We start from the raw sequence: 72089 nt of genomic DNA on the forward strand, positions 1-72089 counted from the left end.
CTTCTTCCCTCCGTTCCCCCCATAGTCTGGCATCTATGTCTTCTTCCCTGCCAGTGTCTTCTCCCCACTCTCTCTTCCCCATTTTCTTTCAGCGTCCTTCTCCCCCCCATCTTCCCCATGTCCTGTCAGCATCCTTCTCCCCCCTCTGTCTTCCCCATGTCCTTTCAGCGTCCTTCTCCACCCCTTTGTCTTCCCCATATCCTTTCAGGGTCCTTCTCCCCCCTCTGTCTTCCCCATGTGCTTTCAGCGTCCTTCTCCCCCTGTCTTCCCATGTCCTTTCAGCATCCTTCTCCACCCCTTTGTCTTCCCCATGTCCTTTCAGGGTCCTTCTCCCCCTCTGTCTTCCCCATGTGCTTTCAGCGTCCTTCTCCCCCCCTCCCATCTTCCCCATGTCCTTTCAGCGTCCTTCTCCACCCCTTTGTCTTCCCCATGTCCTTTCAGCGTCCTTCTCCACCCCTTTGTGTTCCCCAGTGCTTTCAGAGGCCTTCTTCCCCCTTCCCATCTTCCCCATGTCCTTTCAGGGTCCTTCTCCCCCCTCTGTCTTCCCCATGTGCTTTCAGCGTCCTTCTCCCCCCCATCTTCCACATGTCCTTTCAGCGTCCTTCTCCCTCTCTGTCTTCCCCATGGCCTTTCAGCGTCCTTCTCCACCCCCCCCGGTCTTCCCCATGGCCTTTCAGCGTCCTTCTCCACCCCCCCGTCTTCCCCATGTCCTTTCAGCGTCCTTCTCCACCCCTTTGTCTTCCCCATGTGCTTTCAGCGTCCTTCTCCACCCCTTTGTCTTCCCCATGTCCTTTCAGGGTCCTTCTCCCCCTCTGTCTTCCCCATGTGCTTTCAGCGTCCTTCTCCCCCCATCTTCCCCATGTCCTTTCAGCATCCTTCTCCCTCTCTGTCTTCCCCATGGCCTTTCAGCGTCCTTCTCCACCCCCCCCCCCCGTCTTCCCCATGGCCTTTCAGCGTCCTTCTCCACCACCCCCCGTCTTCCCCATGTCCTTTCAGCGTCCTTCTCCACCCCTTTGTCTTCCCCATGTGCTTTCAGCGTCCTTCTCCACCCCTTTGTCTTCCCCATGTCCTTTCAGTGTCCTTCTCTACCCTTTTGTCTTCCCCAGTGCTTTCAGCGGCCTTCTCCCCCCTCAGTTTTACCCATTTCCCTTAAGCGTCTTTTCTTCTCCATTCCACCTTTCCTCCCTTTCTCCCTCCCTGCCCCTTACCTTTGTGGCGCTTCCCCACCCGACCAACAACAGAACAGGCCCGGTCGGACAAACCTCCCTGCCCTGTAGCCGCAAATCTAAATTACCTTCTTACAGCAGCTGGAGTATTGAATTTGCTGTAAGAAGGTAATTTAGATTTGCGGCTGCAGGGCAGGGAGGTTTGTCGGCCGGGCCTGTTGTCGGTCGGTCGGGAGATGCGCCACAAGGCTAAGGGGACCTGATCGGTTGTGCACTCTCCCCCCCTGGCCCCATGGCTGCACCCTGGGCGGACCGCCCCCCCCCCTTCGGTACACGACTGCCTTTTCCCTACCTGCCCTGCCGCAAGCAGCCGACCGGAAGTCTTCCCGATGTCAGCGCTGACGTCGGAGGAAGGGAGGGCTTTGCTTAAGCCCTCCTTCCGACGTCAGCGCTGACATCGAGAAGACTTCCGTTCGGCTGTGTGCTGCGGCAAGGCAGTTAAGGAGAAGGAGAGGAGACTATGCTTGCGACCCTGGGGGAGCCCGGGCCCCCTGTCAGTTCCGGGCCCCTGAATGCAGGACTGGTAGTATTGCCCTGATGGCAGCCCTGTCTGACGATGTCAGTGGAAACAGGGTAAATGAAGCACCAGAAACGCTGTTCTGATCAGCCAGAAATACATTTTCTGATGATGTTAGTGGAAACAGAAAATATATAGAAAGGATGATAAAAAAAAAGATAAGGTTGTATGAAATGAGAAAAATGAACACATTGCTACTGGCTAACTTCAATAATTAAATCTATATTTAAACCTTCTGGAATTACTGTATCAAACTGGAAAGGTCTTTTTTGTTCCAATCTCAGCAGCTGTAACTCTGTGTCGCAAACACGCCATCTTGTGGTTAGTTGTTGTAATGCACAAAACTTTCTTATTTGTTTGGAAGTGCAAGTTGTTTGGAACTGCAAGTTGTATTCTGATGTAAAGAATAGCTGAAGTTTTAAGTTGGATGTTGAAAGGTGGACAATGTAAGTGAGTGCCTGCAAACAGAGCAGGAGCCACATGGTGTGTGGCTGCCCGTTACTGGTAAGGGTTCAAACAATGTAAGTGGTAGAGTTGACGGAGCTAATTTTTCTCTAAGGTTTTGGTTCCTTGAATAAGCAATAATAGGTTTGTTCTCCTTGAAACAGTCATATTCTTCAAGGATATGCCAGTATTCCCTAATGAGATTCTTACTTTTGTGAGAATAGTGAGAGAACCACAGAGTACATATTAGATCTGGTTGTGGTTTGTGAGGTTGATTATGTAGTAAGCTGTCCCTATTTGTTGTTATAGCTTTTTCAAGACCAGTATCTCTGCAGTCTTTGGGGTATTCACTCTCTGTAAATTTCAGAGCCAAAGATGAAGCTTATACTAGAGAGTTGCACGGGGACAGAAATCCCACCTATTCCTGCCCATCCCTGCCCGTATCCTCTCCGTCCCCACCAGGATCCTCTCTGTCCCCACCAGGATCCTCTCCGTCCCCACTCATCCCCGCAAGGAATTACCTCCATCCCCACCTGTCCCCATAAAAAGCAGCAATTACTTCTGACAGGATCATCAGTTCCACGGTTTCTTTTGTGTTTGCGCTGCTGTTTTCCTTGTGGAATCTTTTTGGTGGAACCCTTTTTTTGTTTTCTGTTCAGGTAATTAACTTATAAACCCCCTCTTTTACTAAGGCTGACGTATCCATTATATTATATGGATGAACCCTGCTTCCAAAGCCTTCCATCCCCGTGGGAGTCCCGTTGACTAGAGAGGAGTCCCCGTGGGAGTCCCGTGGGTTAGGGGGGACTCCCGCGGGACCCCCGCGTAACCCGCGGGATTCCTGCAATCCCCGTTCCCGTGCAGACCTCTAGCTTATACCCTGAAGTCATTGAAGTCTGAGCAAAGTTTGTATATTCTTAGGAACTGACTAAAAGGCAGATTCTTTTTCATTTGTCTATTGTGGAAACTGGAGAAATGCAAGTACACATTACAATCTTTTGGTTTCTTATATAGTGTTGTACTGTTTTTTATTTTTTTAAATAAATTTTATTATTTTATAAACTACAACAGTGTAATACATTTGATTGAATACAGAAAAATATTACAGAGATTGCACCATTTTATACAATTAGTATATAGAACCATAACTTTACCCACCCACCCTTCTATCAATCTATATATATAAAATCGGAGGTATGTATGTGTGTATGTATGTGTGTGTGTATGTGTGTATGTGCCGCGATCACGCAAAAACGGCTTGACCGATTTGAACGAAACTTGGTATGCAGATCCCTCACTACCTGGGGTGATATGTTCTGGGGGTCTCGCGGCCCACCTGCACACGTGGGCGGAGCTACAAACATAAAATCAGATTTCACCCATTCATGTCAATGGAAAAAATGTAAAAAGCTGCCATTCTCACAGTAATTCAAAAACGGATTGACCGATTTCAACAAAACTTGGTATCCAGATCCCTCACTACCTGGGGTGATATGTTCTGGGGGTCTCGCGGCCCACCTGCACACGTGGGCGGAGCTACAAACAGAAAATCAGATTTCACCCATTCATGTCAATGGAAAAAATGTAAAAAGCTGCCAACGCAAAAACGGCTTGCCCGATTTGAACGAAACTTGGTATGCTGATCCGTCACTACCTGGAGTGATATGTTCTGGGGGTCTCGCGGCCCACCTGCACATGTGGGCGGAGCTACAAACAGAAAATCAGATTTCACCCATTCATGTCAATGGAAAAAATGTAAAAAGCTGCCAACGCAAAAACGGCTTGCCCGATTTGAACGAAACTTGGTATGCAGATCCCTCACTAGCTGGGGTGATATGTTCTGGGGGTGTCGCGGCCCACCTGCACACATGGGCGGAGCTACAACCTGAAAATCAGATTTCACCCATTCATGTCAATGGCAAAAATGTAAAAAGCTGCCAACGATACAACGGCTTGCCCGATTTGAACGAAACTTGGTATGCAGATCCCTCACTACCTGGGGTGATATGTTCTGGGGGTCTCGCGGCCCACCTGCACACGTGGGCAGAGCTACAAACAGAAAATCTGATTTCACCCATTCATGTCAATGGAAAAATTGTAAAAAGCTGCCAACGCAAAAACGGCTTGCCCGATTTGAACGAAACTTGCAACACATCTTCCTTTTCAGTTTAAGAGCTTGCAAATTCCAGTGAGACTTGCATTCTCTATCACAATCAACAAATCACAGGGACAGACTATTACATACTGTGGAGTGGATTTAAGATCCCCCTGTTTTTCCCATGGTCAACTCTATGTTGCTTGCTCAAGGGTGGGTTCACCCAAGAATTTATATGTTCTTGCTCCTGGAGTTGAAACTAAAAATGTTGTTTCTAATCAAGTTTTGTGTTAGTTGTATTGTATTCATTTTGTCAAATATTTCACATTATAATTTGAATATTGTACTTTTTATAAAGCTGTAAAAAAATAATTTCATTCACCACTATAAAGTATCTTTATTTGAATCCATTTACAGTGTTATTGCTATAATTAAATACCCGTGCCATGCGGGGGCATCAGCTAGTTATTAATAATATAAGACATCTTTATTTATTACATTGGTATGAAGAATTAATATCTTTTTCACAATTACCTCTCCCTCCCCCACCCCCCCACCCTGGATGCATAAGGAAAAACTTAGAAGAAAAGTGCATAAACCATTAATGTGAAGCAGCAAATAAAGCCAATGGACTCCATACTTTGTTAAATGAAACACTGGACCCCAAACATTCTGCATGCATTCTCGCATACTTGTATGTATTACATACATTTGTCCACCAAAATGTGTAGTTTAATCTATCATGGCTTTTCCAATTTTTCATGATCAATTGTACTGCTATTCCAGTCAAAACCAGGTAAAGACAGCTTTTATATTTATCAAGGGGAAGTTTAATGTGTAACATAGTACCATAAATTATGGCTTCATATGTCAAGGAAATATCCGATTCTAAAACAATATTTAATTGTCCCCAAACTGACTTCCAGAAACTAAATATCAGTGGACAAAAAAATAACAGATGATCTAAAGTCCCTATATCAGCATGACAGTGCCAGCATCTATTAGATTTAGAACTATCCAATTTTTGCAAACAAACTGGGGTCCAAAAAAATCCTATGTAATAAAAATAACCATGTTTGCCTCATAGATGCTGATGCTGTACATTTCAACCTAAGTCCAAATTTGTGGCCAACGAGATACAGAAATATACTGTTTAATCTCGATGCTCCAAATATCTCTGAGACTATTTTTAAGTTTTTTATTCAAAAATACAGAAATTAATTTTTACCACTGGGCAGCCTGATGTCCTACTAAATCTGTCTGGTAGCAAAGGATCTGCAGGCTAGAATAATTTTAAAATTTTTTCCATTCAGGAAACCCTGAATGGACTGCTTCAACTGCAACCACCTATACTGTTGTAAGAAGGTAATTTAGATTCGCGGCTACAGGGCAGGGAGGATTGTCGGACCCGGGCTGTTATCGGTCAGTCGGGGAAGTGCCACAAAAGTAAGGGGACCTGGCCGGCTGTGCTGCAACCGGGGCGGGGCGGGGCGGACCGCCCCCTCCCTTGGTAGCCACTCGAACCGCGAGGCTACTCTCCTTCTCCTTACCTGCCCTGCCTGCAGCACAGAGCCGAACGGAAGTCTTCCCGACGTCAGCGCTGATGTCAGAGGGAGGGAGGGCTTTGTTTAAGCTTTGTTTAAGCCCTCCCTCCCCTCCGACGTCAGCGCTGACGTCGGGAAGACTTCCGTTCGGCTCTGTGCTGCAAGCAGAGAAGGTAGGGAGAAGAAGAGCCGCGCGACTGAGTACATCCAGCCCCGCAGGAGCCCCGCGACACTCGGAGGCGTCCCCATGGGATCCCCGTGACCCTAGGGGGCGTCCCCACGGGATCCCCGTGACCCTAGGGGCGTCCCCACGGGATCCCCGTGACCCGAAGGGGGAACCCGCGGGATGCCCGCGGGTCCCGCGGGATTCCCGTCGTCCCCGTTCCCGTGCAGCTCTCTAATTGGTACTCCATGGAGAAAAGGGTCTTCCTAAGGTATCTTTGGATAAGTATCTGGGACAAATTCCCCCCACTTTAAACAAACTGTCTCCGTGGTATAGACTTTTGATCTCCTCTGCTGCAGACACACCAATTGCGCAATTGGCAGAGAAATGGGGAAGGGAGGTAAGGAAGGTTTATGGGGTTACCCACATAGAGTCATTGTTCACAAATCTGTATACCATGGTTAAATCTGCTGAGCTACAGGAGACACAGTTTAAATTACTTCATCAAACAATTATATCTAGAGTAAGGGGAGCTACATTGGGATTGTCGGAGGGCGGATATGAGTATGAAATGCAAATCTTGAGGCACTCTGATACACTCCTTTTGGAGTGCCCCATACTGCTTTCTTGGAACAGTATTTTTCTAGTAATCAATAAGCTGATGGGAAAGGTGGTTCAATGGGATTACATTACATTATTACTAAGAGATCAGGATCTTTTGATATCACAGGGCTTCTCTGAGCCGCAGCACAGATTTATATACATAGCCCTCTTGATGAGGGGGATCAGCTCGAAGGGAGGTATTGCAATCTGGGACTAATTCTCTATGCTAGACCTAAATGTATTGTATAAGGATCTTTTTGCTTTTTAAGGTTGTGTTTTGCTTTAAATTGCTACTCACTCTGTAGGCTTCCTGGAAACTAGATTTAAGATGGGATTTAGATTCTGTGTTTAGATTCCTTGGTCTGTATCTGTATTTGAAAATATAGAGTTTAAAAAAAAAAAAAGAATTCTTTTGCAAGAGTTCTGTTTCCTGGATGCAAACTGAATTCCTAGAATGTGTAGTCCTGCGCTAGGAGATGAGAACAACAATAACTCTGGTGGTGTAAATTTGAACTAGGAGCAACCAGAGCTAATGGAGAACACAGAGGATGAAAACCATGCCGAGCGCCAGAAACTAGCAGAGAGTAGGTGCAGAACTGAGATTATACTACAGCGTCCTGAGATCTCAGGGATTTGGTTTTAAATTCCCTACATGAGTAGGTTGGAGGGAGCAAATTATAGGTGAAAATAGTTGATAAGCTGTTTTACAATTATTATACATATTTAGCTAATTATAGTTCTGGAGGGAATTAAACCAATGAGCCGTTTTGCTAAAGTCCTCATGACATACCTAGCCAATCAAGTGTTCATGATACCCAGAATGAATATGCGTGAGATAGATTTGCATGCCCTACCTCCTGTGTCACATTCAACATTCAAGGCCAGGATTATCAGCCCAGGTCTCCACTGCAGCATAGCGTGTGGGAGAGAAGCCTTTCTGCTGCTTCCCTCCACGCTGCACCGTCAAGCCTCTTCAGTGGGAAACCCCGCCCCCAGCAAAGACAACCTCATCTGCCCAGACGACCTCGCCTGCCCAGAGGGTCTTTTAAAAGGCCAGGATCATTGGCCCAGGACTCCACTGCAGCACAGCGTGTGGGAGAGAAACCTTTCTTCTGCTTACCTCCATGCTGCATCGTCCAGCCATCCAGTCTCATCAGCGGGAAACCCTGCCCCCGGCAAAGACAACCTCATCTGCCCAGACAACCTCGCCTGCACAGAGGGTCTTTTGAAAGGCCAGGATCATCAGCCCAGGTCTCCACTGCAGCAAAGCGTGTGGTAGAGAAGCCTTTCTTCTGCTCACCTCCACGCTGCACCATCCAGCCATCCAGCCATTTCAGCGGGAAACCCTATCCATGGCAAAGATGACCTCACCTGCCCAGATGACCTCGCCTGCCAGAGGGCCTTTTAAAAGGCCAGGATCATCATCCCATGTCTTCACTGCAGCACAGCGTGTGGGAGAGAAGCTTTTCTCCTGCTTTCCTCCAAGCTGCACCTCACCTGCCCAGACGGCCTTTTTAAAGGCCAGGATCATCGGTCCTGGTCTCCACTGCAACACACACCTGCAGCACCTCCACTGCAGCACACAGCTGCCCAATCCTCAAGCAACCACACCTCTCCCTCCTCTCTCACCGCCACTGAACCACAATGCTCCCAAACTTGCACCCCCCCCAGCATGAAGCAGCAACACACAATGGCAACCACCACACAACAACCCTTGTACCTCTGCAAATCCAACACTACTTGAAACCATATACTTCACCATCCCAATCATCCAGGCAAGTATGGTAATCTAAGCTCACAATACAAGAGCCACTGCAACAGGAACCCCTCAAACCGTATCCCCATCTCCACCACACCCACACCCACACCCATCCCCCAACTGACAATCCTCTCCCACTAGCCCTCATCAATACCAGATCAGTTACAAACAAAACAACCATCCTCCACGACCTGACCCAAGACAAAGGCTGGGATGCCCTTATGATCACAGAAATCTGGCTCAATGACTATAGCGGGGTAGCACTGGGTGAGCTCTGCCCCTTGCGCTAACAAGCCTTAGCCTGCTCCCACTACATCAAAAGGGGAGGCAGTATAGCAACTATTATGAATTCATCCACTTCACCTATATTATTGGATTCTATCACCCTCCACTCACTAGAAACCCTAGCCTTCACAATAGGCCCCAAGGATGAGCTCACCTTCATCCTGGTGTACAGAGCACCCCACTCCTCCAGGAGGCCCTTGAAACTGTCCTTGACTTCATCACAAAGCTATATATCTCTCACAAACACGTGACCATCTAAGGAGACTTCAACTTCCTAGATTACTCCTTAACTTCTGTGATGTGTCAGGACTTTCTTTCTTACTTAACAGACTTAGGCTTTCACCAAGCAATATCCACCCCCACACACTCATCCAGCAATACACTGGACCTACTCTTCACACACAAAAACCTAGACACAGAACCCGAAGGGTGAACTGTATGGTCACCCAGTCCCATGGTTAGACCACCACCTCATTGAATTCTAACCTATGTCCCACCCAGTAAACCCCTCAAAACCACACAAGCACAGACCAGTAACTTGGTCGATTTTCAAATAATGGCCATTGGCATCAGAGACCTCAGCAATACCTGGAATCAACATCCACACTCCTTCGACCTGTCCACCACCACTGGGCACTCAGGAATCCAGTCCCTCTACAATAGCCTGACCTAGAAAACAACAGCCTGACTACCCACCAACATACCTCCAGCCCCCTGGTTCACCCTCAAAAGATCACTAGAGCAATCTGAAAGGCAGTGGGTCAAGAACCAAAATGAGGAGATTAATACCGACTGGAAAAACCGCTCAACCTCCTTCAAAACTGCCATCCTAGAAGCAAAGAAAACTTACTACATACAACTCCTACAGAGAGTTCCAAACAGATCTAAAAGCCTATTCACCCTGATGAACCATCTCACCACCATCACCCAGGAGGACAACAACAACATTATGAAAACAAGAAGGAGGTACTGGGGCACTAAGGACATAGGAAGGGGTACTAAGGACATGGGAAGGAGGCACTAGGGGCACTAAGGACATAGGAAGGGGCACTAAGGACATAGGGAGAGACACAGACAGAAAAAATAACAGACAGACAGTCAGCATGCAATGAGAGAGACAAAGAAAAAAAAACCCAGACAAGCAGACATCTACTCTATTACCTGTTAATGTAACGGGCTTAAACACTAGTAAATAAATAAATTGCCTACATATAGATTAGCAATCCTGGGGGTCATTGTGGCTCCCAAGACTATTCAATAATTTATTTGTAGAATTTTCCTTCAAAACAAAAATAGTTCTTAGTCATGGCAATTGTGGCTAGGATGATAATGAAGTACATAGGAATCCGTCGATTGGATTTTCTGTTTCTCATGATTTTTTTTTACAATTGCCAAAGCTTCTAATTGTGGAATGTTCGTATATAAGGACTCAATGTCTAGAGTAACAAAGAACATGCTTTCAAGTTTTCCATCAAATTGTTCCAATTGCAACATGTGTGCGGAGTCTCCAATAAGATTTGATTAAAGGGACGTGCAATTTCAAAATTCTATCTACAAACTTAGATAATGGTTCTAACACTGACCCTATTCCGGAAATAATTGGATGTTTCACGGGGATTCGGTGTGCTTTTGTGATTTTATGTAAAACATATACACTATGGTAGGAATGACTGGATGGTCTACAATTAGAAATTATCTCTCAGAGTTATAAAGCCAGCTTATTGTGCATAGCAGATGACTTCTTTTATCTCTTTGTATTCTGGGTGTTGGCTTTATAACTAGGAGATGCTATCAGCTGCATTGATTGTTTCTCTCTCTAATTTCTCCCCTGATGATGTTTCTGCTGTGGCTATTTTTGTTAGTTTTTTGTTAATGTGTGATTGTCAATAGCTGCGATGTAGAGATTGTGTGGCGTTTGAAGACACATTTGTTTGATGTGAGGGAGGCACCGCCGTGGAAACCAGGACAGCGGGAAGAGCATTGTTCGTGGACTATTGCTTAGATACAGGAGGAGCTATGCACTTTGGATACAAAGGAGTCAGTTGGACAGTTAAGTTCTTTTGATGTATTGTGCTGGTACTATGGGACTCATGTTATATTGCTTCTATTTTTTTGATATGATGCGATAGTAACAACAGATTGTTTGCTGCAGCTGTTAGAGTATTTTTCTATGCTACGTCTTTTCCCCACGATACCTGTAATTTACTATTTTATTGCTTTGTACATCGCTTAGAATTTTGCTGCAGCATTTGCTCAAAGCCACGAAAAGCGGATCCTATGTGCCTCTTGCTGATGACCTGGAAGTGTTTCCTCTGACATTGTGACGTCAGAGAGAACGGTTTCAGATCAGATGCAGGAGGCGTGTGGAAGCAGCTGCCTGCGGCTTTGAGCGAACGCTGCAGCAAGATGGAGGAGGGAGCAGGCAAGATGGAAAACACCTGGGAGCGGCAGAGGAAAACACCGCATCGCCCTCAAGAGCGAGCAGGTCGCACAAAATACTTCACAGCACAGAAAGGAGGGAGGGAGAAGGGTGTGCTGGGACTTGAGAGGGAAGTGCTGTCCATGGCTTTGAGCGAACGCTGCAGCAAGATGGAGGAGGGAGCAGGCAAGATGGTAAACACCTGTGGCATGGGAGAGAGGGATAAGGGCTTGAGACTTGAGAGGGAGGGAGCACAAATTTAGGTAAAATGATGGAAGGAAGGATGGAGGGCCATGAACATAGGACACAAAATGAAGGGAAAGATAGAGTGGAGCATGAGCCATAAGATAGAAGAATGGAAGGAGTGATGGAAAGAGATGCAGAGGTGAGGGAGTTAGTAGAAAGAGAGAATTGGGTGTCTGAGAGAAGAAAAGAGAGATAAAATAAGAAGATAACTGTTGGGCAGAGAGAGGAGGGATGGAGACAGAGAAAATTATTGGACATGGTGGTGGGAGAGGAGTGAGGTAGTGATGCATGGGCACAGAGAGACGGGGGAGAACATGCTGGGCTGAGGAAGCCTCCTGGACTTTTTTTTTGGGGGGGGAGGGTATTAAAAGAAGTGCCAGATTGGGCTTGGTGGAAGAGCTTTTAGGACTAGAAACAGAGGACAGAGAGAGAGAAGGTGGACAATGGTCTGAAGGGAGAGAAGTTGGACCTGCGGTGGTGTGGAGGAATAGGGAAAGAGATACTTAAAGGGAGAACTGTTAGGAAGAAAAAGAAAGAAGTGGTGGACCTGGGGAAGGGAGGTAGGCAGGCAGGGGGAGAGATGGGATGGGGGGCAGTTGGGAAGAGAAAGGGAGAGAAGTTGGATCTGGGGATGGGAGGGAGCGAGAGATGTTAGGCCTGTGGATGGAAGGCAGAGAGATGGAGCAACTTTCTTTTTTTCTCCATTTTATTGTTCAGCATCAAAGGGGGAGGGAAGAAAAAAAAACAGAAAAGAGAGGGAACAAAATGTTGGACCATGGAGATAGAGGAGGAGAGATGGAACCATGGAAGGGCAGGACGGAAGAGAGCTGGGATAAGATGATGCTAAGGGATGGAAAGAAAGGGACAGGGAGTTATAGCCTGACCAGAGGAGAGAGGGAAAGGGGATTCTGAAAGTGGTGAGCCATGTGGTTAAGGTCAAAATGGAGATGATAATATGAGTGAGAGAGCAGTGAGTACAGTGGTAGAAATATGGTAATGGGGAGTAGATAGCAGGAAATAGGAGGCTGGGAAAGGCGTGAGATGGGAAATGGGAGAGCTAGGGACTGAGAGAAGATGGAGAATTGAGAGGTAGCTGAACATTTAAAAAGAAGAAGGGTGAGAAAGAAGGCAAGATTTGAGTGGACAGAGGCAGAAAAGAAAAAGTTAAGAAAGCTGAAAGGGAAAAATCAATATGCTGGAGACAGGCATAAGAAGGAAATTGAATGAAAAAAGGGAAAAAATGGACAGCAGACACTAGAAAGAGAATTAGTTGAAGACAGAGAAAAAGCATAAAGAGAAACTGGGACCAAGTTGATGGAAAAACAAAACATCAAGGTAGAAAAAATTGTTTTATTTTGAATTTATTAACTGAAATATATTAGCTTTGGGATATGTGCATCACAATTATTTTTGTATTCAGTGGTGTAGTCATATACAGCTGATTTGGGAGAAGGACTGGAGCCCAAAATTAGTGGATGGGCACCAAAGTTTCTCCCTGCCTTAATGCAATTTACAAATACTTGAGCTAGTGGGGATTCCCAAGCCCTGCCAACTGAAGACATCTTCATCCAGTCTGGCAACTCAAAATCTCCAAGCTTTGCAGCCAATGGCAATATCCTCAAGCTGTCCCTGCTTTCATGCATGCATGAAAGCCAGAGGGGAGCAGGGAGGAGGGAAGGCAGCAGATCTGCAATATTGCTGCCAGCTGCAGAACTTGGGAAGTTGGAGGGGGAGGAGGTGGCTGTCAGTTGGTGAGGCTTAGGGATCCCTACTAGTTACAGCAAGGGAGATATTCATTTTGAGGGAGCCTAAGCTCAAATGGGAGGGCCAAAAAAAGCAGTAATATTTACCCTGATTAAACGATCCTCCATGTGCGCTGTTGACAGCTGATTCAGCATCCCTGCTGTGATGAAGCTCACCTTTGAAGAGGCTCACCGTAGCTGTAATAGAAGTGAATGGGAGAATCAGAAGCGTGCATCCCTGCTCATCAGAATGGGGATGCGGAAGCCTGTGGCTGCTACCACTGTTAGCGGTGTACGTGGAGGATCACTTAGACAGGGTAAGTATTACTGCTTTTTTGGGTTCCTCTCCACAGTTCCCTTTATGAAGGTTTATTATTAGATACGTACATCTTTCATATTAGTGATTGTAAATTTGGGGCCTGCTCAACCTTTTTTTGGCTCATCAGCTAGTGTTAGTGTTAGTGCGGCCCCAGAAAAAAATTTTTCAACCAATGTGGCCCCGGGAAGCCAAAAGGTTGCTCACCCCTGACTAGAGTAAGGGGAGATAAATTGGGATTATGGGAATGCGGATAGGTATATGAAATGCAAATCTTCTTGAGGCACTTTGATACATTCCTTTTGGAGTGCTCCAAACTGCTCTCTTGGAACAGTATTTTTCTAGTAATCAATAAGCTGATGGGAAAGGTGGTTCAATGGGATTACAGGATCTTTTGATATCACAAGGATTCTCAAAGCTACAGCTTAGATTTATATACATAGCCCTCTTGATGAGGGGATCAGCTCGAAGGGAGGTATTGCAGTCTGGGACTAATTCTCTATGCTAGACCTAAATGTATTGTATGAGGATCTTTTTGCTTGTTACCTTATGGTTATGTTTTGCTTTAAATTGCTACTCACTGAAGGCTTCCTGGAAACTAGATTTAAGATGGCATTTGGATTCTGTGTTTAGATTCTTTGGTCTGTATCTGTATTTGAAAATAGAGCTTAAAAAAATCAAAAGAATCCTTATGCAGGAGTTCTGCTTCCAGAACTGTTGCCTGGATACAAGCAAAATTCATAGAATGTGTAGTCCTGTGACCAGGAGAAGAGAGTAACAATAACTCTGGTGGTGAAATTGTGAACCAGGAGAAAGCAGTACTAATGGAGAACACAAAGGATGAAAACCATGCCGAGCGCCAGCATCTAGCTGAGAGTAGGTGCAGAACTGAGATTATACTACAGCATCCTAAGAACTCTGGGATTTGGGTTTAAATTCCCTAAATGAGTAGGTTGGAGGGAGCAAATTATAGGTGAAAATAGTTGATAAGCTGTTGTATAATTATTATACATATTTAGCTAATTATAGTTCTTGAGGGAATTAAACCAATGAGCCGTTTTGCTAAAGTCCTCATGACACTCCTAGCCAATAAAGTGTTCATGATACCCAGCATGAATATACATGAGATAGATTTGCATGCCCTACCTCCTGTGACACATTCAATATTCAAGGCCAGGATTATCAGCCCAGGTCTTCACTGCAGCACAGCGTGTGGGAGAGAAGCCTTTCTTCTGCTTCCCTCCACGCTACACTGTCCAGCCATCCAGCCTTTTTGGTGGGAATCCCGCCCCCAGCAAAGATGACCTAGCCTTTCCAGATGACCTCACCTGCCAAGAGGGCCTTTTAAAAGGCCAGGATCATCGGTCCTGGTCTCCACAGCAACACACACCTGCAGCACCTCCACTGCAGCACACTGCTGCCCAAACCTCAAGCACCACACCTCTTCCTCCTCTCTCACCTAACCCCCCTAACGCCACTGAACCACAGTGCCTCCAAACTTGCACCCCCCCCAGCATGAAGTAGCAACACACAATGGCAATCACCACACAACCACCCTTATACCTCTGCAAATCCATCACTGCTTGAAACCATAGACTTCACTAACCCAATCATCACAAGCCATAGCAAGTATGGTGATCTAAGCTAACAATACAAGAGCCACTGCAACAGGAACCCCTCAAAACATATCCCCACCACACCCACACCCATCCCCCAACTGACAATCCTCTCTCACTAGCCCTCATTAATACCAGATCAGCTACAAAAAAAACAACCACCCTCCACGACCTGACCCAAGACAAATGCTGAGATGTCCTTTTGATCACAGAAACCTGGCTCCATGACAATAGCGGGGTAGCACTTGGTGAACTCTGCCCCCTGTGCTACCAAGCCTTAGCCTGCTCCTGCTACTCCAAAAGGGGAGGCAGTATAGCAGCTATTATCAAGTCATCCACCTCACCTAGACTATTGGATTTCATCACCCTCCCTTCACTAGAAGCCCTAGCCTTCACAATAGGCCTCAAGTATGTGATCACCTTCATCCTGGTGTACAGAGCACCCCACTCCACCAGGAGGGCCTTGAAACTGTCCTTGACTTTATCACAAAGTTATACATCTCTTACAAACACGTGACCATCTAAGGAGACTTCAACTTCCCAGATTACCCCTTAACCTCTGTGATGTGTCAGGCCTTCCTTTCTTCCATAACAGACTTAGGCTTTCACCAAGCAATATCCAACCCCACATACTCAGCAAGCAATACACTGGACCTACCCTTCATACACAAAGACCTAGACACAGAACCCCAACGGGTGAACTGTATGGTCACCAAGTCCCATTTTTAGACCACTACCTCATTGAATTTTAACTCCTTCACACAGCAACCTACGTCCTACCCAATAGACCCCTCAAAAGCACAGAAAAACAGACCAGTGACTTGGTCGATCTTCAAATAATGGCCACTGGTATCAGAGACCTCAGCAATACCTGCAATCAACATCCACACACCGCTACCACCTGGTACTCAGGAATCCTGTTCCTCTACAATAGCATGACCCAGAAGAGAAAAGCCTGACTACCCACCAACATACCTCCAGCCCTGGTTCACCCTCAAAAGATCACTAGAGCAAGCTGAAAGGCAGTGGGTCAAGAACCAAAATAAGGAGATTAATACCCACTGGAAAAACCTCTCAACCTCCTTCAAAACTGTCATCCTAGAAGCAACGAATATATACTACACATAACTCCTACAGAGAGTTCCAAACAGATCTAAAAGCATATTCACCCTGATGAACCACCTCCTCACCACTACTCAGGAGGACAACAACACCCCTACTAACCTGGACAGTGAAAATCTCTCTGACTTCTTCCAATCCAAAATTGATTACATTCGCAACAAACTAGATACCACACCTAGTAAAAGCTACCCTCAAACCCTCCACCCACACACTCCTGAAACCATGTCAAAAAGAACCGTCTCCCAGTTACACCCTACAACACAAAGCAAACTTCTTGAAACTCTGAAAAAACTCAGACCCTCCTACACTGTCCTGGACCCTGCCCATCCAGCCTCCTTCTATCCAGAGCAGACGCCCTAGCAGAATCCATCCTCCCCATCATTAACTCCTCCCTAACAATGGGTAAGATTCTGTACAGCTGGAAATCAGCCATCATCAAGCCAACCCTCAAAAAGCCTACCCCAGACCCAAACGGCCCTGGCATCTACCGACCAGTTTCCAACCTCCCTTTTGCCTCCAAGCTCCTGGAATGAATAGACCTCCACCGTCTACTACCATTCATAGAAGAGCAGGGAACCCTGGCCCTATGCCCCTTCCAATCTGGCTTTCGGATAGGACATAGCACGGAATCAGTCCACAAATGGTGCACCTCCTTCCTCCACCAAAGAACACAATCTGTACTAATAGGCCTAAGCAAATATGATCCCAAGCCCATCAAAACCGAGGCCCCCAAGGTGCCCTATTGTCCACACTCCTATTGAACCGCTACATTAGGCCAATCATTTATATCGCTCATAAACATAATATCAAAATCCATTCTTATGCTGACGACATCCAGCTACTGCTCCTTTTTTTCCAGCTGTCCAATCTCCAACACTGCCTCTCCAACTTAAAGAACTGGATGACCGCCAACAAACTCCAGCTGAATACCTCAAAAACCAAACTCCTCTGGATCAGGAAAAGAAGCACCAACTTCACCCGCCTGACACTAACCTGGTAATCAACTTTCCTAACAGCAAAAGACCAGGTACGCAGCCTCGGAGTGATATTGGATGGCCACTTATCTCACTTGGCCCACATCTCACAGGTAGTCTCTACCACCTTACCTCTTCAAACTCGACTTAACCAAACTCATCTATGCTTATGCACTCTCACGATTAGATTATTGCAACTCTATTCAACGGTATCACCACACAGGAACTCAAGCGGCTCCAACGGGTCCAAAATGCAGCAATTCGACTCCTATACAACTTAAACTACCGTGACCTCACCTCTTCGGCTCTCCAAATAGAACACTGGCTACTTATTAGGAAACGCTGCATTTTCAAAGCTCTAATAATTGCTCACAAAAGATTCCCCAACATAACCTACACATACATAGCTTCCAAACTATAACAGTACACCCCCCAATCGCCCCCTCCGCTCAGCCGTGGAAAGATGACTGTGTATCCCACAAAGAAAATCTTTCCTGATGGAAACGGCCCGGAAACACTCAGACAGTCATTTCATCCCTCAGCTCTGGAACCAGTTGCCTGATCAGATAAGATCTCAGAACTCACTAATGACATTCCGAAGAGCAGTGAAAACCCTCCTTTTCAGCTAAACAGACTCCGACAGACTACCTCTCCTTTTCTCTTCCCTCCTCTGAGCCCCTCAGTCTCTGTGAATTTCCAACACTTTTCCCCATAAGTACCCTCTACCCTTGTCAAGTCATGAGCCTCATTTCTGTAAAATGTCTGCATTGTAAACTGTCTGCACCTGTTGTAAAATGTCTGCATTGTGAATGTTCTTATGTAACCCGTTCTGATCTTTGGGAGGACGGGCTAGAAATCGAAATAAATAAATAAACATCTCTCCCTTTTCCTTCCTTTCTTCCTTCCCTCTCCTCTTCCCCTAGGTGCATTAACTCTCTCACTTTCTTTCTTCCCTCCTTCCCTTCTATTGTCCAGAACCTCTCCCTTCCTCCTCTCCAAACCCAAGAGCAGTGGCACAAACTTGGTGGTGTGCAGCATTAAGCTCTTTTCATGGCTACTGGAGCTCATCGCCTCATGCATATCTTCCAACAGCTGCCACTCCAGTTCTGCTTGTGAGTCTGCAGCACACTCCTTTTCACCTTTCCAGGATTCAGCATCAATCACCGTCTTAATCCCCCTCCCCCCCCCCAATGCACAAAGACTTCTGCCTTCTGTTGATTCCTGACAGAGCAGTATTGTACATATGCTGCCTGTGGCCTGGTTTGAAGCTTTCCCTCTGACCTGTCCTGACCATTAAGAAACAGGAATTGATGTCAACGTCGCCATGAGGGCCTGGTCCAGAATACCCTCCATAGGTGAGAACCCCCACAGTACCAATCACTATGTAGCCAGTGTGTCCTAGTCTCTAAACCTGTCACCTATTGCTCCCACCCTCATCTTGCAAGGAACTGCTTGCTTATTCTGTGTTGCATAAAAATAGAGACATATATATATATATATATATAAAGGAAAAATAGATAGATAGATAAAGAAGGATAACAATATCTTAGCAGGCAGATGTTTCATTTCTGGATATGTCCCTACCTCATCAGAATATACATGACAGATGTGATGTGCTCAGTGCCCTCATAACCCTGCATATGTTTGAAAAGGACTGTCACCTGACCCTATTCTCCCCCATATCTCTCTTGCAGGCGTTATGGTGTGTACCGGGACCTCGAGTCCCTGAGGCGCAGGTTGCGCAGGGTCCACCGGGAAAACCCAGCACTCATCCGGCGCACCAGACACCACCTCAGAGCTGGACGTAAGTGGCAGTCCCCCCCCCCCCAGTCACTAGCACAGCTATATAAGACATATCAAAAACCTTGAAATGTGGAGGTGACTATCAGATGCAAAAAAGCTATAATGGAGGAATGGGAGGTAATTGTCACATCAATGAATATCTCTGCAGTTGATATCGGCGCTGGTAGCATACTGATTGCTCATTCTCTTAACTCCTTCTCTGCAATGAACTGCATTGTCAAGGAGATATACCTGAACAAGGGATATGCACCTCAGAAGCTGCCGGCCACATGTTAGTCTGGAGGTCATCATCATAGCTCCAGACCAATGTCAGGCCTGCTGTTATGGGGGCATATATCCCTTGTTCAGGTATGCCTCCTTGACAATGCAGTTCATTGCAGAGAAGGGGTTGAGAGAGACACTATCCGATTCAAACCATAATGTGTGCTGCATAGGTGCACCTGTCACCCGCTATCCTATGTCATCTCATGTCTGCTACCTCTCAAAGCTCACCTTCTTGTCAATGTGCTCTTCCTTGGCAGCAGTTCTGGTATGCAACCTATTGCCACCCAACATGTGGCTGATGAGATACCGGTCAGTCCACTGTGTCAACATATACATCAAGGCCATTCAGTGTCACCTGCATAAGCTGGCCACCTTTTGTTTAGATGTATACCAATGTAACTGTACACAGAAAGTAGTTTACATATGTGTTCACACACTGGCCTGATCTGTCCCCCACTTAGTCTCACTGGTTTGGGTGGGGGGGGGTTGCTAGGTAATTGTGTATGTAGTATGCAACCAATGCACGCAATGGTAACCCTCACTTCATATTTTTACTGCACACAGGTCGCGCACAGCATGCTGCTGAGGGCATAGCCCAGGAGGTGGTGGTGGACATGTGCCAAGAGGCAGTGACAGAGGCAGAGGCAGAGCAGGAGGAGGAAGGCTACTCTGCCTCTGAGGAAATGGCACTGGACTGATATAGTGTCAGATGGTTAGGGTACAGCGTTCATTTCACTGGAAGTGGGTCTGTATTAGACGGTGCCTGGCGTTGAATCCTTTCTGGCTGGCACTGTGCTCAGCTCTGTGCTGTGGGGATGGGGGAGGGTCGTCATCATCGCCATCAGGTGGCTGCTGCAGTTTTTGCTGTGGGGGATCCAGCAGTGGCTGGTGTTTGCGTACTGCAACATGCAGCATGCCATGAAGATCTGAGCCACCTTCTCAGGCCGGTACAGCAGCTGGCCCCCCCAGGCATCGAAAGTGTTTTTTTAACTGCCGAAATGTTCTTTCAATGATGCTCCTGGTGGCTCTGTGACGCCGCTTGTATTCCTCCTCAGCTGCAGTGTGAGGGTGGACAATCGGAGTCATCAGCCAGACTCGCTGAGGATACCCCCTGTCACCTATGAGACATAGAGAAACAGAGAGAGAGAGCGAGAGAGCAATGATGGGTGGCAGTGATTTGCAGGTGCGGGAAGAGAGTGTTGGGATGGGGAGGGGAACAGGGTAGCTGTGTCCCTGAGGTGCTTTCCAAGAAGCCAAGCGTCATTGAAGTGCCCCTGGGTTGCTCTCCTGTGGAGGCCACAATGCTGCACTATTTAGGCATCGTGTGTGGAGCCAAGGTATCTGGCACACACATCCAGGATCTCTCCCTGGGCATTGCACACCACCTACATGTTCATGGTGTGGAACGCTTTCCTATTCCGGTAACTGGCCTCATCTGCCCGAGGGGGTCTGTGGGCAATATTAATGCAGTCTACCACTCCGATGACGGAGGGGAATTGTGCCACATTGTAGAATTGCCTCATACTGTCCTGTAGGGCCTGGGGAGTGGTGGGGAGGGAGATGTAGTCATGGGTGTGGGTTAGGAAGGCATTAAGAAATTGGGTGAGGCAGTTGGAAATTGCAGGTTGAGTGAGTCCAGAGCTGGATGCCAATACAGACTGGAAATTCCCAGTTGCCAGGAAAGCGAGGGCTGTTGTTACTTTTATATGCACTGGCATTGGGTAATTACGGCGAGTGCGGGCCTGTAGCAGGGGCAGAGGCAGAGGCAGAGATCCTGGATGGTGGCCTTGTCAAATCGGTATCGCTCCACACACTGCTGGTCAGTGAGCTCAAGGAAGCTGGAGCGAGGTCTAAACAGCCTCCTACGGTGAACTCGATGATGGGGCCTGTCATTCTCCAGGTCCTCCTGCAGAAGGAGTTCAACAGCACATTGACCCCTTCCATGGCCCACAAAGAAGGCACCTGGCAAAGAAAACAGAGCTCATTACAGTCTAAACAGGCCCCAGCCAAGCAGTCCCCTGACACCCTCCCCCTCCCCCCCCCAGGGATTGAAGCAGGTGGTGAAAGAGAACACTCACTCATGCCACACGATAGAGACCACAGTGCATGAGTAAGCTGTAAGAGATGTAATAGAAAGAGCTGGTGATAGTGATAGGAGGTAGGTGGGATGAGAAAGGGGTGTTTGCAGAGGGGAATGAAACGTGGGGAAACACACAGCAGTGACAACATAGGTGGGGAGGTGGAGATAGAGATGGTCAGAGTGAGGGGGGTACACACACACGTACTTACACACCCTTCCCTTACCTGTACACAGGACGCCACACACTCAGGAACAACTTAGACGTTCTGAAAGCAGGTCTAAGTCAAAACGCTACTTTGAAAGCACATAGCAAACTGATTTACCTTTGGTTATCATATTTGTACGTTTAGGGCCTAAACCCGCCTTTGGAATGCCCCCGGAACGCCCCCATTTTGTACGACTTACGTTGGATGTTTTGCGGCATAGGACGTGCAGCTAGCCGATCTCTGATTATGGTTGCTCGAACATTTTGCCGGGTAACACGTCCAAACTCCGACTTAGGCGGTTTTTTAGACATTTTTGTGTTTTGATTATGAACCCCATAAAGCATTGATGTTAGCATTGGAAAAAATGATGGAGCAGCTTCAAGTCAGCCATGCAGCCCAAAATAATAATAATAATAATTAATAATAATAATTTTATTTCTTATATACCGCTATACCCTAAGTTCGAAGCGGTTTACAGTGAAGTCGTGTCTAGAGAGAGTACAGTGTTAACAGTAGGATACAGGATAATACAAAGTGAGTAGGTACTGGGGTGATTACAATAGGTACGGGATATTAACACGAAACACAGTTACAGTATGTTCAGGGTACTGGGGAGTTTACAATAAGGTACAAGATATTAACAAGAGAACAGTTACAGGATGTTTACAATAAGATACAGGATAGTACAAAGCGAGCGGGTACTGGGGTGATTACAGTAAGGTTCAAGATATTAACAAGAGAAGTTACAGGATGTTTACAGTCAGATACAGGATGTTATACTAAGTTATAGGATGATACAGTATGAACAGTTACAAGGGATCAGTGCTGTTTACAGCTAGATATATATGATGAGCGTAAGAGAGGTACAGCATTAAACGTTGGGAGAGGGGAAAAGGAAGGGGGTGGACTTTCGAGGTGGTTTATAACTGGTAGGGGGGAGAGTTTAGGTGGTGTTGAAGAGGGGGGTTCAGAGATTTTCTGAAGTCCGCGTATGATGTGGCTTCGAGTATTGGTTTTGCTAGCCATGTGTTCAGTTGGGCTGCCTGGAAAGAAAGCATTCTGTTTAGGTACTTCTTATAGTGACATGATTTCAGGGATGGGTAAGTAAAGAGGTTAGTTCTGCGGGAGGTCTTTTTTGGGCAGTAGGTGAGGAATTGGGAAGCTAGGTAAGTTGGTAGCATCCCGAAGATCGCTTTGAAGCTGATGCAGGCAAACTTGAAAAGTATTCTGGATTCTACTGGTAACCAGTGGAGTATTTGGAGGTATGGAGAGATATGTTCCCAATTCTTGAGTCCCAATTCTTGAGTGTTTTGGATTAATCTTAGCTTTTGGAGGGACTTTTTGTATGCTCCCAAATATATGATGTTGCAATAGTCCAGAGTACTCAAGATGGAGGCTTGTACTAGTAGACGAAAGGATGATTCGTCTAATAATTTTTTGATGGTGCGAAGTTTCCAAAGGGTAGAGATACATTTTTTGAACATTAGATCAGTGTGTTTTTCTAGTTTTAGGTGTCTGTCAAGGGTAACCCCTAGTATTTTAATAGATTGATCAATTTCGTAATCTTTGCTATTCACGTGGAACTTGTTATCTTTTATCTGCTCGTTGAGAGAGGCTAGGAAAAATTTGTTTTTTTCTGTGTTCAGTTTGAATTTGTAGGCCTTCATCCAGAGTTCTATTTGCTGATGTGTAGCTAAGCTTACTCCTTGCACATGTGCAACTCTATATGCACATGCACAAGCATGAAACCCAATGTGCAAAAGCAAATGAGCATTTTCATTTGTTCTTAACTACTGTTTATGTCCAAAACGTTCATTTAACTTATAACTCTCCAAAGAGTGGAAATTCAATTTATCTTTCAAGTTTATTTATTGGGATTTATTAACTGCCTTTTCATGAAGAGATTCAGCCAAAGCAGTTTCCTATACACCGAATAGTAATCAGGTACTCTTAAGCAGGAAGAGTGTGTGGCACAGTGGTTAAAGCTACAGTCTTAGCACTCTGAGGTTGTGGGTTCAACCCACACTGTTCCCTGTGTTTCTGGGTAAGTCACCCATTGCCCCAGATACATTAGATAGATTGTGTGCCCACCAGGACAGACAGGGAAAAATGCTTGAGTGCCTGAATAAATTAATGTAAACCATTCTGAGCTCCCCTGGGAGAACAGTATAGAAAATTAAAAAAATGATAGAGAACCATGAAGCTTACAAGTTATTCAAGCAAGTATATAAACAAGCAAAACATTTAAATAGGGAATTGTTACTTGTTCCAAGGGTTAAATCTCCCAAAGAACATGTGGTGACATGCATTCTACAGTTTTCCCCTTCAATAAATAAGCTGCCAGGGTTTTGTGGAGGTACTGGAACATAAAGGAGATGCACTCCACCTTTCAAGACACACATTGAGTCCTTTGAAAAAATAGAACAGGGGGGGTCACTCAATATGTCAAAATTGCTTTATATATATATATATATATATATATATAAAGCAATATAAATACTATATATATATATATATATGTATTTTTTTTTTTTATTTCAAATATCTTTATTGAAACTTTTCGAAATAGAACAGAACAAGTAACACAGATACGGTAGATGTCAATGTATGAATGCAAAGATATAAACTAACGTGTGACGCCACTTTAATAGCTGATGGGTTAAATCTACCGGAATGAAAAGCCTCAGGTCTATCTCCACCCATATCACTGGCTCAAAAAACTTCCGTTTAGAATCACCCTTTGCCACTGAAGTTCTTAAGAGGAAATTGAGATTTAAACAGCAATGCTACATATTGCTATAGACTTTTATAGCGTCCCTTGAATAGCCAACGTTTCATGGATCACAGCCGTTTCTTCAGGGCTCCGGGACTTTCATTTGTCTTTCACAATTCTGCAGATATAATTTTATATAGGAAGTTTCACTATTGTATCCCTTAATTTGTAAAATAGACAGCTATGTCTCCAACGCAGAGAGCAACGCTGGATTTATGAATTAGATTCAGTAATACTGAATGGTTTAAACATCTGCATAGATTGGTATTATTACTATTAAATCAAATGTTCTTTAAGTTTTCCTTGCATACATTCGCTGCTCTGATTATGCTACCCTGGGTTGCGGCTTCTGAGCTAGTCAGCCTATAAGGAGAGGCCAACGTTCCCTTGTAAGATGACACAGATTTGATTGGCTTTTCTCCTTTTTAAAACGAGTCTGAAAACGCCATTCTCAAAGCAGGACGCTGGTGAGATTAACGAAGCAACAGCTTAGTAAGTAACATCTTTTTGAAATTATGATAAATTATGAAATATTTTACAAGTTGAGGGATGCAATAGTGAAACTTCCTTTATAAAATTATATCTGCAGAATTGTGAAAGACAAATGAAAGTCCCGGAGCCCTGAAGAAACGGCTGTGATCTGTGAAACGTTGGCTATTCAAGGGACGCTATAAAAGTATATAGCAATATGTAGCATTGCTGTTTAAATCTCAATTTCCTCTTAAGAACCTCAGTGGCAAAGGGTGATTTTAAACAGAAGTTTTTTGAGCCAATGATGTGGGCGGAGGTGGTTTGAGCTTTATGCTCTACCAGATAGATCTAAGGCGTTTTCTTCCGGTAGATTTAACCCATCAGCTATTAAAGTGGAGTCACACATTAGATTATATTATTTATTCCCACTTTCATCTTTGGAGATTAATTGAATACAAAGATGTACAAATAATATTTTCAGGAAAGCATAAACATAACATGTAATCACACAAGGCAACTCCGTAGGAGTCAAAAGTGAAACCTGGAGATGGAGGGGAGGATACCAGACATTAAGGGGTAATAATGAGATCACGGTCGAATAGTAAGGATATTTTTTACATCCTCAAACAGATGTCAAGTATAATTTGAGACATTTGATGACATGCACTACCTCATACGTGATCTACATGATAATGTGCCCATGTTTAAAGATCTACATTGGACATACTATACGTCCATTTAGAACACGAATTACTGAACATAAAAGTTGCTTGGTGCACAATAATTTGAAAGCCCCCTTGGTGCTCCACTGATTGTGTCTCTTGTGATTTGTTCCTACAATAAAAATATATTAAAAAAAAAAAAAGAATACAATCATATTACGGTATTAAAGATCTATGTTGCAGTGTTATTGATCACATTCCAGAAGGTCTAACTGCTGGACTAATTCATCCTCCTGCTCCTTGATACAAAGCTCTCGTACTCCTCTACTTCCTCACACATGTTGTATTACCTCGGAGCTGGACATTTTTGTTTTCACTTTTTCTTTCATTGAAGTAGCATACCTTCTCGATAAACAATCCAGTCTGGCTGGATGCTTAAAGTATGTGAATTCTGTGCAGGAGCATTGAGGGCCGGATTCTGTATAGGACGCCTAGTCTCAGAAGCTGCCTAAGTGGCTTTTGAGAATTGCACACGGGCTTCCTATATAGAATTGCATCTGTCTTCATGGACAGACGCCTAAGCCCACCTAATACAGTACGATTATCTAACTGGCGTCCATGTCACAAGCGCCGGTTAGAGAATCAGGTTGCCGCTGAGTTTACTGCGGCAAGGGATCTCCCTGCCCTGATAAGTATAGCAGCAACCTGCCCCCCACCCGCAATGACTACCAGTAGGAAGGATGCCCAATCCCTCCTGCCAGAATCCCCCTTCTCCCCCCAAACATCGCCGGCAAGAGAGATGCCCAGTCCCTCCTACCAGAACCCCCCTCAATATTGCCGGCAAGAGGAGCGCCCAGTCCCTCTTGCCAGACCCTCCCCCTCCAATATCACCAGCAAGAGGGATGCCCAGTCCCTCCTGCCGGAACCCTTCCACCCCCTCCTGAACATTGCTGGCATCCCCCCACCCTCTGCATCCCAATTGGCTGCTTAGGCAGCAGTTGTCTGCCTACAATCGGGATGCTGTTTATAGAATTTGGCCCTTAGGGTCTATCTGCACAACATTTCAGAGTCACATTGATATAATGTCCCATAGGCCTCTGCTGACATCTGCTGGGCTGACATCTGCCATACTTTTTTAAATTATATTTCCAGAAACGACACAACACAAAAATTTTAAGGCTGCCCATTCCTAACAGAGAATGCTTTACTAGTCTACCCCCCAGAATGTGGGGTAGAGGAGGAAGAATCTTTAATAAATCAGGCCTTTTGAGAGATAAAGATAAGTTTTATTTGGGCAGGAAAGAGATGACAAAGGGTGAGCAGAAGCAGGTTTCTTTCTGTGTTGTTTTCCAGAGGCTTCTGAGTGTTCAGCACTATTGCTTAAAACTCACTTCTGTTCTATGTTAGAAACACAGGAACTCTGTTTTTCATTCTATGTTCCTGAACTGAAAAGGTCAGCTCTCCAGTGCCCTGCCAAGGAGGATGCAGCAGAAAGAGCACATTAATAAAATATGCTTTCTGTGGTCTAAAATATTTGTACAAGTACTACAATTATGACTTGTTACCAAAACCAATGCAGGATTTCCAAAGTCAACATACAGTACAAGCAACTGAGAATTACACCCATAAGCACAAAGCAAAAAGACCTTCAGAAATGAATTCGCCATCTCTGATGCTGAAAGATTTTTTTTTTAAATTGTTTTTTAAATTATTTAAATGATTACTGCGTAATAACTGGAGCCTCCTCTGCTGAGTGTAAGTGTGCCATGAACAGCATCTCATTCCCAGTGGATCTAATAGAAAATGTTCATGAAATGAACCAGAGTCATTGTAAGGAAAGCAGGGACAGGTCTGTGCAGCCATTTAAAATAGACATGGAAACAGTGGTGTAGTTAAGTGAGTGGGGGGATGGACCGCTCCATGCGCCATCTTTGCGGGGAGTATCGGGGCCTCTCCTCCTCATCCCCACCCCACTCCCTGTGTACCTCTTTAAGGGGTCCTTTTACTAAGGTGCGCTAGCCGTTTTAGCGTATGCTACATGCTAACACGTCCATTATATCCTATGGATGCGTCATCGTTTAGCACGTGTTAAAACGGTCCAACAATTCTCCCTGTCTTCCCTTGTATATTATCTCTCTTTCCCTCACCCACTGGCAGCATCTCTTTCTCTCCCTTCTCACTACCCCACCCATGTATCTCTCCCTCCCTTCCTAACTCCCTGCCCATGTAGCATCTGTCATTCCGAACTCTCTCCCAGCCCATGCAGCATCTGTCCTTCCCTGCTTTCCCAACCCCCCAGCCCATGCAGCATCTGTCCTTATTGCTTTCCCAAACCCCCTCCCTCCCCCCCCCCCCCGGCAGCCCGTGCAACATCTGTCCATCCCTCATTCCTAACCCCAGCCATCTCCCCCCCCCCCCCCCCTCAGCTGGATCCTGTGGTATGATTTTTCCCCAGTTCCCGACTCACCCACCTACCACCTCTCCACCGCTGTAATTTAAAATCTTTGGGCAGCTGGTGGCATAACGAAACAAGTCTCCCACCATCGGCCTGCACCGGAAGTGTTCTTTATGCAGCACTTCCTCTTCCTGCATAGGAAGGATGTTGCACGAAGAAAACGTCTGGTGCAGGCAGATGACAGGAGGCTTGCTTTGTTGTGCTGCTGGCTGGCCGAAGATTTTAAATTACAGCGGCGGAGAGGTGGTAGGTGGGGGAGTCAGGAGAGCCATACTTCCAATTGCCAGTTTTTAGGGAGGCCATGGCCCCTGTGGCACCCCTTTTCTGACAACTTAGCCCTGCGGTATTCCATTTTAAGCTGCAGTAAGCTTTATAAAACGGTCCCTAAATTTGTTGTTTTATTTTGTCTTAATGTGCATTTATTTAAAAAATATATATATAGAAAACCTTGTTTTGTTTCATTTCATTTCCATCCAAATAAAACAATACCCCCTCAGAAATTTGTTTTTATTTTCTTTCATTTGGGACACACAAACACAAAGACCACCCCTCATCCTTCCCCCTATCCCTTTCCCTACCCTTCCCAGACCCCCCCCCCCCCCGTATTCATATTGTAATCTTTGAAAAGCCCAAGTACATAAGAACATACGAATTGCCGCTGCTGGGTCAGACCAGCGGTCCATTGTGACCAGCAGTCCGCTCACGCGGCAGCCCCTAGGTAAAAGACCTAACTGAGACTATCCCTACCTGCGTATGTTCTGGTTTAGCAGGAACTTGTCTAACTTTGTCTTGAATCCCTGGAGGGTGTTTTCCCCTATAACAGCCTCAGGAAGAGCATTCCAGCTTTCTAACACTCTCTGGGTGAAGAATAACTTCCTTACTCTCTTCTTTACTCCCCTCAGATCTGAACTGGGTCATTCTAGAGCAAAATTGAAATAGAATCAATCCCCAGTCTCTCTTGCACCACCAGATTCCATTTTAAAATGACTCTAGTTGGGTGATTGCGGGGAGGCATTTAACACCTCTAGTAGAAAAAACATTCCATTGGCGGTGGTGATAGCTACTGTACAGCATAGACCTACATACTAGCTATCACAGCCAGCCACACCAACTGCCCCTCTCTTTGTTAAGCAACAAGTGTGGTTTTATACTGCAGTGGCTGGTTTTAACACATGATAACATTAGTGCAAATCCAGGCTATCGATTATTGCAATTTATAACTAGAGAAACCTGCTTAAAAGGGCCCCTACACACTTCCAGGAACTGTAGTGTTTCTGTGGAAAGGAGGAATGGGCCGACTGGAGGACCTTGGAAGCATTTAGCTGTTTTCACTTTTCATGGGTCTGGATTTTCAGTAAACACCAACTTGCTAATTCCTTCTGAGTTTTCTATGCTGATTGAATTCATCTAGATATATCAGCCTCAGGAAAATAACTTTCAGGTACTATATATATATTTTTTTCATTTAGAGTCTGATATAGTCTAATGAACTTGGGAGGAAGGGCAGCTACACCCCTGGGAGAAAATTCAGGGGCTTTATAATTTTCTCTTTCTGCTCCTTTCACCCGAGCCCTGGAAACAGCAGAGAAAGATATTAGCACACTCTCCTAATTATCCCCTTCGGCCCCTAACCTGATGATGTGGGGGAAATAGCTAATGTGCATGTACTAGGCTGTAGCAGAGCAGGTTAATGAACTTCCTGAACCACAGACTCCGATATTAGAATCAGGTCAATTTTATATGGACTTTGGTATAGCATTATATATTTAGTTTTCCTGCACATCTGCTGTATCTGTATGTGTTTCTGCAAAACACTGGTTGTTGTTTATTGCTTTTGTGTTTTTTGTCTGTTTTTAAAATTCAATAAAACTGATTGAACACACACAAAAAAAAGAATCAGGTCAATTTCAAGCCACTGTACTGTCATGGGAAATAGTGAATGAGGTGTATGCTGGCCAAGACAACTGCACTGTATGTATCTGGCTGCTGACAATAATGCAAGACTGAGTTACAATATAATATAATACAGTTCTTGTACAGGCAGTCCCCGAGTTACAGATGCCCGACTTAAGTGTGACTCGCGCTTAAGAACACGGTTGTGACTTCATTTGATTTCACTGAGCAATATTTCCAGTGGCATAGACTGCTACACTTCTCCTGTAGTTGATTCAGGAATGATGCATGGCCACATTAAGAACAGTGTGTGATTGTGCATGCTGTACCTTAAGATGGAACACTGGTAGGGACAGTTGGCCCTTTTGTCACCTGGGAGCAGAGGTAAGCAGCAAGAATCTGAAAATCTACAAGTTCTGAGTTACATACAAATCCGACTTAAGAACAGCTTTAAAAATGTATCTCATTCGGGGACTGCCTGTATTTCACTATTTCCAGTATTTCCATTGTGGGTGACAACCAAAGAAACCAGTTAAACACTGGGAAATTATAATACCAAACAATGAAAATGATCATAGTTATAAAAGCAGATCTGTCACAAAGGGGAAGGGAAAGGTGAAGGGATCTGATATACTGCCTTCCCTTGGCTACAATCATAGTAAATGATGGAAGATAAAGACCTGAATGGTCCATCCAGTCAAATTGGTTTACATATAATATATAGGCACTTGTTTTGTACCTGGGGCAATGGAGGCTTAAGTGATTTGACCAGAGTCACAAGAAGCTACAGTGGAAATTGAACCAAGTTTCCATGCTCTCTGGCTGCTGCACTAGCCATTAGGCTACTCTTTCACTCCTATAAAAACCATGGAGGGGCATTTTTGATAGGACATCTAAGTCCAACTTTGAACATTTCCCGTAAGATGTCCAAAGTCGGGGATGAACAAACGCCCATTTTTAAACCATCAAAACCGCTAGATATTCACTTGAGGATTAATAATCGGAAGGAGCTGTATATGCTAGGAGGTGGGAGGCTGATATGAACGGAGGGGGAGAGGGACCTTGGGGTGATAGTGACCTAAGATCTAAAGGCAAAAAAAACACAGTGTGACAAGGCGGTGGCTGCTGCCAGAAAGATGCTGGGCTTTCTAAAGAGAGGCGTAACCAGCAGAAGAACAAAGGTGTTGATGCCCCTGTACAGGTCATTGGTGAGAACCCACTTGGAGTATTGTGTTCAGTTTTGGAGACCGTATCTGGCAAAGGACACAAAAAGGCTTGAAGCGGTCCAGAGGAGGGTGATGAAAATGATAGGAGGTTTGCGTCAAAAGACGTATGAGGAGAGACTGCAAGCCCTGAATATGTATACCTTAGAGGAAAGGAGGGACAGGGGAGATATGATTCAGACTTTCAAACACTTGAAAGGTATTAATGAAGAACAAAATCTGTTCCAGAGAAAAGAAAATGATAAAACCAGAGGATATAATTTGAGGTTGAGGGGTGGTAGATTCAAGAGCAATATAAGGAAATTCTTCTTTAAGGAGAGGGTGGTGGATGCCTTGAATGTGCTCCTTAGAGAGGTGGTGGAGATGAAAATGGTGACAGAGTTCAAAAAAGCTTAAGATGAACACAGAGAGATCTAGAATCAGAAAATAATAGTAAATATTGAAGAACTAAGGCCATTACTGTGCAGACTTGCACGGTCTCTCTGTATATGGCCGTTTGGTGGAGGATAGGCTGGGGAGTGCTTCAATGGCTAGGAGGGTATAGATGGACTGAAGTGAGCTTTGATGGAGGCTTCAGTAATTGGAACCTAAGAACAGTACCGGTCAGAGCTTTGGATTCTTGCCCAGAACTAGATAAGAAGAAGAAAAAAAACAACAACAACAAATTTTTAGATTGAATCAGGTTGGGCAGACTAGATGGACCAGTCAGGTCTTTATCTTCCGTTATCTACTATGTTACTTTTTTTAAAAATCGTCTACTTAGACGTGTTGGCCGACAGGACGTCCAACCTTAGGACTCCTAACTATTCACCATTTTCAACCACAGAAATCCACACCATAAGATGTAGAAGGAGCTAGAATTGTAATGGACTGGCCACACAGACATTCCAACAGAGCAGTGGGTCACCTTAGAGGACACTGCTGTAAACTTCACATAAAGGATTCCAGGAGTACATCTCACCAGAACCCCCTTATAATGTGTGGTGAGCCCTCCAAAACTCCCCCAAATCCTACTATACCCACCTGTCTCCCACCCCAATAGCCCTTATGGATACAGGTGAAACCTATATGGCAGTATGGTAGGATTTTGGTGGGTTTTGGTTGCCTCACACTTTCCACCATAAATGTTATATTACATTACATTACATTAGAGATTTCTATTCCGCCATTACCTTGCGGTTCAAGGCGGATTACAAAAGATATATAAATGGGGGGTTACAATGGAAGAACAATTGTCATTTCTAGAGCTGTAAAGAGTAGATCAAATTATGTAATGGTTAGAGTGCCTTATGGGCCTGGTTCCTCCTCTCTATGGCTTACTAGCCCACCCACAGAATCCAGAAAAGGAGAAGGATCCGCCCCTAAGGCAAAGTAGACACGCACAAAAAAGGAGCAAACAAGATGTCAATTCAGTCCAAAAGGTAAGTGTTTATTGTATGAACATCTTACTTTTTTAAAAATGCCCCTAAATAGTAATCTAAATCAAGTTAAGGGTTTAATATTTTAGAAAATAAACAAGTTTTTAATTTTTTACAGATGATCATATAGGAGTCCTTTTGCTAAGCTGTCATAAGAATTGGCCTTAATGCACCCTTTTTCCCAAACTGTAAGGATAATTTTTTACCATGGCAACTTAAAATATTAATGTGGGAGCACTTACTGCCTGTTGTTTAGAAAGTAGTAATGATCCTTCATTAACCCTGTGGTAATACTAACATAAGAACATAGCCTTACTAGATCAGACCAGTGGTCCATCAAGCCCAGTAGCCCGTTCTCACGGTCGTTAATCCAGGTCACTAGTATCTGGCAAAAACCTAAGGAGTAGCAATATTCCATGCTACCGATATAGGGCAAGCAGTGGCTTCCCCCATGTCTTTCTCAATAACAGACTATGGACTTTTCCTCCAGGAACTTGTCCAAACCTTTCTTAAAGCCAGCTACGCTATCCACTCTTACCACATCCTCTGGCAATGCGTTCCAGAGCTTAACTATTCTCTGAGTGAAAAAATTTCCTCCTGTTGATTTTAAAAATATTTCCCTGTAACTTCAGCGAGTGTCCCCTAGTCTTTATAATTTTTGACGGAGCGAAAACTCGATCCACTTGTACCAGTTCTACTCCACTCAGGATTTTGTAGACTTCAATCATATCTCCCCTCGGCTGTCTCTTTTCCAAGCTGAAGAACCCTAACCGTTTTAGTCTGTCCTAATACGAGAGAAGTTCCATCCCCTTTACCATCTTGGTCGCTCTTTTTTGAACCTTTTCTTGTGCCACTATATCTTTCTTGAGATAAGGAGAGCAGAATTGAACACAACACTCCAAATGAGGTCGCACCATGGAGCAATATAGGGGCATTATGACATTTTTAGTCTTGTTAACCATCCCTGGGTAGGAAGTGTAATTTCCAATGATCATGTCTAAAAGGTATAGAAAATATCTGTTATTTCCATAAAATTTCACTTTTGTGGCCAGGATAGTCAAATTTTTCAATTTACATGGAAGGGCATAATAAAAAAATACATCTAAGTCCGTCTTGGGTCTAAGTCACTAGTCGCCCAAAATCAGACATGTCAAAAAGGATGAGGAAATATGACACAGACATTTAAATACTTGAAAGAATTAATATAGAAACAAATCATTTCCTGAGAAGGGAAAACGGTAAAAGTAGAATCCACGAATTGAGATTGTGAAGTGTTAGATTTAGATGTAATGTCAGGAAATTTTTTTCTCACGGATAGGGTGATTGATGCCTGGAATTCCCTTCCAAGGGAGGCGGTGGAGATCGATGCCTGCATCTTTCAATAACTATTAGGAGTGATATGATAAAGATATTTAAATACTTGAAAGTTATTAATATAGAACCAAATCTTTTCCAGAGAAGGGAAATTGGCAAAACTAGAGGGCATAAATTGAGGTTGCAGGATGGTAGCTTAGAATTAATGCTAGGAAATTCTTTTTCACCGAGATGGTGGTAGATACCTGGATTGCCCTTCCAAAGAAAGTGGTGGAGAGGAAAATGGTGACGGAATTCAAAATAGTGTGGAATCAACACAGAGAATCTCTGATTAGATCATGAATAGTGTAAACTGCAAAACTAAGGCCGATGCCGGGCAGCCTTGCATGATCTGTGTCCCAAATATGGCAATTTGTTTTAGGATGGGCTTGGGAGGGCTTCAATAGGAGCCCTAGCAATTTGAAATATGAGGATAGTGATGGACAGATATTCACGATCTGAATCCCACAACCGATGAGATGGTTTGGACAGGCTGGAGAGAGCTTCAACGGCAACTTCAATTGTTGGAACCTAAGAACAGTACTGGGTGGACTTCTAAGGTCTATGGCCCAGAAATAACAAAGAAAAAAAAAGACATTTTAATCATGAAATTGTAATGCATGTGATTACAGGGCAGACTAGATGGACCATTCGGGTCTTTATCATTTACTATATTACTACTATATGTAACACTGATTGATGTGGTTTTTGAAATCAATATTGCATGACAGTATTTGGAAGATAGCCCAGACATTCTGAAAAATGTGAAGACATTCTGCAAAAATAACTTTTAAGTTTTTCTATATTTTTATTTTACATTGAAACTGTAAAGTATGTTATTTACATCAGTGAAACAAGCTCCTTACTTTAAAGTATTATGAACAGTATTTTTTAGACAATAGAATGTGAAAACTTACAAGGGTGTGAAGACCTTTGCAAGGCAGCGTATATATTTGTGTGTGTACATATAGAGAGGAATATACCTCGTAAATTAAGATTAATTCAATGCCAAAAGTTCTTTTTACTTTTCTGCTCTGATCTACAAGAAAGACATGTAAGGTACATATTTACAGCACATTAAAGAAAATAAAGCAAATTTAAACCAAATTATAAAATGATTCCAAGAGAAAGGAAAAAAAAAAAAATCAAAGCTGGTTGAATCAATAGGATAAAAGCTCTCTTGAAACATTAATTGAATCCTCTGAGAATAAAGAATTATTATTAAAATGGAATACCTGGAGGAGTACCAGACCAACTGAAGAAGCCAGTCCACAAATCTGAGCCAGCTCTAGCTCTGGGTTACAGGGTGAGTGACCAGTTGTATGCACTCCTATCTCCTTTCCTCTCACTGCTTCCATCCTTTCAGAGAACAGTAATATATTACCAGTCCAGCACACTCAGTGGGTAATTTGAAAATCGATTTCTGCTCGTATATTGGTGTTTTTTGCATAGAAATAGGCACTTAGGAACCTGCACATCCAGTGTACCTACAGTCTGTTCTCAAACATGACCCAAATCAAGTAGAGATGTACTCAGGGACAGGGGTTGGAGAAGGATTTGCATTTTTGCATATATTTTTGGAAAATACTTTTATAATTAAGTCTGTAAATTAATCAAATAATTAAGTCCGTAAATTAATCAAGAAAATGTGTAATTTCTATCTGGTAAAAAAAAAAAAAAAAAGGGTATAAATATAAACACATCAACTCCTTGGAGTCATTATCAAAGCATGACATACACATATTTTCCTTTTGAAAATTTGTCAGTCTCTGCACAGGGAAAGTATGTACATAGAACCTGTATGTATGTGCAGTTAAAAAAATTACCTTCTCATTCTTGCCCACAGCAATTTTTCATAATAGTAATAGTAGTACAATATCCTTTGAAAGGTTGCTTTTTTTGTGGGATTCCAAGCTCCTGTGCACCAGGTGACCATGCATCAGCATAACACAGCAGAAAAGTAGATCAGCTTCTTTTCAAAGACTAAAAACAACAGAGGAAAGATGGAATTTACAATGGGGGAGGGGCAGAGAGAGAGAATTAATCTGGGAGGGAAAGAGAAGCTACCTTAAATGTTTTTAAATATTTTCCCCAATGTCAGTTGATTACTGGTGTAGAACTCATTAGTGTATTCACTGCTAAGGGAAATAGTTCATTCAATGGAGACCTTCACTGTTAGGGAATGAGCAAGCACACCTCATCCTTGGGTGCGAAATGCATGTCTTATTAAAGTGAAGAGAACCGCGATTTACCCTCCTTGTGAGGTGATGCTTTGGGAATGTTCAGCTGGAGTAATTTGCTGATCTGGTAATTTCAAATTTGACATAAAGGTGAAAAGTGAATTGAATAGGGTATAGAGCAATCAAGAGGTTTATTTTCCATTTTACCTAATTAATGAGCTGCAATTACAGCTATAATGTGCAGATCAGTAGACCAGGAGGTAATTTAATAGCTGGAGGCAGGGTATAAATGACATGCCCCTCTGAAAGGCAACCTTTTTGGACAGTATCTTGTTATGAAAAAAATAAATTTGTTTTCAGAAACACATTTTTTTAGATTATGCACTCAGTTTCCTTTATATACTTATTGCATATTAAAGATTCATTAATTGCTGAGTAGAGAATGACCTGGGAAAAATTTGTTCCCGTTCCCGCGAGCTCAGTCCCTATCCCTGCCCCGTCCCAGCGAGCTCAGTCCCTATCCCCACCCTGTTCCCGCAAACCGTCTGATCCCATTTGCACAAGCCTCAAATAGTTATGATTTTATATTGAATTTATTTTATTAAAGTATAAAAAGAAACAATATTCTGTATAATTGTCATTTTATAAACACAAAATAATACAGAACAAGGATCAACAAAACCCCTGTCTCCCCTCCCCTTCACAAATATCCCCTCCATTATCAAGAAAACTGAATAAGTCAAATCACTACAGAATGCTACACAGAAAAATCATGCAAACAGAATACCACAGTCACACATAACAGGAATAGTGTTTAGGAAGTGCAACTAGGGCAACAGCCCTGTGGTCAGAGAGAGCCCTAAGCCAGCTGGAAGTTAAAGAAGCATGGCCTAGGCTTTCAGTCCCCAGTTATGTCTAACACTAGCTCTAGCAGGATACATATTTCAAATCTGATATATTCTAATCACAAAATAGAAAATACAATTCTTTTTTTCTACCTTTTGTTGACTCATCATTTATTCTTCAAAACATGTTGGTCTCAGATGCTGTTCTCTATTTTCTTTTCTTCTCTTAATTCATTTGCCAGGGTCTCCTGATCAATTGACATTTCTTTCTCCATGCTCACTATTCATCTTCTATCTCTGTGTATGTATTGTTCCTCAGGTTCAGCATCTCCCTTTTCCCTCCTCTATATCCCTATGCCCTCCCCCCGCCCAGTATCTTCCTTCTGCGTTCTTATTCTCCCCCATGTCTATCTATCTTCTCCCTGTGTCCATAAACCCTCATATGTGTAGCATTACCCCTCTGTGTCCATATACCACCCCCATGCACCATTCCCCTTTTTGTCCCTGTTCCTATGCTCCCATCCATGTCCACCATCTCCCCTCTTTTTATATATCTCCCTGTGTACAGCTTCTCCCCTCTCTTACTCCCTTACACAAATGTGTCTCTCACACACTTTCTTTCCTCCTTACCGCCGGAAATAACATCAGAAGGAAGGACTAGACTGGAAGAGGTTCCTGGAGCAGCTCTTTATGCAATGTTACCTCTTCAGATTGGATGGGCCATTTGGCCTTTCTCTGACATCATGTTTCTATGTTTCATCCACAAAGGACCACCCCGGGAGGTGCAAAGGGGCAAACCCAGGGGAATCGCAGGTTTTTTTTTTGCCACTTTTGATCCATGATCAGTAGCGAGGGAGGGAGGGGGGCTGTTGGACCCACTATAGGGAGGGAGGGCAAACAGCCAATTTTTCCCCTATTCCTGTAGGTTAGCCCCGTGTCATTCTCTACTGATGCTAATATGCAGTCTCTACTTCTTTCCACTGTCAGTAATATAAATCATACCAAATTAAACATAGTTTATATCATTTTTATTGTATTCAATAAAAACAATTTTTGAATTTTTTTTTTTTTTAAGTCTTCAGAATGTGCCAACCACCAGCCATTTGATTCTAGGCTTGGTCACTCAAGCGGCAAGTTCATCCTCATCAGACTTGTTTTTATATATCGTGCTTGTGTTTAGTGCATTCTGTGTGCAATAAAAAACTCTACCAAATCTTTTTTTAAAAAGGGGAAATTTGTTTTACATGCATTATTTCTGCATGAGAAATGTATTGGCTCTGACATGTTTCGCATGAAGGCTTTCTCAAGAAGTCCCCTACAATATAAAACAAACAGATGAAACCACTAAATAAAATATTCTTCTCAAGGATGAAATTTCCAAACATTACCAGTTGTAACCTAAGTTACTCTTTCAGTATTGTTCCACACCATCCCGACTGGATTTCTTTAGTCAAAAGATGGCCGCGGCATTTTTTTTTGAGTCTTTAAATCTCGTGCTCATTGAATACGTCATTGATGACATCGGCGGAAACCAGGAAATTAAAATTAATGTCATCCACTCTATCTCTTGGTTAAGTCCATATGGAGTTACTGTATTAAGGGTAAAAATCCAACATTGCTCAATGAGCATGAGATTTAAAGTCTCAAAAAAACACCGCGCCCACCTATGGTGCTAAAGTACTTTATTGCATCAAAAGATACTCAACACAGCAGTCGGTATTTATAAGAGGCCATCTACTTGCATATGTGGCATTCATGGGAACGACTTTACAAAATTACGGGGGAGGCAGGGGGATGGGTAATGGGATAAGCTGAGAAGTATTGAGTGATAAAGGAAAAATGGTAAAAACAATGTGAGCCAGTAAGCACATTCTGTGTGTTATATTTAGCAACAATTTGGCTGTTTGTTTCTGGTAATAGATGTACCGTATATCCAAGGGTTGTTGTTTTTTTTTTTGTGAAATCTTTTTGTTGTGTTGTTGTTTATAATATATTTTTAAAAAATGACCTCCTTGATGTTCTACAAGCAACTATTACTTGTTGCTTAAAACCTAGCACTAAATTTATCAAGTACAACAGCAGGTGTATTAGCATAACTACGATACAGCTCTTTAGAGCGCAATGATGAAGAACTAGGAAAGGCGGCAGTCCTGGAAGCCCATCATTCAGAGGAAACCCCAGTCAGCATATTCATAAATGTGTCTTAATTACCCTCACCATAAATTACTCCTGCCAAGCAGAGAGCAGCACAGCACAAAGAGGTCCGAGTACAAGCAGCAAGAGGTTTCCCTGGAGTTCTATGGAAGTAACAGACATATAAATACATGGATATATATACAGAAAGATGTGCACATACCCATCCCAGGAAACATAAACACTCACCCACACAGATAGTGGTATATAGCGACACATTCACCCTCATATACACACACAGAGTATTTTAAAACTCAGTTTTGAAATGCAATATACTATGTATGTTTTCATAATCAGTTTGAAATAAATTAACATCTTAAGAATTGCATAAACGGTGAGAAAGCACAGTTACTTACCGTAACAAGTGTTATCCAGGGACAGCAGGCATATATTCTCACATGTGGGTGACGTCATCTACGGAGCCCCAGCGCGGACAGCTTTTCAAGCAAACTTGATTGAAGTTTCAAGTTTGCTATGCTGCACCACGCATGTGCATGCCTTCTTGCCCACTAGAGGGCGCATCCCCACCTCGTGGTCCTCAGTTCCATATCCAGCAAAGAAGCCATCCCCGGGGAGGAGGGCGGGTTGTGAGAATATATGCCTGCTGTCCCTGGATAACACCTGTTACGGTAAGTAACTGTGCTTTATCCCAGGACAAGCAGGCATGATATTCTCACATGTGGGTGACCTCCAAGCCAACCAAAAAAGGGCAGGTGGGAGGATGGCAATTTAGGAAAACAGATTTCGCAAAACTGACTGGCCAAACCGGCCGTCACTCCTGGATAACGTATCCAGACAGTAGTGGGAGGTGAAAGTATGAACCGAAGACCAAGTGGCAGCCTTGCAGATGTCCTCCATCGGAGTAGACCGGAGGAAAGCAACAGAAGCTGCCATCGCTCGGACCTTATGTCCCGTAACCCGACCATGCAGCTCGAGACCAGCCTGAGCGTAACAAAAAGAAATACAAGCAGCCAACCAGTTGGACAAGGTGCGCTTGGAAACAGGGCGTCCCAACCGATTAGGATCAAAGGACAAAAATAATTGAGGAACCTTCCGATGAGACTTGGTGCGTTGAAGATAAAAAGCCAACGCCCTCTTACAGTCAAGTGTGTGAAGCACCGCCTCCCCAGGATGAGAGTGGGGCTTCGGGAAGAACACCGGAAGAACAATGGACTGATTGAGGTGGAAATCAGACACAACCTTAGGTAAAAATTTAGGATGGGTGCGAAGAACCACCTTGTCATGATGGAACACAGTAAAGGGCGGGTCCGCAACCAAAGCCTGCAGCTCACTAATCCGACGAGCCGACGTGAGCGCAAGTAAAAAGATCACCTTCCAAGTGAGAAACTTAAGAAGAGACCTGTCAATAGGCTCAAAAGGAGGTTTCATCAGCTGAGCCAAGACCACATTAAGATCCCAAACCACAGGAGGAGGTTTCAGAGGAGGATTAACATTCACTAAACCCCTCATGAAACGAACCACCAGAGGATGAAGAGAGAGAGAACGTCCCTCGAGATGCCGATGGAAAGCAGCAATAGCACTGAGATGCACCCGAATGGAAGTCGTCTTTAGCCCAGACTTGGACAAATGCAACAAATATTCCAGAACCGAGGACACCGGAACCGAACTCGGATCCAGATGGTGCGAGGAACACCAGGATGAAAATCTGGTCCACTTCTGGGAATAACAAAGCTGAGTCGAGACCTTGCACGAGGCTTCCAACACCTCCCTGACCGACTGAGAAACAGAAACCGAAGTCAGGGGGAAAGGAACCAAGCCGTCAGATGTAGTGACTGAAGATTGGGATGCAACAGCGAACCCCGACTCTGAGACAGCAGAGAGGGAAAAACAGGCAGAAGTAGAGGCTCCCTGGCACTGAGTTGAAGGAGCAGGGAGAACCAGTGCTGACGAGGCCAACGAGGCGCAATGAGAATCATAGTGGCTCTGGATGACTTGAGATGAACCAACGTCCTCAAGATCAGAGGAAAAGGAGGAAACGCATAAAGGAACCTCCCTCCCCAGTCGAAAAGGAAGGCATCGGCCTCGAGACGGTCCTGGGAGTAAATCCGAGAACAATAGAGGGGCAGTTTGTGAGTCTCCGGGGAGGCAAACAGATCCACCTGAGGAGTCCCCCAGCGGTCGAAGACCTCTCGCAGAACTCAGGAGTTGAGCGACCACTCGTGCGGCTGGAGAAGATGACTGAGTTTGTCGGCCAGACAATTCTTCTCTCCCTGAATGTAAACCGCCCGCAGGAAGATGTTCTGGGAGACCGCCCATTCCCAAAGGCGCAAGGCTTCCCGGCACAGGGACCAAGAGCCCGTCCCCCCTTGCTTGTTTACATAATACATTGCCACTTGGTTGTCCGTCCGTACCAGGACTACCTGATTGCGCAGCAGATGGCAGAACGCTCGAGCTGCCAGAAAAATGGCGCGAAGCTCCAACACATTGATGTGACAAAGACGGTCCTCCGCAGACCATAGACCTTGAATCCGCAGACCGTCGAGGTGAGCCCCCCACGCGTACTCCGAAGAGTCCGTGGTCAGAACTTTGCGATGCGGAGGGACGAGAAAGAGCAAACCCCCGGAAAGATTGGAAGAGTTGGTCCACCAACGGAGCGAACGTCTCAAGGAAGGAGTCACTGTTACAGGAAGGGAGAGCGGATCTCGATCCTGACGCCACTGGGAGGCCAAGGTTCACTGAGGGAGTCTCAGATGCAATCGGGCAAACGGTGTGACATGAACCGTCGATGCCATGTGGCCGAATAGAATCATCAGCCGGTGTGCTGAGACGGAGCGCTGCAGTGAAATCTGACGGCACAGTCGAAGCAGAGCCTCCAGCCTCGAAGAGGGAAGGAACGCATGAAGGCGAACCGTGTCCAGCACGGCCCCGATAAACTGAAGGGATTGAGCAGGGCACAGCTGCGATTTGGGAAAATTCACCTCGAACCCCAGACGTTGAAGGAAGATGATAGTCTGTCGGGTCGCTGAGATAACCGCCTCCCGGGATGATGCCTTGATCAGCCAATCGTCCAGGTAGGGGAAGACCTGCAGTCCCTGAGATCTCAGGGCAGCCGCGACTACCACCATACACTTCGTGAAGACTCGAGGAGACGAGGCCAGCCCGAAGGGGAGGACACGATACTGAAGGTGCAACTCCCCCACCTGGAACCGTAAAAACTTGCGGAAGGCGGGATGCACCGGAACATGAGTATACGCTTCCTTCAAGTCTAGGGAGCACATACAGTCCCCCTCCTCCAACAGAGGGTAGAGAACCGGAAGCGACAACATACGGAACTTCTCCCGGACCAGGAACTTGTTGAGCTTCCGGAGGTCCAAAATGGGGCGTAAGTCCCCGGTCTTCTTTGGGACCAAAAAGTAACGGGAGTAGAACCCCCGCCCCCGTTGGTTCGGGGGGACCGGCTCCACCGCCCGAAGGCTCAACAAGGCCCTGGCTTCCGAGAGTAGAAGAGGAAGCTGGGTTCGGTTGCAAGGAGATGCCCCCGGCGGTTGTTCCGGCGGCGTGGCCGAGAAGTTTAGCTAGTAACCCTCGGAGACGAGACGGAGCACCCAAGCGTCTGACGTGATCATAGTCCAGGCCGAATGAAAGGCCCGCAGCCGGCCCCCGATGGGCAGGGGGTCTGGGGAGAGTGCGGAGGGGGCCCGCCCCCATCTGCTCATCACGTCAAAAAGACGGTGCCGGCTTAGACGCCCCTTGCGTCTGAGGTTTCGGCTGGGCCCCTCTGCCCTGCTGCGATGGGCGCCTGGGCGGAGGCCTCGAGAATGCTGGTGTAGACTTTTGAGGGTATCGCCGCGGTGGAGGTCTAAATGGCTTCTGCGGCGTTACCCGTGGTTTAGGACGGACCAAGGAGGCGATGGAGCGCTCGTGTTCGGACAGGCGTTTGATCGCCGCCTCCAAGGACTCATCGAACAATTCTGATCCGACACATGGCAGATTGGCTAGGTGCTCCTGCAAGTTCGGGTCCATATCCACCGTTCGGAGCCATGCGAGACGGCGCATCGTTACTGCAAAGGCGGAGACTCTGGAGGCCAACTCAAATGCGTCGTAAACCGCATGAAAGAGGTCTAGGCGCAGCTGTAACAAGTTGGCCATAAATTTACCAAAGTCCCCCTTATGGGAATCCGGCATGACCCCATGATAACGGGGTAATGCCTTTACCATCTGCCTCAGATAAGATGAAAACATGAAAGCATAATTAAGGACCCTGGCCGCCATCATGGAATTGGAATAGAGGCGGCGACCAAACTTGTCCAAAGTCTGCCCTTCCCGCCCGGGAGGGACCGCAGCGGAGACCCTAGAAGGCTGTGACTTCTTTAAAGCCGACTCCACCAGCAACGACTGGTGAGACAGTTGCGCTTTCTCGAAGCCCTTACATGGGATGGTACGGTACTTCGACTCCATTTTAGATGGAACCGCTGTGACTGTAAGAGGGGAGTCCAAGTTCCTCAGGAAGGTCTGATGGAGGACTTTATTAAGAGGCAGACGAGGGGTCTCCCTCGGGGGAGAAGGTAAATCCTGCTCCTCCAAAAACTCCTTGGTGTATTGCGAACAAGACACCAGATCCAGGTCCAAGGCCCTCCCCATATCAAGTACAAACCTGGAAAAGGAGGAGGGTTTGGACGGTGGGGAGGGCGATCGAGAGGCCCGCATCTCCAAAAAGGAAGGGGAAGCCTCACGGGAATAACGAGGTTCCCTACCAGACCCCGAGCCCCAAGAGGCCGCCCCGAGCGATCTCGATGGGGTCGGGAACCGCCTATGCCCCGAGGAACCCCTGTGTGAAGTCCCCGGGGTATGAGGCACTGAGGTCTGCCCCTTCTGTTTCGGCGAGGAGTCTCTCGACAACCCTCCCTCGGAGGAACGGAACAACCTCGGATTATCGAGGCGGAGCTCCGAGACACGTAGCGTCTCGGCCCCGGTCGGCGAGGAGCGACCGCGCCTCCGAGGAGACCCGCGAGAACGCTTGGGCTTCCTTGGCCTGCGCTTCGCCCGAGGCCGACCCGAGGGCGAGGAGCCCCGGGAGGACCTCGACGAGGAAGAAGTGGAAGAGATCCTCCGCACTCTCCGCACCTTGTCCCGAGGCCGCACACTCTGTTCCGGCTGGCCGACCGAGGTCGAGGGCAAGGTCGGGGTCGAGGCCGGAGCCACCCCGGGGGCCGAAGTCGAGGGCACCGAGACCGAGGCCGCCGAAGCTGGGTCACTTGGGGCCGAAGCCGGCTGCAGGTGCGCTAAGGCGCCGGACAGCTCCGAGGTAATGAGGGCACGGAGCAAGTCCTGAAAAGCCGGCACCGCCATCATGGCTGGTAGATCCGGGGCCGGCGGGTGCTCCCTCGAGGGCGACCTCGGTCTCGAGTATTCCCGCGGGGCACCCGACTTCGACGCTCGGGGTGGGGCCGAGGACGACCCACCCGCCCCCGTCGAGGATCCCGAGGATGGCTTCTTCGAAGGTAGAGCTGAGGAAGGAAGAGAGGACTTACCCCCAGTCGACTTCGAAGTCGAGGCGTCGGCTTAGAGGAAGCAGGATGTCTCGGCGAGGCCGAGGGAGTCGAGGCCGAGGTCAAGGCCGGGGCCGAAGCCGAGGCCAACGTCGAGGCCTGCTCTGCGGGGTCGACAGCAAAGAGCTCCGCCATTCTGGCATGACGGCGACGGAGAGCTCTTTGCTGAAAAGTGGAGCACCTGGGACAGGAATCGGTGGGGTGCTCGGGACCCAGGCAAAGTAAGCACCACCGGTGGTGATCGGTGAGAGAAAGTAGCCGATCGCACCGGGTGCACTTTTTAAAGCCCGTCAAAGGACGGGACATGAAATCGAAAAACGGCCGGGAACGGAACGAGGTCCCGTGGCCGCGGCTACCGGGAGCCCCCGGAGCCGAACGAAAAATCTTATTTTTTTTTTTTTCTTCGACGATTAACAAACACACGAACGAATAAAAAAATAAAGCAAGCACAGCGACCGAGAAAAACGACTCAGACGCGGTGTCAGAAGGCAAAAAAAAGAGAGAGCACAATTTCCACAGGGCTTCTGGCTCCGCGGAAAAAACTGAACTGAGGACCACGAGGTGGGGATGCGCCCTCTAGTGGGCAAGAAGGCATGCACATGCGTGGTGCAGCATAGCAAACTTGAAACTTCAATCAAGTTTGCTTGAAAAGCTGTCCGCGTTGGGGCTCCGTAGATGACGTCACCCACATGTGAGAATATCATGCCTGCTTGTCCTGGGATAAATACTGTTATCAGTGGAATACTGAAACATAACACTTTCCATGCATTTTCATAGAATGTGTAAGAAGGTCCCATAATATTACAGATGTCGTAAAAGGTAGATTTGTCTTGCCACACTGAGGGCAGGATGCACAAAACTCCAACAATCATGGTAAAAAAAAAAAAACACCATGGTGGGAGTGATTTATTTTTATTGGCAATGCTCAACACAATAGCATGCAAATTATATGCATGCTATTCGTGCAGAAAATTACCAGTAAAAGGTGGGAGGAACTGTGCTGAAAAGAGCACTCGCTAGGCACAGCTCCTCTCTCCTGAGAGATGCAAGCTGCTCTGCCTCCCTGATCAACTGAACCGCAGGACTCCCTGAAGTTACCAATGGCTTTGGGGCTTCCCCTGCCAAAGCTCCAACAAAATTGGATTCTTTAATACAGCTGCTAATAGCCACTCAGCTGTTCAGGGCTTCCTCTGCTGAATCACCTTTCAGGAAGCATCCAGGCAGATTTGTCCACTCCCTCCTGCCCCCAAATCCCCTCCTCCCTCCCCCATTGAAGACCGGCAGGTGGAATGCCCACTCCCTCCTGCCACCCCAACCCTACTTGAACCCTTGATACTTCATGAATAAGAACCCCCCAACACCTCCCAAGTTTGCATGCCCCCACCCCGCACCCCTAACTCTAGTTCCTCCCTCCACCCCCCCTGTACCTTGTATTTGAAAGTCTGGTCAGAGGGAGGCTCACACCCTCCAGCTGTCAGGCCCGCCACTCCAAAATGGCGGGCTTCCCCTTTCTGGTGCAATCTGGGATGCATCGGGGAGGGGCCTAAGGCTCCGATTGGCTCAGATGCCTACAGCCACTCTGATAGGAGGGAGTGGACATCCTTCCTGCCAGTTTTCAATGGGGGTTCGGGGGTAGGAGAGATTGTGCATTCCTCCTAGCCGGATGCTTCTTGAAGGGCTCGGTGGCAGGAGGAAGTGGGCATCCTGCTTCAACGGGAGGGGGGTTTCCTGCTGCGGTGCCCAGCTGATCGCGGTAGGGTGATTCCCTTGCTGCGATCAGTTGATGGGATGGGAACCCTAGGCGATTCTCTAATCGGCGCCTGTGACATGGGTGCCAGTTAGAGAATCGGGGCAGTTAGGCAGGGTTAGGCAATTCTGGATAGGACGCCGGTGTACGATTCTCAGCCGCTTTTTAGGCGGCTGCTGAGTCTGGCATCTGCTGAGACCCCTCTCTGCATATCATCCACTGACTGTCTTTTTTGCATTTATGACATAAGAATCCAATCAGGATACCTCTGATTCACTGAGGACCTGCTGGTTTTCTTTCACAAGAACATTTTAAAGCCTGCTTTCTTCTGTGGCACTTTAAGCTCTCTGGCTACTGAAATCACCTACATAAAATGCGCAGAAAAATTCTTCAGGTTTTTTTTTTTCTGATAACATCTACCACTGACCATAAGAAAAGTTTAGGAGACCCCAGGGTATAAAAAAAAAAAGGCTCTTGTTCTCTGCTGAGCCCTCGTACGGTGTGTATAGGATATGAACACTCTCAATTCATCAGGGCTCTGAATCAGCTGCTGTCACTTCTTGTCCTTGTTGAAAGAGCGTCCAGCTGCCTGTGCCCTTTCACAGACATACATCTTCTAAACAAGAGGACAAGCTAGTGCAGTCTCCTCTGGAAAGTGAGCTGTGTTAGATAATATGAGTGACAGCTACCTGGTATTTACTGGCTCTGAAATGCTCTTTCTGGAAGCCTCAGGATGAGACAAGACACCCATATGTGCCTTAAACAGACAGCAAATGACTGTCCCAAGGGGGTGATTGCTGTTCTATGCGACAACCTTTACCTCTGATATTTCCAAACAATCCAAAAGCACAGACAAGAGGAATATATCAAACAGGTAAGTCCATGAAATATGTCAAACCATCAGATAAAGTCGCTAGCAAACTTAAGTAGAGCCAAAAGCCCTCTGGAACAAATGCAGTTACAAAGCCACTGTCAACAGGGAAGAAGATCTTTAGCTATCCAGTCCATTTATAGTAATAATAACTTTATTCTTATATACCGCCACAATCTTGTGACTTCTAGGCGGTTTACAATGAAGAGAAACTGTACAGACAGCGAATTACAGAGTATAGCATTGAACATCTAGTGATAGTAACAGGAGAGTTACAGGGTCTGTGTATTACACGGTTTCACAATGAGTAGCATTATACAGTCGACGGTATTCAGAGCATAAGTAGGAGAAGAGAAAGGAGATTGCGCTTTGAGTTACAAAGGTGCAAGACTGCGAAGGTGAAAAAGATAACATAAGATGTTGATGAGAAGTAAGTTGTTAACTTGGTACATTTGAACGAAGGACGGGCACCAGTGGGAAAAACTGGTAACAATTAAAGATAGAAATTTTGACAGAAGAGGGTAGACGGACTCCTTGGGATGGGAGGAGGCTCCGATTTTAGGGGAGAAGTCTGGTTAGGTTATAAATTTCTTAAACAAGGTGGTTTTTAGTTCTTTCCTAAAGATACTATAGTAGTTGTTAGGGCTCTAAAGTGAAAGTTGTTCATTTCTTTTTCTCTCCATTATTTTATTTCAGTTTTCTTGTTAGTATGTGCTAAATCTCTTTAGTGAACTTTTAGGGCTTTTTCTACGAAACTGCACTAGCAATTTCTAGCGCGGGGAGCCACACTGAATGGCCCGCACTGCTTCTGACTCTCATAGAGTTCCTTTGAGCGTCGGGAGTAGCGCGGGTCATTCAGCGCGGCTCTCTGCGCTAGAAACTGCTAGCACAGTTTTATAGAAGAGGGGGTAAAAAAGTTTATCACATGACCAAAATGGAAAAAAAAAAAAGATATGGAATAAAACTATCTTGGTTTTAATTGTGACATTTCACCTTTGCAATTACACAAAATGAAATATATTTCAGTTTGGGTTTTGTTGTTGTTGTTTTTTTTTAAATGATAGTACAATTGCACCAGTTGGCCTCATGTACCATTACACTAAAGTCAATACTAAACTTTCTGATCTCCATCTCCCTAGCTTGTACCACTTCTCTCTGTACCTCTCCTGAGTAAACTTGAATTCTATCATTGCTTTTTTTTTTTAATTAATCTTCCATTATGTTACATGACAAATAACATTTCCAGTAATTTACAAGAAAAATTAACTAGACGCAAACAACCATTCAAATCACATCATGTAAGCAAGCCAACATTTTGAGGACAAATCAGCAAAATACTTAAAAAAAAAAATCACTGACCCCCCCTTATATAAAACCATGATAGTGGTTTTTAGAGTAGGCTGGCGTGCTGAATGCTCTGTGCTAATCCTGACACTCATAGAGTTGCTATGAGCGTCGAGAGCAGTGCAGAGCATTCAGTGAGCTCTTGCGCTTTAAACTGCTATTGTGGTTTCGTAAAAGGGGGGAGGGGGGTAAGAAATTTAAATTTCACATTTTGCAGGCAAATTATACTTTCCTTCACCCAAACATCAATCTGAATTCATTAAAAAAAAAAAAAATTAAAGAAAACATTATCCAGCTTGATTTTGAAGAAAGTAAAGCTGGATAATATAAAAAATATAGGAATGGTTTTCATATGTGAGCAAGCATTTTCAGGAAAACTTAGGAAAAAAAAGGTTCCCCATACCACAAAAATCTTGGACTTCAGCTGGAAGAAAGCTTTACATCGTAACTGAGTAGTTCTAGACACATGTACTGAGAGTAATTCTATAGGAATCACCTAGGGCTCCTTTTACAAAGGTGCAATAGCGTTTTTAGCGCACGCACTGGATTAGCGCACGCTACCCGAAAAACTACTGCCTCCTCAAGAGGAGGCGGTAGCAGCTAGGGCGCACAGCAATTTAGCGCGCGCTATTCTGCGCGTTAAGGCCCTAACGCACCTTTGTAAAAGGAGCCCCTAGCTTAAAATGGCAAGAATGTGTGTAAATACAGTGGTGCCTCGCATAACGAACGCCTCGCACAGCGAACGCTGCGCACAACGAACTTCTTGTCTTGATTCGTACAACGGACTTCGTTTCACACAACGAAGTCGCCCGAGCTGCATCCTTCCGCGCAGTGTGCGTGACGCTACCGGCTACCCTCCTCCTCCTCCTCCATCAACCAAATGGGAAGTTACATCATGAGGGGAGAGGAAGGAGGAAGGAAGCAGTTGGCAGCATACGCACTGTTAGAGCCCCGTGGCTTGTGTTAAAGTTGTTTACAGACTTCAACAGCAGCGGGAGAAAGCAGTCGCCGGCCCTGTTTCGCCGATCGAGGGGGGGCCCTGTTTCGCCGATCGAGGGGGGGCCCTGTTTCGCCGATTGAGGGGGGGGTGCCTGGTGTTGCCGATCACTGCGGGGGGGGGGGGGCGGGCTTTGGCAGAGGTGGGAGAAAGCAGTAAATGAGTGGAAGTTGGCAGGCCTGGGGATGGAAGGGCAGTCGAAATACGGTATGTTGGAGCAGGGGATGAGAGGGAGGGAGAGAAGGGGAAATATTGGACAAGGGCAGAAGGGATGCTAAATAATAGGGTGACAGGCAGAGAGAACAACAGGAAAAAGAGTGGAAGCAATCTTGAACCCTGAGGGTGAGGGAAGAGAGAGGTGGTGAGATGATTGATCATGGGGAGAGGGACAAAAGGGAATAGAGATGGGATAGGAAGATAGTGGAAGTAAAAGGACAGGGAGATGTCAGGAGAGGAGATTATGGACTACAAGAATGGAGGGAGGAGATATGCAGGAAATTGTGAAATTGTGGGACCGACCAAGGGATGGGGGTGGCAAGGACATGAATGAAAGGAAGATAACTTCTAGCCCCTCACCGCTGCTGCTTTCCCGCTTGTGCCTGATGCTGACGGCACAAGTTCTTCCCACTTCCATCATCTGCCTTCTTCTCTCCCTCCCTCCATCCCAGGCAATTCACTGAGAGGGGCAGGATAACTGATGGCACTGCGCTTAACTGCCCTCTCTGTCTTTAAATTTAAAAAATGTGTGTTGTTTTAAAAAACAATTATGTTTTTAGATGTATCTAAATAAAAATAATAACAAAAATTTTTTTTTTTAATGTCATCTTAGCATATTTTATGCTACAGAACGAATTATTTTTTTTAACATGTATTGTTATGGGAAAACGCGTTTCACATAACGAACTTTTCGCATAACAAACTTGCTCCTGGAACCAATTAAGTTCGTTGTGTGAGGCACCACTGTATCTGTATTCTAGTCATTTACATGGATAAGTGGACACATATAGTACTTGGTGAATACTTAACACCACAATGTATGATATGAATACTTTATAGGTTGGCAATCGCTTAGATGGAGTTTGGGCAAGACACGCACATGTGCAGAGATTATAAAATCTTAGGGGCTAATATTCAGCAAATGGCAGTAAGTGGCTTGTAGACTTCCAGCCTTAGGCTGAATTAATTCCAAATATTTAACGTTAGAGAATTATACAGGATCAAATTTGCTCCCATCCCTGCAGGAACTCAATTTCCCTGTCCCGTCCCCACGAGTTTTGTCGCTGTCACTGTCCCTGTCACCACCCCATTCCTGTAAGCTCTGCCTTAGCTGCACAAGCCTCGAACACTATGATTTTAAACTGTTTGAGGTTTGTGCAGATGAGGACGGAGCTTGCAAGAATGGGACAGGGACAAGAAAATAATTTGGGGGAATGGGACAGAAAAATGTGTCACATTGTCATTTTCTAGTGCTCAGTTATAGAATTGCCTAAGTGGGTACTTTTCCTCAGATTTCAGCAGGGCAAGTTCCAAAAAAATCCCCCTACTGTAGGTAAAATACTGTTTCACCTGTAAAAATGGCTTTCAAAATAGTTCTCCTAACAACTAGATAATAAATAATGGCTACTGACCTCTTCTGGTAACCCTGTCTGAACTACTCAGTCTAGGATCATCCTCCTTCCTTGACCTTACCTCTTTCCAATGTCCTAGAAAGAATTTCCCAGCTTGACTGGTCTCCCCTTTTCCTTCTTCTGTTAGTCAGAGAAAACAACTGAGCTGTAGGAGAGTGTGGCATAGTGGTTAGAGCTACAGCCTCAGTACCCTGAGGTTGTGGGTTCAAACCCTATGCTGCTCCCTGTAACCCTGCACAAGTCACTTAATCCTCCCCTGCCCCAAGTACATTAGATAGATTGTGAGCCCACTGGGACAAATAGGGAAAATGCTTGCAGTACTTATGTGTAAACTGCTTTTGAGTGTGGTCGCATAACTACAAAAAGGTGGAATAGAAGTCCTAATCCCTTTCCCATTCTACTACTTGTCAAGTAATCTACTATAGGGGTGCCCACACTTTTTGACCTTGCGAGCTACTTTTAAAATGACCAAGTCAAAATGATTTACCAACAATAAAATTTTAATAAAACACTATACGCAGAGAAAATGTTAATATCATTTATATTCCGGGGTTTTTTCAAAGAGATCAAGGCAGATGACTCTATGCAATGTCACCTCAGTAACAACTATACAAAAATAGGCAAATATACCACCTCCCATGATAGCGGGTTTTAGCACAGGGAGCTGCGCTGAATGCCCCGCGCTGCTTTCGACGCTCATAGGCTCCCTGCGCTAAAAACCACTATTGTGGTTTAGTAAAAGGGGGACATAATACAAAATATAGACAGCAGATATAAATTCTCAAAACGAACACATTTTGATCACTAAATTGAAAATAAAATCATTTTTCCTACCTTTGTTGTCTGGTGATTTCATGAGTCTCTGGCTGCACTTTCTTCTTCTGACTGTGCATCCAATATTTCTTCCCTTTTTTAAGCCCACTGTATGCTTCCTCTCCTCCAGATCTCATTCCATCCCCCCAACATTTCCTTTCTCTCCCCTGCCCCTCCCCTTTCTTTCTTTCTACCTGCCCCTTTCTTTCTGTCTCCCTGCCTCCCTTGCTTTTTTTCTCTCTCCATGCCCTTTCTTTCTTTCTGTCTCCCCTTTCTTTCTTTCTGTCTCCCTGCCTTCCCCCTTTCTTTCTTTTTTCCTGCCCTCCCCCAAGCCACTGCCGCCGCCATCGGGGAACAGGCCCGCAAGCCACCACCTCCCAAGTTCTCCCTGCTTCCCGACGCAGAAGGGTAGGGCCAACCAGCATTCCTCTCCCCAATGTCAATTCTGACATCGGAGAAGAAGTTCCGGGCCAGCCAGGCAGCAATTGGCTGACCCAGAACTTTCTCTCCGATGTCAGAATTGACATCGTGGAGAGGAAGGCTGATCGGCCCGGTAGATTGCAAAAGCAATGTAAGTCTATCACAGAGCCCGGGATGGGCTCCTCGATTGACTCGTGTTGCTTTCACGATCTACTGGTCAATCGCGATCGACCTTTTGGGCACCCCTGATCTACTACTTAGCCGCTAAATATATTCAATGTATTGAAAAAAGGATACCCTACAAGAAACTAGTTTTAGTTTGTGAAAAGGCTTTTCAGACACTGGCTGTGCATACACAAGAGAAGCATCAAGGAAGAATCAGTAAATGTTTAAATCCCTAGGGTTGGGTTTATTAATACATATCTCTTGCAGTACTATGTTAAAATAGGCAAGACTGAATAATGAGTGTCATCTAGTGGTGAAGAGCATTAATTACATCCCCAAGGCATAAAGCACAAATGTGAATTTATTTATTTATTTATTTATTTTTATATCCTGGTCTGTTAGATATTTGTAACCCCTAATAGCTATGTCATAATCCTGGACTACTAGTCCTTTTGTCCAGTGTACAATTATTTTCACAGTGAATACACTTGACAAATATAAGTTAAGGTGAAGATAGGAGGCAAAGTGGAGCAGGGAGAGGATGATGAATCCCCATTATTCTTCTCTTGTATACTGTGACAGGGAAGCCCCTGTCCCAGCCAAAAAGAACTACCCAAAAAGACCCATCATGCACCATGTCCTGGTTCCGGGAAAACCTGGTACGGAGCCGGGCCAGCCGGCACAGCCAGGAAGGGAAGAGAAAAGACAGGGGATAGCACAGCCCAAGAGTCAGAGGGGGAGGGCATTAGCACCTAATTATTCCCCCTATTACTCCTTTCCTCCGGCTGTGAAACCAAAGCCCAACCCAGGAGGGGGTGGGGCTGGCCCTCAAGGAGTGCAGGCTAAAAAGCCTCTAATACAGACTAGCAGGAGGCATCTGGGAGGCACAGCTGGGGCTAATCCCAATCAGCTCTCAGCCAGGAAAGATTGCAGCTACCACGGAGTACCTGTGCCTCAGTCTAGGACCCTATCCTGGAGACAGCCCAGCAGGAGGGGGATTGAGAGCCCGTGGAGGTATCTCACTTTGACGGACAAACCCTGGGAGGGTGATCCCAGAGATTGGCAAGAAGGAGACCTGGTTAGTAAAGAGCTAACCCACAGGCAAGGAGGTAATTGGGAGAGAGTGCCTTAAGTTACTGGGTGGAGAAGTAGTCTGGGCCAAGCGACTAATGATTGGGAAATGAGCAATCTTGCTGAAGAGTGTGAACCTGGAGACGCTATGGAGATAGGGGAGAGTGAGATATAGTATTCATGCTAAACTTCCCCAGAAATCCAGTCCAGGATTGGAAACCCTGAACACAAGCAGGGCTTGGGCAGGGCAGAAGCAGTCCTCTCCAAGGGGAGAGAAATCCTTACAGGAAAATTTGAGTTACCATTCCTTCAGAGGACTAGTAAAAGGAGGGTAATTAATTTGGTTTTTCTGGGAACAGCGTTCCGGACCTGAAGCATTTGGCAGAAAGCTTGGAAGCCAAACCTTTGTGTTTTTCCTTTTTTTTCTTCAGTTTTTGCTTGAACTGGCATGGTGTATTGGACCTCGAAGCTCCAGGCAGAACCTAAGTACTTGAGCCATATGTGGGCTTTTGAGAATGTGCAAAACTGATTACCTGTTCCCAGATATTTTTTCCTTTTGCAAACTTTAATAAACTTGAATCCAGTTCTTAGAAAATCCGTCTTCTGGGTTTTCATTTCACCAGCCATATAAAAGGCGCTACATTAAATCTACCTGTGGTCCGGGCCCTGCTTCCCACCAACCTAGGAACCGGCCCGGTCACAATACCTATCCAACTTATTTACCCTATGAGTAGACTAGAAGTTTGCTAAGAACCAGCAGATCCAAGTTCAATTCCCACTGCAGTTCCTTTTTGACCCTGGATAAGTCACTTAATAGTAGAGTTACCATATAGCTCCAGAAAAAGGAGGACAGATTGAGATATCTGGGTTTTACTTCTATTGATTTCAATGGAAGTAAAACCTAGATCAGGGGTGCCCAAAAGGTCAATCGCGATCGACCGGTATATTGCGAAGGCAACGCGAGTCGATCATGTTGCCTTCGCGTTCTACTTGCTTCCCGACTCAGAAGCGCTGAGGCGACCAACTTCCCCACCCGATGTCAATTCTGATGTCGGAGAGGAAGTTCAGGGTCAGCCAATCGCTGCCTGGCTGGCTCGGAACTTCCTTTCAGACTTCAGAAATGACGTCGGTGAGAGGCAATCAGGTTGGCCCAATGCTTCTGTGTGGGGAAGCAGGAAGAGCTTGGGACGGCGGTGGTTTGAAGACCTGTTTCCCGATGGTGGTGGTTTGGAGGCCTGTTCCCCGATGGCGGCAGCAGTGGCTTGGGAGCAGGCAGGGAGACAGAAAGAAAGGGGAGCAGGGAGACAGAAAGAAAGAAGAGAAAAAGAAAGAAAGGGGGACAGGAAGACAGAAAGAAAGGGGGCATGGAGAGAGAAAGAAAGACAGAAAGAAAGAAAGGGGATGGGGCAGAGAGAGAAGAAGAAAAAGTTGGCGGAGGGAATGAGGTCTGGAAGCATACAGTAGGCTGAAAGAAGGGAAGAAATATTGGATGCACAGTCAGAAGAAGAAAGTATAACCAGAGACTCATGAAATCACCAGACAATAAAGGTAGAAAAATGATTTTATTTTCAATTTAGTGATCAAAATGTGTCCATTTTGAGAATTTATATCTGCTGTCTATATAAGAACTGCCATATCCGGATCAGACCTTCGGTCCATCAAGTCCGGTGATCCGCACAAGCGGAGGCCCAGCCAGGTGTACACCTGGTGTAATTTTAGTCACCCATATCTCTCTATGCATCTAGTTTGCTTTTAAATCCTAGAATGGTGGATTCCGCAATAACATCCTCTGGGAGAGCATTCCAGGTATCCACCACTCGCTGCGTGAAGCAGAACTTCCTGATATTTGTCCTGGACTTGTCCCCCCTTAGCTTCAGTCCATGTCCTCTTGTCCGTGTCACATATATTCTGCACTATGGCCCCTTTTACTAAACTGCAATAGCAGTTTTTAGCGCAGGGAGCCTATGAGCATTGAGAGCAGAGCAGGGCATTCAGAGCAGCTCCCTGCGCTAAAAACTGCTATCGTGGTTTAGTAAAAAGGGAGGGGGTATATTTCTCTATTTTTGTATAGTTGTTTCTGAGGTGACATTGCATAAAATCATCTGCCTTGACCTCTTTGAAAACCCGTGGAATATAAATGATAATTAACATTTTCTCTGCATACAGAGAAATACCAAAAATGTTATTGTTGGTAGATCATTTTGACTTGGTTATTTTAAAAGTAGCTCACAAGCTCAAAAAGTGTGGGCACCCCTGACCTAGATGTTTCTATCTGTCCTCCTTTTTCTGGAGGTGATTTTTTTTTCTTTTTTTTTCTCTCTCTCTTATCATATAAATGGGAACAAGCCTCAGATTATGGAGTTTCACCCATTCAGGGTTTTCTCAAAGAGAAAGGCAATTATTTTCTCTTACTCATGCTGACATCACTGCTTGAACCCATCCTTCCTACCTTAATTCTAACATTAAACTTATTCTATATTTCTTCATTACTTTAATTATTTAATTCACTAGTGTTTAAGCCCATTACATTCATTACAGTAATGGGTGCTTGAATAGCCCCACCTATACCCTGACCGCACCCGTGCCCCGCCTCTACAATGCCCAGACCCTGCCTCCCACTGATCTCAGTCCCAGTCACACCTTTCACCATTTCCTTAGTCCTCTGTACTCTTTTGGCCCTCATCAATCCTGTATTGCATTTATCACCCTTTCAGTCCCAGCTCCAGTCTTATCCTTCCTTCCATTGTCTCCAAGGGCATTTTTCCTATCCCTATATTCTACCCCCACCCAGCTTCTCTTCCTTTTTTACCAATTTCTCTGTTGTCTCTTCCCTGCCCCTTCCCCTTCCCACGGTAATGCAACTGTCCCCCTCCCCATTCCAACATGTGCCACTTTAACCCTCTTCACCCAACCGCACCCCAACACCAGAGCCTGTACCAATTGAAACCCCACCCCCAATGGTATCCTCAGACCACTCTCTGTAGCACCATGACATGACATGAATCCGCTTCATACTGAAAACTGAGTGAAGCTGTACAAAGGAAAACCCAGTTGGGGTCAGGAGTATAAGGAGGGCTGCCAGCAAGTAAGTAACAGCATTGACTCTTGCAGGTAGGGGTGGGGATAGAGGAGATTTGGCTATGATATGGATTAGATTCCATATGGACAGGTGTGGGGAGGGGTGGGTGAAATCGCTTTCCCCCTTCAACTCTCAATTTCCAAGCACAGACAGCCTGGGTAGAATCCCATCCCTCAGTCTTACCTTTTTACCTTTCTTTGCCTAATTTTCCATGTTTACTACCACAGGGCACGGGGACATCACTGTGAGTAAGAAGGGGGACACTTTTTTCCCCTTTACAAAGTCCTCCACACTGAGAATTTGCCACACCCACTATAACGTGGCAGCCAGACCAGAGGAGCAGAAACTCTTTCTCCCCTCCCTCCCCCCACCCGCTCCTCACGCACGTCCCCTACAGCCCATACCAGATCAACCCCAGCGGCCTATAGCCGCTGACAGCCGCCACGGCCTACATCGTCGCTCTCCACCAGCGATCCCACCATCTTATTAAAGAGTGTCGAGCGGTGACGGAGGCGACGGGGAACAGAGAACAGGTTCAGGGCTGCCAGGGGGGAGGGAAGAGGGGAGGAGTGAGCCCGGCTGAGGCTGGCAGGAAGAAGAAGGCGGGGCAGGTGAGGCTATCAGGCAAGCGAGAGAGGGGATGCCAGATGTGAGGCTGGGCAGTCAATGGAGATGGCTACATCGGCATTCTGTGCAGGAGTTGCGGGCATTTTGAAGATCGGTCTGCCCTGCTCCTTGCCTTAGTATATTTTTAAGTTGAAAGACGCGGCGGACTTCCGACGCAGGTGGGGATCCTGAGAGGATCCGCTGCCTCGTCTTTCAACTTAAAAATATAGTAAGGCAAGGAGCAGGGCAGACCGAAGAACAGCAAGGCCGACAGCTGCCACGTCCGACATCCGCCTCGGGGAAGGAGAGACAATAAAATCGGGAAGCAAAGACATTAAGGGAGCAGTGGTGCCTGAGTGTGAAAACATGAAGGAACAGCGGCGGAGGCGGCGGCAAACTTACAGGAAGGGAGGGAGGGAGCATTTTTTGCTCCTAGACTTTATCCTTCAGGCGGCAAGACACGCCGCCGCGGCACCGCGCACATGTGCACTCCTATCTGCAGTGCCCTATAGCGCACGGAAAACGGAACACGCGATGGGAGTGAGCATGCGCGGCTTAGGCTTTTATTATATTTTAAATACTTAATTCTAAAAAACCTGACACTTCATTAATGCTTAAAGTTTTTTAAAGACCTCACAGCATTTCAGAAACTCAGAACCGACAAAGTACACTGGTGCTTAAAAAGTGCTATATCACAAGTGCATTTGTGCTGTAAACTCTTTTAGTTCCATTCAAACTCTTAGAACTTAAAGTTAGCTTGTGCTCTTATGCTGTTTAAGAACCAGGACCGTTGCTTATTACTTTCAGTCCAACGTGGCCTGCATTCACTGGATCAAGTTACATCCCCCCTGCGTCAGGGAGAAGTCTCTCTAGCAAAGCTTGTCTTGGCTATCAACCTACTCCTGCCGGTTCAGAGCGGTAGTTTGATGTCCCGCCCCATCCCGCTCCCTGCCCCTGCCTTCCACTAGTCTCGCTCTTAAACTGCTCCACACCTTAAGGACAGCTTTTCTCTTTCCACTCGGACCACCCAGGAGTCTGGTTTGGCTTTTGTGAGTTTCCCTGTCCCCCGTACCTTCTCCGGCGCTGCAATTTAAAAACTTTGAGCAGCCAGCAGCATTAGTGATGTGATCCTTCTGCTGTCGGTCTGCCCCAGAAACCTTCACTCTGCAGCACTTCCTGTTCCTGTGTAAGCAGGATGTTGCAGAGTGCTTCTGGGGCAGGCTGACAGCAGAAGGATCATATTGCTAAGTGCCGGCTGCACAAATCTTTTTAATTGCAGTGCCGAAGAAGATATTGGGGACAGGGAGACTCACAAAAGTCATTCCCAACTCCAAAGTGGGGGATGGACTGAAGAGAGTGGGTCCAAAACCTGGACAAACTCCCTCCAGTCTAGGAAACTATATGGACACCCAGACAGTCCTCTAAAAAAAGAGGATGTGGCCAGGTAAATCTGGAGATCTGGTAACCCAAATCAATCTGTATACCAGAAGGCATTCTTAAGATATGCAAGGAGCTAAATATTAATGGCCAGTAATATTTTGATCTCTCACAAATTGGCACCTGGCTTGCAAAACGTAGAATGCTATAGCAAACCCATTTTCCTCTGCTGCAGACCAGCTGACGGCATCTCCCAGCAGGTACAGCTCACCAGGCTTTCCTGAAACTCTCGCTGGAAAACAAGCAGAGAAGGAGAACTTAGAATAGAGAAAAATGACATCAGATCAAGACCACATGGTTTATCTAGCCTGCCCAGCCGTACCATCTACTATCCCTTCTTTTCCCATGAAGATCCTATGCACTTGTCCAAAGCTTCCTTGAATTCAGATAGTCTTCGTTTCCACCACCTCCACCAGGAGGCCATTCCACAAATTCACCACCCTTTCTGTGAAGAAGTATTTCCTCTAGTTACTTTTAAGTCTATCTCTTTTCACCTTCATCCTGTACCCCCTTATTGCAGAGCTTTCTTTCAACTGAAAGAGACTTACCTCCTGTGGATTTATGTAACAGAGATATTGGGAGCAAACTCGAATGTTTAAGAACATATATAGTGTAAAAATTGTACAATGAAAATGTCTTAATCACTAATATTACTATGGGGCTCATAATTGAAAGAGAAAAATGTCCAAAAACCGGCCTAAGTCGGCACTTGGACGAACATTGTCAAAATACGTCCAAGTGCCGATAATGAAAACGGGTTTTGAACGACCAAAGCTAAACGGGGCATTTCAGGAGGAGTGACGAGGGTGGGAGTTGGGCGGGACGTGGGCCAGCTTAGACTTAGTCGTACAGCATGTATAACCGAAAGTTATACAGCAAAGGATCGACGCAACTTGGACGTTGTGACTTAGACCATTTAAAACATAGTCTAAGTCACAAAAACCCACCTAAAGTCACCAGATAAGCAATGCAAACACATAATAGAGACCCCCATACACTACCCCAGTGATCACCGACTCCTCCCCCCAACCTCATAAAATCATTATCACACCTTTAAAATTCAGCCTCCAGACCATCATCACCTGGCAGCCTGGTATAGGAAAGCCTAGTCGTCCAGCACAGAGGCGGCTTAAGCCGTCTTGGGGGTGGGTTAGGGACCCATGGAGAGGAGGACCCATGCCCATAAGCCCCTGTAATCATTGCATTGATATTTAAACATGTGCACTCCCTATACACCCCCAAAACCCTTTTGTACTGCCATACAAGTGGCTCCTGCAGCCATAAGGGCTATTGGGGTCGTAGATAAGTGGGTCTGATTCTGGAGGTTGTTTGGGAGGCTCACTATGACCTATAAGGGAGCTGTAGTGAGAAGACATGGCACTCTTTTTGTGAAGTTCACAGCAGTGCCCTGTAAGGTACCCCACTATTTATGTGCCATGTCTGGGTGTTCAGTCCATCACTTTGCAGATTCCTCCCATGTCCAACAGGGCTTGTTCTAGGCGTTTTTGACTTGGACGAAAAGTTGAATGAAAATGTGGTGTAAAGATGGACAATTTAGCGACTTGGACGATCAGATCAGCAGGACGTATAGTTAGACAATTTTTAAAACAAAAAAAATTTTGAACGTATTTTTCGAAAATGTGTCCTAGGCTGTTTTTTTACTTTGAACGACATGTGACTTAGACGAAAATGGACTTAGACTTTCCTTTCGATTATGCCCCTCCACGTGTATAGAGGTTCTTCGGATTGTCATTCAAGTAATCTAACTCAAATGGCTCCAAATCTCATTGATCCTCTTAGCTTCCCTTTTTTTGTGTGGTTTTAATTTTGTTCTGTGGTTTAAATTGTATAAATATGTAGGCAACTTAAATCACTAAGCTTATAATGTAGCAACACCTCTTCCAACGCATTTCACCCACTTCATCAGGGTCGAGGTGAAGTTAATCATAATGCTGTAATACAAAATATTCATTTAGAATTTATCTACATTCCTTGCTTGCTTAATTTCTATAAACTTTATCGTCCTAAAAAAAATAATGCTTGCCTCTTACCGTTTAACGCTTGCGTCTTCCACTTTATATTTTCTATGAAGAAAGTAGCCCAAAACATATAGAGGTATTTAAACATTTTTATATCTCCCATCTCTTGCCTTGCTTCCAAAGTATACATATTGAGATTTTTAAGGCAATCCCGATATGCTTTATGATGAAGACATATGTTATGTTTTTTTCAATTCACACCCCCGCCCCTCTTCCTAAAACAACACCATCCATGTACTATGGCTCAGGATTAAAATTCTCTCTCATTATTCATGGTGTCTCTCTGTTTATTGCCTTTTAAAATTAATTAATTGTCCAAACAGTATTCACGGTTCCTCTTTATTGCCTTTTAAAATTAATTACTAATGATCAGTTTTCAAGCAACTTAATGGCTCTCACATTCACAAAAGAAATCTGAATATGATGAGATTGAAAATATCCTTTTCCAGTGATTACACTATTATTTCAGTGTTCAGATCAGACAATTCAAAATTAACTGTTAACTAATTCCTTTTCAATGTATTATATTATTAGTCAAGTTATGCAAAGTCATTTCATATGAACTGATTATATGTGCATTGAAAACCTGCAAGCCCGCTTGGTTATTGTATTTGAGAATTGAGGGTATTCCTCCTTCCCTCCTTATTTGTTGTGACATCAAATATGGTTGAGTCTAATTGGTTTATGTTATGTCTGTATGATTTCATTTCTGTCACTATGGGCCATTAAAAGTAATTTTGAAGCTTTTTGATAAGCTGTTCTAACCAGACAAATCTCTGGGACTCCATGGATTTATGGATTTGCAAGGAAGATCCTAAATAATTTTGGTGATCATAACTTGAAAGTAACATTTATTTTAAAAAAAATTTGTATCCCGCTGCATTCAGTTCTGAATGGCTTCCAGTAAAACATATACAATCAAATTATAACAACTCAAACAAACAACATATAAATTAAAACTCCTATATAATTTACTGTTTCCCCTAAACATATTACAAATACATAATGAACTAAAAATGTACCTGCAATATATAAAAAATTCACTTATATTCCTTCTCAAATAACATTTTCACACCTCTCCTGAACTGCATCACAGTGGCAGATTGCTTAAATTCAATTGGCAATGAATGCCACAAAACTGCACTCTGTACTGACACTATAGACTGTTGAATCCTTACTTGTCTCAACAAATTCAATGACAGAATTTCCAGATTCATCTGATTCCCAGACTAGAGAGTTGCGCGGGGACAGAAATCCCACCCGTCCCCGCCAAAATCCCACCCCACGAACAATCCCTCCATCCCCACTCGTCCCCGTGAGGAACCCGCCGTCCCTATAAACTTCAGAAATAGTTATTTCATTTAATTATGCTACTGAATTAAAGGCTCTGGTAGAAACCCATTTACAAATAAGCAGAGACTTTATTAATTTGGAAATATTAATTGGGAAGAATACATACTTTGTAAACGGGTTTCTACCAAAGCCTCTAATGTAAATATAAAATATAAATACTCAGCTGATGAGAATCCCCAAACTGTCAGCTGAGGACTTCCTTTGCAGTTGGCCGGGGGTCCCTTTTGCCAAGCTTGGCAGGCAGCAGTAGCGTCCCTGAGTCACAGATGCTGGCACCTCAGTGGCTCATGGATGTTGCCAGCGACTGCTGTGCTTGGTGGAGGGGAGTTCTGGCCGTCTCTAGAGGAGGTCCTCTGCTGGCGGTGCTTGGGGATCCCCACCAGTCACAGCAAGGGTCAGCAAGTACTTCAATACTGTAGAAATAAAACCAGAAATGCATTTCCTTTTCTTTTGAACACAATACATAGACATCTGCTATATACATTTCCCAAAGCTAACGTATTTTAGTCAATAAATTCTGTTTTTTACCTTTGGAGACTTATTTTTCCATAAAGTTGGTCCCAGTTCTTTTTTCCGCTTTCCCTTCTTCTGTAAATTCTTCTGTTGCTGTCCATTGGTTCCTCCTACCATGGTCCAGCATTTATCCCTTTCTCATCTTTCGTGCCTGCCCACAAGCCCCATGCCCAACATTTCTCCTTCTATCACCCCTCTCCAGCACCATGCCACATCTCTCCCTCCATTCCCTTCACCACTATGTCCAACATTCCTCCCTCTTGTATCCATTTCAATCTGTCCCACTGTTCCCTTTCCACCACAATATTTCTCCCTCTCAACTGTACCTCACTCCCTCCCTATGACCAAAAATTTTCCTTTCTTCCATTCCTGTGTACACAACCATCTCTTTCCCTCCCTTCCTCTCTTCCAAGTCCATGCCTTCTGAGTCCAAAAATGCATTCCCTCCCTCACCTCAGCATCTCTTTCCCTCCCTTCCTGTCTCTCAAGTTCATGCCTTCTGTGTCCAAAAACGCATTCCCTCCCCCACCTCAACATCTCTTTCCCTCCCTTCTTCTATCCTCTTTCCCAAGTTCATGTCTTGTGTCCAAGTTTCAAGTTTATTAGGATTTTTATATACCGCCTATCAAGGTTATCTAAGCGGTTTTTACAATCAGGTACTCAAGCATTTTCCCTATCTGTCCCGGTGGGCTCACAATCTATCTAACTCCAAAAACGCACTCCCTCCCCCACCTCAGCATCTCTTTCCCAAGTTCATGCCTTGTGTCCAAAATGCACTCCCTCCCCCACCTCAGCATCTCTTTTCCTCCCTTCCTCCATCCTCTTTCCCAAGTTCATGCCTTGTGCCAAAAACGCACTCCCTGTCCCCTTTTGTGTTCCACCTCCCAGCCCTCATCTACAAGCAAAATGGAGCTCGAGCCGCGAGGCTCATCTTCTTTTCCCTACCTGCCCTGCCGAAGCACACAGCCGACCGGAAGTCTTCCCGATGTCAGCGCTGACGTCGGAGGGAGAGAGGGCTTTGCTTAAGCCCTCCCTCCGATGTCAGCACTGATATCGTGGAAGACTTCCGGTCAGCTGTGTGCTGCGGCAGGGCAGGTAGGGAAAAGAAGACAAACCTCGCGGCTAGAGTGCAACAAACCCCGCAGAATCCCCACGACCCCAGGGGGCGACCCCAGGAGGCATCCCCACGGGATCCCCGCGATCCTAGGGGGCATCCCAACGGGATCCCCGGGATCCGAAAGGGGAACCCGCGGGATTCCCGTCGTCCCCGTTCCCATGCAGCTCTCTATCCCAGACCGCAGTGCTTGCTTGGTAACTGAAGAACAGAGAACTTAGAACCACAGGGCAGTTGCCCTTCAAATCTTTAAAAATCAGACTCAAAATCTTAAACGCAACTACACTAGCAACAGGTAGAAAAGTAAACGACATACGATTTGTGCGATATGCTCTTATCATTGATAATTGATGCCGAGGGAATATTACTGCTGAAATACTTTGTTACCCACAGTGGCGTACCTGCGCAGTACGGGATGCATGAAGTGGTTGCAGGGCTGTGGTGTATTGGGCACAGCTGTCGGCTGTGCTGGTCCCCTGCCCCGGAACAGGAAATTGATGCTAGAAGGGACGGTGCCAGCAGAGTCAACGGCGTTCACACCAGGACGGACCCCACAGCTTCTCCCTGCACCCCCTTACTGGCTGCACCCGGGACAGGTACTCAAAAGGTTAACCCACCAGAAGAAAAGAACATTAAGTAATTGAAGGAAAGGGTCTCAGAGTTGCCACTCCGTGGATAATAATAAAATTAACCAACTAGGGAATTGTGGCAGGAGTATCTTTCATAGATCCAAAAAACCTTCATACTATCAATGTGTCAGATTATAACACCTTTTAGGAAAATTTGAAACACTTACTACTAAAAATCTTTTTTATATTACTTATATAGAGTCAATAAATATGAGAACTCAAAAAGTGCAAATAGCTGTAAACAGATCTCTTTCTTATCTAGATTTGTGCAAATAGCATTCTTGAAATTGTATTGAAAACAAAAGCACTTATCTTTTTAGCTTTTGTCAATAGCTAGCGGTGTAAAACAAGCAACCGCTACAGCCCCTTCCAATGTGTCCAACGGGGACCCGTTTCGCCGCTAAACAAGCGGCTTCATCAGGTTACCCAGTAGACTGTAAAGCCATCTTTCTTTTGAAGGGAACCAGAGTAGCAATGCAAATATATATTTCAGCTGTGTAATGTTAATTCAGTACCTGCAGCCTCAAGTGCCAGCTGGAAAGATCTGCTTGAAACATTTATCTTATAAATTACACTTGTTCTTAAAGTATACGTTCTCGACGGTTCCAGGCCTTCGATGAGACAGCTAGTGTTTTGTTTTGTAGAACAGTTGACCTCTTTCATCAGTTCACTTCGATTCTAGTTAAGAATTTTTTTTTTTTAAATGTGCTTACAACTAGGGTTACCAGATGTCCGGATTTCACCGGACATTTCCTCCTTTTGAGGTCATGTCCGAGGGTCCGGGCGGCTTTTCAAAACCTGGCACTGCTTTCTACAGTTGGTTTCTTGTTTTGTTTTTTTACATGTATGCAAAATGTGCATGTAAATGCTGTTTGCATGTCAGAAGACAAAAGGGCATGTCCTTGTCTCAAATAGGGCTTCTACAATAACCACCTGCATCTCTTTTTCTCATTATTTCTTACTTGACTCTTTTCTACTTGCTCCACCCAAAATAATTTGCAGAATAAATCAAGGTATGCAATGGTTACAACAGACAGCATACCACCTACACAGCCCTACCTGGGATAATTCAAACCAGTATTTTTTCACACTACTCTCTTTAAGAAGCTTCCACCAGAAGGTGACAGTCACATTGTCCACAGACAGGAGAACTGGAGCTGCTGGGCTGGAGAAAGTACTTGTTAAAACCTTTGCACTTCCACTGAAACGTCCACCAACTGGCGGAAAACTGAGCACCTTTAAAAAGAAAGAGAGAGAGAGCGAGGAAACAACTTTCAGCTAAGACACTTTTGTATCCACCAATTCAAATACAAGCAAATGTCTGATAAAAGAAAGGCAGAGCTGTTCTTTCTCCCAAAGCCAGATTATCATTAATCTTCAAAGTTTCCTTGATTATACTGCTCTGAGACTACTGTGAACCATTTTGACGCCTGCAAACTTGGCATTTTCTCATAAATCCCTTGGTACTTCAAGTTGTTTATCACAGTTTTCTTAACTTACTGCAATTTGTTTTCAAGGAGCTCTTTTCTGGCCAGGGGTTTTAAAATCACTATGAAAAGCATGTGCAGTAAGGTCTGTGTATATGTGTAGGAGTGAATAATAAAATGAAACCAAGTGTGATAGTATATCAGATCATTAAGCATCACTGTCAACAGATTTAGAAGATGACTTTTATAGTTTGAGCATACGAAACTGCAAGAGATAATAGCAATACACATAGCAACCATTATGAAAAGTTGTATAGTTCAATTAGTAGGTTTCATAGTAGAATTTACAACCACTGTATTGCAAACTGTGTGCCGTGGCACACTAGTGTACCCCATGAGATTTCAGCAGTGGAGGGGGGTCCTGAAAAAGAAGAGGCACGGAGAAGAGGAGAGAAGCCGGGGGGGGGGGGGCGGGGGAGGCAGTCTGCCTACAAGAGGGAAGAGGCACATCCTATAGGCAGTCAGCTGCCGCCATTGCCTCTCCTCCTCCTCTCCGTGCCTCTTATTTTTCAGGACCCCCCCCCCCCCTTCCGGGGGCCCTCGAGCCGCAGCTACCAGTTTAGTGGCTCATAAAGTCTATGAGACACTGATTTACAACAATGAAAATGAAATACAGTGTTCCTCCACTCATTCGCGGTTCACAAATCGTGGACTCGCTCATTCGCGTTCTGCTCCGACTGCCTCATCCTGTAGTAAAGTCGGGCTGCACCAATCAGGAGCTGCATGTCAAAGCAGCTCCTGATTGGTGTAGCCCAACTTCACTACAGGAAGAGATGGTTGGAGCAGACCACGAGTGATTTTCTTCACCCGACGGCGCTCCAGCTGCCCTCTCCTGCCTCCCCTGCCTTTGATAGGTGAAAAACCACGGAACCCCTGTGAATTTTGGGAAGTACTGTATAGAAAGCTCATCAGGAATAAGGATGTGGTAGCACTGGGTAGGGGGTATGCGATGGGAAAAGCATGTGGAGCACACTCAAGGAATTATTTCCGATCATTGTAGTATGTGTGTGTGTATATTTGCTATTTTTAAGCTGATGATGTGGGCGGAGGTGGTTTGAGTTTTAAGTTCTGCCAAAAGAGAACTGAGGCTCGTTAGATATGACTTCAGCTAAACAAAGTGGAGAACTTGTTATTTATTTATATTTAATTCCACTTTCACCTACAGTACATTTATATATTTGCTATTGTGCATGTGCATATATTTTATATACATATGTCTGTGCATTTTTGGCCTGATTCTATAAAACAATGCCAATTCAGTAGGTACCAAGCAAAACATCCCCCATCTCATGTCATTCAAAGTTAGGCACCGTTGTAGAATTGCACCTAGCAGTGCCTAAATCAAGACAGGCACTTGTTTTCTTGGCCTAAAATATTGGCACCTAACTCAATCCATGCCAAAACTGTCCCTAACCATGCCTACTTTCCAGGTAGGTGCCAGCAAGCGCCTCGGTGTACATCAATGTTGTAGGCGCCTACTCAGTTAAGCGCCTACCGACAAATTTTTTAATGCTGCTTTTCATTAATAGTATGGATCGAACCAATTAGAAAATTAAGTTAGACGCCTACATCGGCTAAGCATGCCTATCTAGGCACCTAACTGTAAGTGTCTTTTATAGAATTAGGGCCTTTGTATGTTTGTGTATGCCTGTGTTTATATATACTGTATGTATGTTTGTATGTGTGGGTTTATGCCTCCATATTTTGTTTGATTATGTGTTCTGTTTGTGTGCGTTTTACTTGTGTATGTGTATCTGTACTTTGGCCCTGATTCTCCAAAGTGCATCCCGATTTTAGGCGTCCTAGAGCTGTCTAATCAGCCAATCGGGATGCACGTTTTGTTTTTTTTAAATTCTCCCCAGGCAAGCCTGAAGGCGCCTCCGGGAGCCTAGGGAGACCCGCAAGATGCCTAAGCTCGTCTAAGGGCCTTAGGCGGGCCTTAGGCTGAACCTAGGCGGCCCTACGCATCTCCCAGTAAAATGCTGGCCTACATTGTAAGTAGACACGGCCGCTATACTTATCGCGGCAAGGGATCTCTCTGCCGCTATAAGTATAGCGGGCCGCGGCCCCCTGACCAGGAGGGTGCCCAAACCCTCTGCCCGAAGACGCACCCCCCCGGCGCTAACAACCCCCAAACCTCCACTCCACCAAACCTGTTCTTAGATGGGTCTTGCACGTCTTGAGCCGGCAGGCATGCCTCGTCGAAATGAAGCGGGCCCACCCCTTCCCGGCCCATCCCGCCGAAGCCTAAGGCCTGATTTGCCCAGGCTCTAGAAGCCTGGACCAATCAGGCCTTAGGCATAGCGGGTCCGCCCATCCCCACTTAATCTAAGGCCTGATTGGCCAAACAGACCTTAGACTAAGTGGGGATGGGCGGACCCGCTATGCCTAAGGCCTGATTGGTCCAGGCTTCTAGAGCCTGGGCAAATCAGGCCTTAGGCTTCGGCGGGATGGGCCGGGAAGGGGCGGGCCCGCTTCATTTCGACGAGGCGTGCCTGCCGGCTCAAGACGTGCAAGACCCATCTAAGAACAGGTTTGGTGGAGTGGAGGTTTGGGGGTTGTTAGCGCTGGGGGGGGTGCGTCTTCGGGCAGGAGGGATTGGACACCCTCCTGCCAGCGAAAGATATTGTCGGGGGGGGGGGGGGGGAGATCGGTAATGTCGGGGGGGGGGCGGTCGGTAGTGTGGGGGGGAGGGTGCGTCTTCGGGCAGAGGGTTTGGGCACCCTCCTGGTCAGGGGACCGCGGCCCGCTATACTTATAGCGGCAGAGAGATCCCTTGCGATAAGTGTAGCGGGCCGTGTCTAATCTAACCCGTTTCTCTAACCCGCGTCTGTAACATGGACGCCGGTTACAGAATCTGGGTTTAGTTTAGGCCGATTCTAAATAGGACGCCTCTCCCGGGCGTCCTATTCAGAATCAGGGCCTCGGTGTCTTGCGAGCCTCGCCTTCAATATAGGCAGCCTGCCTGGGGAGCATTTTTTTTTAAAAACGTGCATCCCGATTGGCTGATTAGACAGCTGTAGGACGCCTACAGCTGCCTAAAATCGGGACGCACTTTTAGAGAATCAGGCCCTTTGTGTTTATGTGTTTCTATGTCTGAGTTTGTGTCCAGTTTTGTGTTTTGGGTCTAAGTGTGTTTTCTTTACATGTATGTCTGTATTGTATGTGTGTATGCTGTCTGTGCTCTGTGTGTGTATGTGTATGTTTGCATCTGTGTGTATCTGTAAATGTATTTGTGTATGTGTATTTATTTTTCTGTTTGTGTGTCTATTGTGTGTGTGTGTGTAGGCTCAATTTTACATAGAACATTGTGAGTGGAACTGAAACATCTAGGCCAGGACATGCTCGGCTCAAGTAGTATTTTACAAAAGGCTCTACCAAACATAGACTTTTATAAAATATGTATAAGGACAGGCTGCAGTGCATGTGTATTTACCAGAAAATATAGAGGGATTAGCCATTTTACAAACATACATATGTGTAAAAATTAAAGATTTTTATTTCTCCAAACTCTGGGGTGTTAGAGGATGTGTAGCCAATTTCAGTCCAGTGCTTCCACCATGCACTAATTTATTCCAGTCTAGAAACAAAACATAAATATTCCTTATCACAAATGAAAAGCAAGTTGCTACAAACACAGTCTGTAATGCAGACACAGGATTACTTTTCCTCTTTATTCCACTTTCAATTCAGCAACCTGATTACAACTCCCATGAGACTTAGGTCCATCAAATATGGGTGTTTTCTTTGCCAAACTTTATGTACTGGTGCTGTTCAGACAGTTCATTATAGGCTTCACTAATTATGTTTGAATTATGCATACATTTTGCCTTTGCACTAAAGCTCTACAGATCTTGATAAAGAACTGGCTACTGAGTCCTTTACTGGGATTGCTTGAACTCAGAGAGAGGGCAAACCTGCCTGGCTGTATCCCTCATGGTAAACAAAATCCCTTGGTGAGCTTCAATTAAGAGTGGAAAGTAAAGAAGAAGTAGGGAATTACAGGCCAGTAAGTCTGACTTCTGTGGTAAGCAAATTAACAGAAACACTTTAAAAAAAACAGAGAATAGTGAAGTTTCTTGAATCCGGTGGATTATAGGACCAGAAGCAACATGGATTCACTAGAGGTAGGCCTTGTCAGACAAATCCGATCAGTTTCTTTAACTGGGTGACCAGAGACCTGGGTAGAGGGAGTGCGCTAGATGGGGTGTATCTAGATTTTAGCAAAGCCTTTGACAGTGTTCCACACAGACATGTAATAAATAAACTGAGTGCCCCAAAGTTACAGGCTGGACGGTATTCTTCAGGGGGTGAAGAACTTATATGCACGACAGAAGAGTGGGTCTTGGGTGTGATTGTATGTGATGATCTTAAGGTAGCCAAACAGGTTGAAAAGGTGACAGCGAAAGCTAGAAGGATTCTAGAGTACATAGGAAGAGGTATGGCCAGTAGGAAAAAGGAGGTATTGATGCTCCTGTATAAGACTCTGGTGAAGCCTCATTTAAAATATTGTGTACAATTCTGTAGACCGCACCTTCAAAACGACATAGAAAGGATGGAATAAGTCTAGAGGAAAGCTACTAAAATGGTGTGTGGTCTTTGTCATAAGGTGTAATGGGACAGACTTAAAGATCTCAATCTGTATACTTTAGAGCAGTGGTCTTAAACTCGCGGCCCGCCAGGTACTATTTTGAGGCCCTCGGTATGTTTAACATAATCACAAAAGGAAAATAAAACAGTTTCTTATGTCTCTTTAGCTATAAATGACAATACAGTATTATTATTAAGACAGCCAAATGGAAAGATTTATAAACTATAAAGAGTTTTATCTGATGCAAAATTGTCATTTCTTTAATAAGACATTAACTATTTTTCGGAGGCCCTTCAAGTACCTACAAATCCAAAATGTGGCCCTGCAAAGGGTTTGAATTTAAGACTATTGCTTTAGAGCAGGGGTCTCCAAAGTCCATCCTCGAGGGCCGCAATCCAGTCGGGTTTTCAGGATTTCCCCTTCTCCAGCCTGCTGCTTGCACCGGCATTGGTTTTCCCTCTGATGTAATTTCCTGGCCCTGTGACCAGGAAGTGATTTCAGAGTGGAGCCAGGCCAGTGTGAACAGCAGGTCAGAGAAGTTGCTTGCACTGGTGAAGATTTAAAGAGGTAGGAGGAAGGGAATTGTGAGCATGGTATTTGTTGGGGGTGGGGTAGGGCCAGCGCCCCCGCCAATATGGTGGTCTGCCTCCCCCCTTACTACGCCACTGGCTTAGCAGCTTGTGGATAACCAGCTATGTCATGTGACTTAATTGGCTATCTCTGATATTTAAAATGCTAGCCAGGTAAGTTTAGTAGGCCATGTAAATAGCTGGTTTACCTTTAGTTGTTAAACTTAGCCAGCCAATGCTGAATATCAATTTAGCTGGCAAAAATAAACCATATATTCAATGCCATTCACTAGAAATGGCCCAGCATTGAATAGCCAAACTCAGTGCTGACTATGGGAATCAGCCCGGCTAACTCCCACGTCTAAACATTGGCCCCAATATAATAGATATGCAGCATCCTTGCTTTATAATAGATATGCAGCATCTAGCTTTATCAACTGGAACAGAACAGTTATATGGCGTTGTGCACGCCTTTCAACACTATAGAAATGATAAATAGTAGTAGAAGTAGTTAGCCAAGAATGCACATTACCGTTGTTAAGCATGGAATGGAGCTAAGGAGCTCTTTCATTCCGCTGAATGTTTGTTACGGCAGGGATGGGAAGCTGAGTATACCCAGCCCTGATATGCATGCTGTAATTATTTTTTTTCCCAATTTATGAATCTGAACTGACTTTCTACAACTGATTTGAACTTGCCAGACTAGAATTCCAATCCCTAATCACCACTAACTCTATCAAGCAAATGACACCTAATGCAGATACTGACATATAATTCTCCTTCTGAAATACCAGGACACTATGAAGTCTGCCTATTTCTCAAGACAGCAGTGACTCCATTATATACTGTTCTGGCAATAAAGCCTTGCAAAATGCGACTATGGAGCTCTATGCACTGAAGGAGCTCAAGGACAGATGAATAACTTAATGCAACATGCTCTCCTGCTCTTTCGTTTTTCTCTAGAGTCACAAAAGCAAACACACAATCTGCTGTGGTTCCCACTAGTTTTATTTCATTGACTCCAGGAACTCATGCAAATGAGGAATATCACCATAAACAAGGTGACACTAATGAAACTGCATACTAATTACTTCTGAGCCTATGTATTTTTTCTGTTGTGTAGACTGCACAAGGCTTACTTTGTGAGAGGTGTTCAGCCCACACCAAAGCTTTTCTTGTTATTTAGCACCTGGTCTTTGGAATAAACTTCCAAATT

This window comes from Geotrypetes seraphini, chromosome 4, assembly GCF_902459505.1.
Source record: "Geotrypetes seraphini chromosome 4, aGeoSer1.1, whole genome shotgun sequence".
NCBI lineage: Eukaryota > Metazoa > Chordata > Amphibia > Gymnophiona > Dermophiidae > Geotrypetes > Geotrypetes seraphini.